Source organism: Primulina tabacum, chromosome 1, assembly GCF_025594145.1.
Source record: "Primulina tabacum isolate GXHZ01 chromosome 1, ASM2559414v2, whole genome shotgun sequence".
NCBI classification, from domain to species: Eukaryota; Viridiplantae; Streptophyta; class Magnoliopsida; order Lamiales; family Gesneriaceae; genus Primulina; species Primulina tabacum.
In genome coordinates, this window is record NC_134550.1 from 10,393,509 (window position 1) to 10,450,917 (window position 57,409).

At 36.8% G+C, this 57,409-nt stretch overlaps 4 protein-coding genes across 15 annotated transcripts; 3 read left to right on the top strand and 1 right to left on the bottom strand.

Moving 5' to 3' along the window:
* The first annotated feature begins 646 nt into the window (after positions 1 to 646).
* Positions 647 to 3,937, top strand: LOC142540739 (uncharacterized). Of its 2 annotated transcripts, XM_075647102.1 has the most exons (4): positions 647 to 1,497; positions 1,613 to 1,835; positions 2,011 to 3,055; positions 3,188 to 3,937. In XM_075647102.1, exons 3-4 carry the CDS (start codon positions 2,693 to 2,695, stop codon positions 3,371 to 3,373), a joined length of 549 nt encoding a protein of 182 aa, XP_075503217.1. In that variant the 5' UTR covers positions 647 to 1,497; positions 1,613 to 1,835; positions 2,011 to 2,692; the 3' UTR covers positions 3,374 to 3,937. The 2 variants fall into 2 exon arrangements, with proteins under 2 accessions (XP_075503217.1, XP_075503211.1); XM_075647096.1 differs by lacking the exon at positions 3,188 to 3,937 and having other exon boundaries at positions 872 to 1,497; positions 2,011 to 2,607.
* A 2,598-nt stretch (positions 3,938 to 6,535) lies between these two features.
* Positions 6,536 to 12,596, top strand: LOC142540753 (uncharacterized). Its single transcript, XM_075647114.1, is given in 6 exon segments — positions 6,536 to 6,986; positions 7,550 to 7,812; positions 10,121 to 10,238; positions 11,073 to 11,281; positions 11,987 to 12,347; positions 12,349 to 12,596. Coding segments are annotated over 6 exon segments (1,380 nt in total). The 5' UTR covers positions 6,536 to 6,650; the 3' UTR covers positions 12,442 to 12,596.
* Positions 12,597 to 13,731: 1,135 nt separating this feature from the next.
* On the bottom strand, positions 13,732 to 24,636 carry LOC142540762 (lysine-specific histone demethylase 1 homolog 3). 11 transcript variants are annotated; one of them, XM_075647165.1, is made up of 14 exons: positions 22,652 to 24,636; positions 21,680 to 21,821; positions 19,164 to 21,494; positions 18,983 to 19,076; positions 18,080 to 18,564; positions 16,665 to 17,381; positions 16,512 to 16,586; positions 15,640 to 15,901; positions 15,476 to 15,550; positions 15,280 to 15,350; positions 14,660 to 14,727; positions 14,411 to 14,561; positions 14,196 to 14,321; positions 13,732 to 13,948 (listed from the first exon to the last, which is right to left on the bottom strand). In XM_075647165.1, exons 1-8 carry the CDS (start codon positions 24,541 to 24,543, stop codon positions 15,821 to 15,823), a joined length of 5,817 nt encoding a protein of 1,938 aa, XP_075503280.1. In that variant the 5' UTR covers positions 24,544 to 24,636; the 3' UTR covers positions 13,732 to 13,948; positions 14,196 to 14,321; positions 14,411 to 14,561; positions 14,660 to 14,727; positions 15,280 to 15,350; positions 15,476 to 15,550; positions 15,640 to 15,820. The 11 variants fall into 11 exon arrangements, with proteins under 11 accessions (XP_075503280.1, XP_075503259.1, XP_075503302.1 ...); XM_075647144.1 differs by having other exon boundaries at positions 14,196 to 14,324; XM_075647187.1 differs by having other exon boundaries at positions 14,196 to 14,540.
* A 6,330-nt stretch (positions 24,637 to 30,966) lies between these two features.
* On the top strand, positions 30,967 to 56,927 carry LOC142540812 (brefeldin A-inhibited guanine nucleotide-exchange protein 1-like). Its single transcript, XM_075647218.1, is given in 13 exon segments — positions 30,967 to 31,260; positions 31,262 to 32,127; positions 33,252 to 33,569; positions 34,726 to 35,056; positions 35,357 to 35,779; positions 47,283 to 47,572; positions 47,851 to 48,124; positions 48,385 to 48,681; positions 48,683 to 48,888; positions 48,989 to 49,310; positions 54,258 to 54,606; positions 54,967 to 55,649; positions 56,158 to 56,927. Coding segments are annotated over 13 exon segments (5,112 nt in total). The 5' UTR covers positions 30,967 to 31,116; the 3' UTR covers positions 56,767 to 56,927.
* The last annotated feature ends 482 nt before the right edge of the window (positions 56,928 to 57,409 follow it).

Sequence of the window (57,409 nt, forward strand, 5' to 3'; positions counted from 1 at the left end):
GAAGTGAAAGTGTATAGGTATACAATCTATATTATATTATATTATAGAACAATTATATATATAATATATTTAGAAGAATATTATTATTAAATATAGAACAATTATATATTTAGAAGAATAATATATATCATTATTAAATATTATATAAGTATTTATTAAATTATTTATTAATTATTTTAATTCAAAAAAATATTCACATTTATATTAAATACTCACATCAAATTTCTGAGGCGTTACATTTTTTCCTTTTCAAATATAATAGAAAATAAAAAACATAGAAGATATTTAATTGAATTCAAGAATATTTTCATAATTTATTGTAAAAAATGTAAATATACATATAACCTTAAGGCACCGTTTGATAACCTGTATAAGTGGCTATTTTGTGTTAAATTCAGATTTAGTACCGTGATTGGTACGAAGATAATGCATGTGTGCTTGTGTATGGGCCCGTTACAAGTAACTGTATGGCAGATATTATTAATACTAAATGCAGCCCAAGACAATTATATGCAATATCTACAGTGACATGTAGTACACATACACATTTTACCGAAATAACCACCAAGCCCTAGCATTTAATTTAACATTCACCGAGAAATCTCATTTATCTTCTCTCCGCAGCCATAAATGGGAATGCGATATCCATGAAATTCATGTAAGAATAAAACTGGAAGCCATCTACTATCTTCTTACAAAGGGTTAGATATTTTCGTATCCATCATTTTTACAGAAGATTTGATTATTTTGTTTGTGTTTTTTCCGAGGCGAAGGAGAAAGAACCTACTTTGTTCACTTCTCTGTACTTGTGTTGGTTTCGTTACATTTTCTTAGTATTTACTTACTTTATTTTTATGGATTTTTTTGTTGTACAACTTATATACTTGTTGGGATATATGTTGTTATATGATGTTCGTATTTTTTAGTAGACCAGTTTAAATGGTTAGAACTTGTGGCATAAATATTTCTGTCATGGCTGAAGTACATCGGCACATCGCAACATTTGTAGCGGTACACTAACATTTGAGCAGGTCCTTCATGTTCTTAGTGTTGTTAACACGTTTCTTTACGAAGTTTGTAGCACGGTCGCCTCGTAGATACCGTAGAAGAGACCGTTCTTACAATGTTACTGGGAGAATACCTGCTCAAATCAACCATCTACATAGGATTATTGAATTAGGAGATGTGCAGTGTGTTTCGAATTTGAGAATGGATCGTAATACATTTGCACGTCTTTGTTATTTGGTAAAAAATGTGAGTGGCGCAGTGGATTCGAGATATGTTCGTATTGAGGAGAAGGTGGCAATGTTTTTATCTATTTTAGCACATCACAAGAAAGTTAGAGTAATTGGTCATGATTATGTACGAAGTGGACAAACAGTGAGCTCTCATTTCCACGAAGTACTCCGTTCGATTCTCAAACTACACCCCATACTACTTGTCAAACAACTTCCACTGGATGAGAATTGCTCCATCAATACTTGGAAATGGTTCAAGGTAAGTGTCTTTACTCATTAGTTAGATGTCATGCAATTAAATTCATCATCTGAAGCATAGCAACCACAAATGTTTTTGCGACTAATTTGAAGTATATGAACAACATACATAATAGGGTTGTTTGGGTGCATTGGATGGAACATATATAAGTGTCCAAGTACCAAATAAAGACAAAGAGAAATACAGAAATAGAAAAGGAACAACAATAAATGTTTTGGGGATATGCAATCGTGACATGCAGTTTATTTACGCACTAACCGGATGGGAAGGATCAGCGGCAGACGCTCGTGTTCTACGTGATGCAGTTAATCCCCAAGATGGGCTAAAGATTCCAAGAGGTTAGAACTTCTTTGTCATAATTTGAGTAAGGACTATAAATGTGTTTTTGGTTATGTTTCGTTAGAAGGACGTGCTAAAGATTCCAAGAATTTAGAAATATACTTTGTTCGTAAGTCACTTTTGTATTTTTTTTATTTGTTGTCACTAACTTTTAATACTATTGTCAAATTATAGGTTGTTATTACTTGTGCGACAATGGCTACCCAAACGTTGAAGGATTCTTGACGCCGTATAGGAGAACTCGATACCATATGGATCAGTGGGTGGGCGGTTCTTTTGCACCCCAGAATTACAAAGAGTTTTTCAACTCTAAACATTATCATGCTCGTAATGTTATTGAAAGAGCATTTGGGTAATTGAAAAGACGATGGGTTATTCTTCGTAGCCCATCGTTTTACCCCTTGAAAGTTCAGAATCGTATAGTAATGGGTTGCATTCTGCTACATAATTTCATTTGCTCCGAAATGGTAGATGACCCTGTAGATGTGTTTGATGAGTCATATGTTGAACGTACAGAAACCGAAGATTTTGAATTCATTGGCAATGTTGAATATTCTCCTGCATGGGACACATGGAAGGAAAACTTAGCGCTGTCTTTGTACCATAGTAACTGAGAAATGATGTTGTTCATGTATTTTTTTGTATTTGTGCTATTTTAGACAATATGTGAAAGGGTGATGATTTATGTTTTCTATTGTGATTGACGTTTTATGTCCTCATATTTGTCATATGTAAAACTCGATGTTGGTTGTGTATTTTAATAAATTTATGTATGGTGGTTCCATTTTTCGACTAAAATAGTGTACATAAATAATTCTGCATTGTACATGGATTATTATAAATTGTTCTAGTCATCATGGATATTAGCTCACCTATTTCTACTGCAACTAGCACCGCTAAGAAATCTGAGAGAATTCGCCGAGTGTGGACACAGAAGGAGGATGAATTCCTCATTGAGGTACTTAAAGAATTAGTCAATGCTGGATGGAAGAGTGAAAATGAGTTTCGCTGCGGATACTTGACTGTGTTAGAGAAATCTATTGCCCAGGCTTTTCCAAACACCGATTTACGAGAGAACCCACATATTAACTCAAAGATACATGTCTGGAAAAGGACTCATGGTTCTTTGCTAACAATGCTTAGCAGGAGGGGAATTGGCTGGAATGAAACAGAGAAGAGGATTGAAGCAACTGACGAAACGTGGGATTCATTTGTGAAGGTAATTCTCTCTTGTAATTTTTTCGGGTTGCATTGTTTATTTACTACATAACTAGGTGCAGTGTGCAACTCCATTGTTTTTGTCAATTAAATTTAAATTTTGTACACTATTTAATTTGTAATATACAAACAGGTTGATAGCAGTGTTCGTACGTGGCGTTACAAAACATGGCCCTATTTTCTCGATTGGTGCGAAATATTTGGAAATGACCGTGCAACGGGACAGCATGCTGAGAGCTTTGCTGAGGCCCTTCAAGGAGTACTGAACATGACTGATGATAATGATATTGTGCCCGAATACTCTCTTCCAGAATACTGAGGAAGCAGGTGAATCCATGTTGGTGTCAAATGCTCCATTTGTGAACAAAGTTGGTAGTAAATCAAAGAACACGAGGAAACGGAAGAAGCATTCAGAAGGTGAGGAGCTATTCATTGATGCCATTAACAATTTTACTGAGATGTCAAGATCTACAATGAACGAATTTGTGAAGCAAATTGGCGTTGAGTATGATACAATAAACGCAACAAAATATGTGTTTGATGTGCTAGAATCAATCCCCGAACTAAGTGCAGATGATATTGTTGTTGCTGCTACATTGCTAGCAGAAAATCCAAAGCAACAGAATCTGTTGTTTAAAGCTCCTCAACATGCAATGCTGAAGTTGGTTCGAAGGCTCCTTAAGGAAGACTGAACTAAGAAGAACGTAGTTTAAATCACATTTCATACATTCCACTTGACGAAGGTTCTGAAATGGGAAGAAATTGTTTTGTATTTTGTTCATGACAGTGTTCAACTACCTATTACAGTATCTTTTTTGTTTGTTGAATGGTCTAGTTAGTTGCTTTGGTCCTCTCTTTCAGAAACCTTTGGCATATTTTGTACATGAAATGATTGTGGCAATGTATGAGTTTGTATGTATTTTTTCTTGTCGAAATATGATGAAATTGCACTATTACTTTACTTTCTTTTTCGATTGTTCACATTGAAAAAAAAATTGCACTTGATATTTAATGTTTTGGAACCAGTAACATTAACTTGGGTGAGTATGTACAATTGTTGGAACAAAAACAAAATCATTGATGTCTATATGCACAACAGCATTACGGACCATTACACCCAAGACAAATTGGTGAAAACCAACAACAAAAAAGGTTCCAAAACTAATTATCTTACCACGGATGCAACATTTAGCCACTGCAGTTTATAGCACATTTTGATTCTTTGTAGCATTTGATTTCTACCGATTCTCTCTCAGCCAATGCCGCATGAACGTGCTCATTTGTACCATCATTATCTGCATATGTAATCAATTTCTGCCCCTCAAGATCATTAACCATCTTAGGCTTCTTACCCTTCTGTTGTAGTGATGAGGAATCTTCATTCCTGTTGGCAGAGAGTAATCCATTGACAGCAGTAGGTGGAACAATTTCATCCATTTTGGATGTTGTTGGAGGCGTAGTTGTTGGGAAACCTAATATGACATCTCCATCGGTTTTGAGATCATTCTCATCGTCCGATGAAATTAGTATGATATCAATTTCAGCTTCATCGTCACTTGATATAAGCTCAATAACATTTGGAAATACATCTTTATAAGTGCTATTCACCGACTTCTCATATGATACATCCAAATCTCTAGACATATTTCCTTCAATTACATTTTTGGTGTTTACAAAATGCTTACATGTCCGAGTACCAAGGAAAGAATGAGTTAAATAGAAGTAATACATGTATTTATGATGGTACACCTACTACCAATATTGCAATGACCATCTAATCTGTTCCCACTAGCAGGGTTTGACAACTAATATTTATTGTAATGTCTCATCTCTATTGGAACCAGAAAAATATTAAATACATTGCAGAATCAAATGGAGAAGCGTTAAACTTGCTTAAAAGTTGATCCACGAAATCAACACAAGCCATATTGATACATTGTATGATAATTCGAGAGAGTAAACAAATAGCACAAATATTGTTACAAAGTCATTGAAGGGACATTGATTTGCTTGCATAGTCCTAAATACAAAATGTAAAAACAAACAATTGATCGTCATACCTAACACTGCATCATTCTACATGAAAATGAATGATACAACATACATGTACAACTATAAGAGATCATACAAATATTTATAATTATCTTACTTTGACAAAATAACACACAATAGTAAGAATAAGAGGAACATACTTGCGAAACAACAAGTGCACCCGAAACAACAACAAATATCATATGATGAAATAGGCATGGGCTTCAGGACCATTTTTCCATTGTCTCCAGTTGCTTCTTTTACGTCACCAGCAAGTACAACAAATTCTTTTGTGGGGGCGATTGATTCTTTCTTTCTTGGGTAACTATCTTGAGTAAATGAATGTTCCTGCGTCGAGGGACCTTTGTGATTGATACATGTTTGCTTCGTACCACTGCTAGAGCCACTAGTATATTCCATTGACATGCTATTTTTGTGTATCACATTATTTCCTTGATACTGGTCATACCAGATGAATTTGTTCTTATGGTTAAGAGATGTCGGACATATGTAGTAAAATTCCCCCGGACGAGTGGATCGATCACCAGCTTTCCATAAGAGCATCAACCCATTGCCACACTTGCATTCAGGTGTAGGCTTTGTCTCCATAACAACTAAGAATTCAACACATTAACTCACAATACAGAATAAAAACATGTAATTAATTAAATATATTTTATTATAATCATGGAATATGTAGTGACCTACTGAAATATACCTATTTACAAAACAAAAATTAGGTTTTAGAATAAGACAATATCATGGTTACATATGGTATGAAATTACAAATATGAGTGATCGTATGTTGGCGATTGATCATAGCGTAATGAAATTAAGCAAGATTACAACAATAACATATAATCATACTAAGACGCGAAACAAAGGGACACTCAATCTAAACTGGCATTTGGGGTTTTATTTGAAGAAAATAGAATAATACAATAATATGTTAAAAGCAGATGTGTTCACTCACCGTTTTCACCCGACGAAATGCTTGCCTTTGTACAGAAAAGCGTTCGGCGTAAAGATGAAGCAGTGTGTACGCTACTGATGTGGAGAGAAATATAATTTCAGAAAGTGATCAAAAGCATCGAATATAATAAATTTAATAAAGAGAAAGGGATTTTTGGGTATTGACCATTTTATTTACCATTCTATTATCCAACTGAAAAGAATACCAAACATAATATATATTATCCGTTATACAATAATTCTCCACAACTTTAACTTTACTTATCATTTTTACTAAATTTCTTTAATTATATCATCCAATAAACCAAACGGTGTCTAGGAGTATTATTTTTTATTGTGAAAATCGATAGGGATGACTGGTCTCACATATAAAGATTCGTGAGATCGTCTCACAAGATACTTGCTCATAAATTAAACATGATGTAGAAGCCACAGGCTCTTTGTTTCACTTGAAATTTGATGTTGGAATAAATAGTATTATTATTGGTGTGGATATTGTAGTGAATGGGAATCGTGGAAGAAGTCGGCTTCCCAGTTTAGCTGCCCACGGTCGACTCTCTTTCTCGATCTACTGTAACTAAATTTTCGGGAATATGATGTCTCTCTCTCTCATCTCCTTATCCTCAGTTTCCATGCTTTTATCTCCATCCATCACTCCTCTTACCACATGCAACTATCCCCTTCTCAACCGTAAATGTATTCGTTCCCACTTTTCTTCATCCTTTCGTTTTCAACCCAATTCAATTTCTCATTTTTCTTCTATGCCGAATAATGGAGATGAATTTGTGGGCAACAGAAATGACTCTGATGGGTTAGGAGAATCTAGTACGGACAACGACGAAGGAGCACATCACCGCCGTGAATTATGCAGGGAGTCTTCTGCCCCCCTTCCTGAAAGATGGCATGTTTTGGGGCTCGGCCAGGCCATGGTAAATTTCTAGTTTGTTGCTCCATTTTTTTTTCTTTTGATCTTTGAATTTTTTGTTTCTTTTGGGGGTGGGGCGTGGAGAATTTGGATTAGTAACGCGAAGAAAGCTCGTTTAGAGCTGGTTACCTAAGGTTGTGTTTGGATTGGAGGGTTTGGGAGTAAAGGGTTTCACATAGTTGAAACAAATCCATCCAACTGTTGTTATTATTATAGTATTGGATTTCGATTTCTTACTTAACAAGGGCATTTGAAATCCTAAGCTGTTTTTTTAAAAAAAATTAGGCACCCCAAACTTATTTTTTAAGATCTTATTTGATTGTCTTTTAAAGCACAATTTAAAACTGGGGGGATTGCCGCAAAACTACTAATGGGTATTAGAACGAAATAACATGGATGGAGGCAGTTGTTTCATATACAATCTATTCGCTTGCAAGTGTTTCAAAGCATTAGTTTCGTTTGAAAGAACAGGGCTTGAGGAAGTTTTCCAGTCAAGCAGTTCAATGCTCATGCTTCTGGTTTTTTGAAAAGTTAAACTTAGTTGTTGTTTTTTGGGGACAATGGTAGGTCGATTTTTCTGGCGTGGTTGACTATGATTTTCTGCATAGACTTGAATTAGAGAAGGGCTCGAGGAAAGTAGTGAATCATGAAGAAAGGGGAAGAATTTTGCAGGCTATGGATGGACGAAGCTACATGGCTGCAGCTGGTGGTTCTCTTTCAAATAGTTTGGTGGCCTTGGCCAGGCTTGGCAGGCAATCTATTGGAGGCCCAGTGCTAAATGTTGCTATGGCTGGCAGTGTTGGAAGTGATCCTTTAGGTGGATTCTATAGGTAGGTTTTCTTTGCATTTTTTTAATGAATAATTTTTTTTGAAAAAGTATAAATTTATGTTTTTAGCTTTCAGATGAAAATATATAGTCATCAAACGGTTTTCTTTGCATTGTTTTAGTATTAATACATTTGCCTTTTCCAGCTGCACGATTAACTTTTCTTAAGGTAGGGATTTTACTTTTAGCGTGCTCTATCGATGACCTGCACTAGATTCTGTGATGCCTTTTCCTCACCAGAATCTCGAGTGGACTAGGCCACTGGACGGGGCGAGTGGTCCACCATGATCAAATTATTCATGACCAGGTTTTTGACTCAGTTAACATGCACAAGGCAAATAAATTTGGGGATTCTCATTTCTAACTTTCAAAATTAATAAATATTAAAACATATTTAAACGGAATGGAACTTAAACATCTGAACAGGAACTATAAATAAAAATAAATAATTTTTCGGGGCAAGGTCTTACTGCCGGATGCATGACTGAGACATATAATAGATGGAATGGAACTTAAACATCTGAACAGGAACTATTAGAATACAAATGGAACACAATTTAATGATGGCATTTAAAAACTGAATTACTTAGCCGAGAATTTAACTAGGTGATTGTATCTGTTCATGAAAAACGAGATAAACAAATGTAAGATAATTTATTACTCTACATCTCTATCAAAAAAATAAACTATCTTAAACTTTGTTGGTGGAGATCATGTATTTTAAGTCTTAGGCAACTCTACCCAGTTCTAACATTCCGACTTTTGACTTTCTAATCCTCAGCTCCCAATATCTCAGACTCTCAACCCATGTGGGCAAATGGTGAGTTGCCAATTCAAGAAGTCAAGCGGCAAACAATGATAAATGATTACAGAAAAATCTTATAACATATGTTAGACAATTTGTTGAAACGAACTCAACCAAACATCTATACTGAACAAAAAATAGAACAGAGCTTGTAATACATATAATTGTGATTTCAAATACATTATTTCCCTTACATTTCTCGTATCACGAGTCCTGGTCTCAGACCATACTTGTTGAGAGTGTGTAATAGCAAAAACTTGCTCTTTTGTCTTGGATCTTATGCAATTATATTATTGTGTTTCGAGTTCAGTATTGTCTTAGAACTTCTTGCCTCTGCTATTCTAGAAATTCTTATGAAAACTAAGTTATCATAACTCTGTAATTCAATTCAATATACATGCTTGAAGATTGTTATGGTCTTTCATAAACCAAGGGATTTCCATTGAGTAATTCTGCAATAATCTCGCGGAAATCTTAGCCTCTATCACTTTTCTCTACCAATTCTCAACTGAGTCAACTCTACCCATCGTGTTTGTCTCTGCTGGATATAGTTTTAGTTGTTGGGTACCCGTGCCACTTAACATTCAAACTATTGCTTGCCGTAATCGGAAATTGGTCTATCTTTGGAATGTGGCCGTCCAATGATCTATTTGATATTTTTATTCTTGTCCAAATTTTTATTTCCCGTAGTCTCAACAAACCAATTCCATATATTGACTGCTTAGTATCAGCTCGAACAGCACATCGATATTTGCCGACCCTTACAGATTTTGCTTATTTTGAACTTTGCGAGTGAATATAAGTTTTCTTTTCTGCACCAGTGAAGGATGGAACTCCTTTCAGGATGAGCAGCTGACTACTTTCTACCAATTTCTCTGTATTTGACAAATAACGGATTGTTATCTGATTACTTAGTAATCAGATGAGAAAATTGCAATTTTAGACCTGTAAACTTGCCAGTTTTAGGTTTTATTTTTCGAACTTGTCGAAGTTTGGTTTCCATCCAATAACTTGGAAATTTGTTTTTGCTTCTTTTATGCCTCAACAACTAAATCCATCGAATATGGTTTATTTGACACCGATGATTTCCTACGTGACACATGTGACGATAATAAAACTTATTTTATACACATTTAGACTTGTTTTTGTTTAAGTTGATTTCTGTGTGCGTAGTATAAACTCTATTTTTGTCATGAGTAATGTAGAAGGGCATAATTATCAAATAAGATTTAACTTGTCTAATATATTTTTTTTTTCTTGTCATGTGTCACGTAGGAGGGTATCAGTGTCAAATAAACAATATTTGGTGTGCTTAATGATTTTGAACAAAAAGAGACCAAAACAAAAAAAAAAAAATCAAGTTACTTGATTAAAACCAAACTTTGAAAAGCTACAGGATAAGACACGTAACAGGTTAAATTACAGGACTAAAATTGCAATTTACCTAATCAGTTGTTCAGCTCGGATAGCACAAAGAAATTTGCTGACCCTTACAGATTTTACTCAGATCTAAGCTTCGGCGAGCAAATGTGAATTTCCTTTCTGCACCGGTGAAGGATGGGACTACTGGAACAGTCATTGTTTTGACAACTCCTGATGCTCAACGGACAATGCTTTCATACCAGGTAAAATGGTAAATAACATTTTTGTAGCTGACAAAATTCAGGAGTTTTAGAAATTAACAAAGCTGTGCAAGAACCTAATTGGGTACTACATTTCTATAAAGAGTTTAAGGTGAACACTTAATTCTATTGAACGCTTCTTTTTAGATGAGTATGACAAAATAATGGAAGCAATTATTCTCCCTAGCTCCCTAATTTATGCTGCATTCTAAACCACAATTTCCACCAGAGCCGCATAAAACTAACGTACTGTGAGGGCCACAAGTCAGAAATACTCCTGTATCCCTTTTTAGCTTCACAAGTGCCACGTATACCGGCCACGTTTTATAATTTGGTAACTACCTTAATCTATTGATTATCTGAAAGTTGTTAGAAAATTAGAACTTCAAACTTATCGTATGATATATACTTTAATGTTTCTAAAAAAATTCAAGACAAATAATTTCTATTGTTGATAAATACTTTTGCACTGTCGGCTGTCGGAATGTGACATATAATTAAGGGCCTAGGAAGTAGTTTTTTTTTTAAAATGGCACATATCTCAACCACCTCGTGGATTCTACAGAACTATAAAAGATTTAGCCCACGAGTTTCATTTGATACTATATTGATTATTCTCCAAGTCGTCTTAAAAAGTTCCAGATTCAATATTTCTTTCAACCCAAGAGTAAGTAGTGATGAACTCCAAACCAGTCATACTTTTTAGTGATATATGTGTATTATCACTGTTATCGGAACAGTCAACAACATTATCATTAATTTTCAACTTCTCATATTATGTAAGACAAGATTGTTCCACAAGTTTCTCAAATAATAAGTCCTGTTTTGCTAAATCAGGGTACATCTTCAAGGGTAAATTATGATCCCTCCTTGGCCAGCTTGATTTCCAAAACTAGTATATTAATCGTTGAAGGATACTTGTTTGAATTTCCTGACACAATCAAAACAATTACCATGGCGTGTGAGGAGGCCCGAAGGTGTGGTGCTTTTGTTGCCATCACAGCATCAGATGTCACGTGCATTGAGAAACATTATGATGATTTCTGGTAAACATTACACCCACCTTACATTGCTGCATTTATAAAAAAAACTACTCAATTGATTGTACACTTCAATAATCACTAGATGGCTGCATCGATTAATTATGAGAATTGGCATTACTCTCATGATAGCTGATTGTATTGTCATGAATCAAACAAATGTAATATCAAACATCATGAGAAGCTTATTATAAACACTTCATGTTGATGTGACTTTTTAAAGGAAATTATTTTTGTTATTAGTAATCTCTTTTTGGGGTTATCATGTGAAATTATTTAGATAGAAGCTTAACCGGATTGTGATTTGTATGCATACAACCTGAGATATGTCGGATGCCGACTCTAGGAAATAAGAAACTGTTGGCTGTTGAATTTCAAAATCCCTCTTTATGAATTGATAAAACTACAGAGTCTGCAAAAGATGGCTGTGCTTCTCTCATTTTGGTTCTATTGAAATGCATCATAGATTTTTTACCTGAAAAAACTTACAATTATGTTTTAAAAAAAAATTTGTTAAAAAAAAAAGAGAGATGCATCCACATAGTTTTGAGGTTGTATCTGCGTTGTGATTATTTCATTAATCGTGAAAAGATATTGATACTAATTCCCTACATTGGTCTTACTCTATTGCATCCACTGAAAATAAAATGAGCTAATCTACTCTATGATTATTTCGTTGAATTAATCTGACTTTTGAACTTTATTGGTTAGGAATATAATGGCAAACTATGCCGACATTATCTTTGCAAACAGCGATGAAGCAAGAACTTTTTGTGATTTTTCCTCAAAAGAAAGCCCTGTTTCGGCCACAAGGTACCTGAGCCATTTTGTTCCATATGTTTCGGTGACAGATGGTCCTAGAGGCTCTTATATCGGTGTGAAGGGGGAAGCTGTTTACATCCCGCCTTCACCTTGTGTTCCAGTGGATACCTGTGGAGCAGGGGATGCCTATGCATCTGGAATATTGTATGGTATATTACGTGGCATATATGATTTGAGAGATATGGGTAAACTAGCTGCTAAAATTGCATCTGTGGTAGTTTCACAACAAGGAACGCGGTTGAAGGTACACTGATGCTATAAGGTTAGCCGAGTCATTTGCATTCCATCATGAAAGCTCCACAATCTTCTCAGATGTAGGTTCAGATCAAATTTCCAGCTTATAATTTGATTTACTTGAATGATGGAAATGCAAAAATATCACACATGCTAATCTCTATGTCGGACCAGTATATTTTTATTTTTAGCTTATTTTTCTTGACTACTCGAAATGTTTTTATTCATTTGTTATTGTAGTTGCATATTATTGGGGTTTCAAATTTATTCATCAGGTTTAGAGTTGTACCAGAATGCTTTACAAATGTAGCTACACGACCTCTTTGGCTCTTTGTATCATGAGATATTGATTTTCTTGAAATTTTTAGCTAAAAATATGTATAAAATATGCGATCGTCGTTTTGATTTACTGGATTAACTATTTTTTCCAATTGGAACTGTTCCCACGTGCAATTTACTAGTTAAAATAAAAGATCAAGTCTGTTCAAAATCAGATGCTCGGAATTTTTACTGGTGCAATATCGCCTAAAATCCCTAAACCCATTCTCAAAGGATTTTTCAAGGATCTATCATCTCTCTAGAAAATATGTTGGGGTTGGTCCACATTTCGATCTGCTAGAAACCTTTGTTTTAGATCGCCAGTGCTCCATGTGCATGAAAAATACAATTTTATTCTTTTTTTAAATAAATATATTACATAATTTATACATTTTCTCGTTGGACTCCTCTTCTCATATGAACCCCTTATTATTTCAGAAACAATCACAACAATAGTAATTGGACTCCTCTCTTATTCTTTTTCAAGCTTTATTCTCTCCTTGCTTAATCTTGATTTTCAGTTTGTCTTTTATGGAGGTGTACTTTGGTTTCATACAGTTGGTCAATCAATTGTTAAAAAGTTTAACTTGGCGTTCTAATTCTCTTTGTTAGTTACAAAGGAAAATGTTTTCGGAGTCGTCAATGCCTTTTCCTCGTGTTTCTTTAAGTGGCTTTTTAGGTAATTCTTGGGCCGTCGGATAGAAAACTGTCCCATCTGATCTGATAGCTTCTCTACTATGAAGTCTGTAGAGAGTACTTTAAATGTACGATTGGTAGGGATATACGTTTCAATTGCTGTGGTCAATACAAGGGATGATGACGGGCGAGGTTTAAGCTTTTTTGTTGAAAAACAAATTTCTTTCTTTTCAAATTTATCGAATTACTATATTCATCTAAAAAACATACAACGGACTGATTGTTGGATGTTTGACAAATTCATTTGTCCTGATTTTAACGTTCGTGGCGTCTATAAAAATGTTTGCCAAGTCTTGATACATTTTTCCGAGCATTTAGTTTTTTTTTTTTTTTTTGTCTTTTCACCCAAACCACATCTCGAATGTGTCAAAAACCAAAAACGAAGGTGAATGCGAATAATGATACAGTGGTTGCCTCAAACGCTGGTTTGATACAACATTTGACAAGTCAACAAATCTTTGACATAATAAATTAATTAAAAAATGAACTTTTTTTTGTGTATGTATATTATACGCACAACTGGATGCAATGAGATGGAACTACGCATGGCAGGCTGAATGGACACCCAAGGACTCCTCTTTCCACCATGAATATTGACGGGGCCTGAAAATACATTAGACAAATACGATCGTCACACGTGCATTAATAACTCTCAGTTGAATGTCCATCGACAAAAGAATATAATAACAATTTAAAAGCTATTGTAGAAGGACGATTAAACCAAAACAGCAACTGGAACGAACAAGGGACACTCGGTTTAAAGTCCCTTCGACACTCGAACGATTTTCACAAGGTAAAATCACCCCAAATGCAATTCTTAAGAATTAGGAGTAGCTTCGAGATAATTTACCCTTCTCGAATTAAAGTTTAGTATTCCACCAAACTGCGCAGTATGCCATGGAAACACCCAAAAAATCGACATAACCACTTCAGCTGGCACCCCAGAGCGCAATACTTCAAAAGGGAAGGAAGCCTCCTGCTGTATAGCACAAACTATGCCACTAGTTATGAAGACTATTGCTCGAGGAGCGGCAGAATAAACCATACATGTTATAGAGCTCAAACCTTTAAACCTGCAAATTCAGTACAGGATGCTGGCTAAGCGAGGGAATCTGAACTCCAAAACTGAGCCAGCTTCTACCGAGATCCCAAAAGGTTTAAATGATCTTCTGGATTGGTCCTTGACCAGGCATATCTACAAAAGCTATTTTTCCTTCTAAACATAAACAACAGATGCAGATACACACACAATGAACAAATGGATAAGAGGGCATCTGCAGGAAAAAGAAGTAAACAAGACGAGAGCATATATACCTCTGCATATAATGGATTATCTATGCTCCGACTTCAGAAAAGGGCTCCAGTTCAAGTATCTTTTGGATCTTCTAGTGGCAAAGAAAATCAAACATATCACATTAACCGACCAAAAGTTAAGAGTAGATGTCAACCTTATGGAGACATTATTTGGTCGAAAAGTTAAGATGCAACAAATAACTACTATGAAAATTTAAAAGAAATTTCAAATTTAAATAGACCCCTAAAAGAATATGATGCAACGTCAGCATGCTGGCCAATGAATAATGCATCTCCCATATGTTTAGTTTGGCATTTAGTAAATACAGGTAATTTTTTTTACAATTTCTGGGAAACTTTTCTGGCAAACTAGTGTAATTAATAAAAAATTCAATCATAAAACGTCACAAATCATTCAGAGGGTATCACAAACTCCCGTCGATCTGAATCCACGTGCAATTCCTAACTAGCTTCTCTGCGGCAATAGAGAAACAAAAATGATAGCCACATAAGGAGGTTCAAGAAGGGTTAACCAATGGAAACCATAAACCACAAAAGGGACACTTTTTCCTATCATGCAATGTCTTACATTTTAGAATACTAAAACCAAATTATAAGCAGTTACACCTAAATAACCTCACCTTTCAGGTGTATAGGTTGGTTCCAGGAAAAAGAGAGGGAAGATGCTGCTAAATGGCAGTAACCTTGATGGCTGAAATACAACTGATAAAGGAGTTAAGATGACATCACAATTTCCCGAAAATAACGGTCAACTTTCTGTAAAATGATGGAAAAAACACATGAAATATTTTTTCTTCAAGTAATGATTTTGCTTACTATCAAACTAGCGAAGAGGGCAGCAGACAATGCAACTTGAGAAGAATTGTCTATTTGTTGCAATTAAAATCTAAGCTGTACATACATCAGAAGTCGGGAAAAAATAAGTTACTTCTCCTCTGGAAAAGGAGTATTGAGAGAAATATAAGATTGTGCAACGTTACCCTAAACAATACAGTCCTCTTATCTAGCAAATAATTTCTGAAAAGCAGTTCCATGAAAAAATAACTATCGACTCCTGGAGAATGGAAATGCATATAATATCCAGTTGCCTAAGTCATGACTGATGGTTGGCATGCAACAGATATATTTGGAATCAATCTTTTGTATATGACCGACAAACAACTAATTTTCGGATGAGCCTAATTTGGCATCTCTCTTCATTGCCATGTGTCTTTCAATCAACTTGTCCACGAAGTCTCGGATCTGCCCCAACAACAAAAATTGAATAGGAAATTAGAAGCCACAAAAAGGTTATCGAAAGAATCTAAATAACTTAAATCAAAATAATTACGCAAAAGATGAAAACCAACTCATGAACAGGAAACATAAAAGGCCAACAGAAGCACGTAATGACACCAATATTTTGTTACTTCTTTACATAAGAGGTCAAGACACCTTACTATCATGCCCATAATAATTTTCCAGTCAAGAAACTTTTGAATTTTAAATTTTAGAAGTTCTAAAAACTGCAAGATCCTCCCTCCGAATCATCTCCAAGTGCATTTAAGGTAAATGTCATACATCTGAAGCTGATAGTTTTGGTTCATTAAAAAAAGATCTGAGCGAAATGTTTCCTAAGATTATTTCATCTCAAAAAAATCTCACAATGAACGACTACCAAAATTCGCATGATACTAGAAGCAAAACTACAAAATTTTAATTTATCTGAGCCTTTTATCCTGACATTTATATCATAAAAACATACAAAGTTTTCAGAAACAAATTATTAGCAGAAACCATTTGCCACTAAGCCAAATATATTCGGTAAAATAAAACCTACAAAATTCAAAGTAACTTGCAAATAGATCCCCACCTTGTTTTTGCGTCTGAAATCAAGAAACTCAGATACAGCCATAGCTTTCTCCACATCATTAGTATGTTCCATGACCTGGAAAAAAAATTTAAGTTCGCTGACAGAAGCAAAGTAAAAAACAAGCAGTGTTGCAGTGTAAATCAAGGAGAAAACCTTGGTAGCGGTTTTCTTCATGATTGACTTGTAACCTTCTCTATCAATTTTCCTAGCTTTATAAAGAGGCATAAGCAATGAAGCAACATAGTCCACCACAGCATGTTTTAATCGCTCGGCTCCTTTAGGTTGATTGCCTTTTGATTCGTTGTTTAATGCAACGTACGAAGCAGAAATATCAATGGCCGCTGAACTAGGTTTCCTAGCATATAACTTTGAGTTTACGTTTGAATCCTCCTCATCTGTTAAGTGCATTGTTCCATGAGAGAAGCCTGAACTTGCTGCAGCTGCTTGACTTTGCCATCTGTCAATAGCATTGTAATCTTTTATTCCCACACTTCCCTCACTATCAACCCAAGCTTTTGTGAATATGCTACTATCTACAGCTGCGTTTTCCCCAGAGTGTTCCCTGAAGTTCAACTGACTCGCCATCTCATTTGAACGGCTCTGTTGTGAACGATTATCAACTGACATCCTGGAATTCTCCAGGTTGATGCCAGCAGCTGAAAAATCAACTGACCAATCCCTCACTCTGCAGTTCCTAGAATCTATGTCAGATAAGAAATCTTGCTTGCCTATAGCAGCACCAGAAAAATTCTTTCTGATATCAGATTCATCCATATGGGTCCATTGTTCATGTGTAGCAAATTTGTGAAACGAAAGAATCTTGGGAAGCTGCGGCAATGAATTATGCATGACACCAGAAGCAGCATATGCCTGTAGCATATTACAAAGACAAACAAAAAGAAAAGAGGTGTAACAGATGGAAAGCTGCCCCATAGGCACATTGCTCAACCAAGTCCAACAATAGACAGAAAAGAAAGACCACCAATTGAGGATAACTTCATGGGTAAAAGAAATTTTTCGGCTTTATGCCCAGTGCTTAAAGCCAAAGATCACAAATTGGAAATATTTATGGCACCAGAAAGTCACAAAGTTTCAAAATTAAAAGTGAAAGAAGATAATACCACTAACATGATAAAAATAAGATTGTACATATTCTGAAAGCCACAATTTCTTTAAGCTCAAATCACAGTCAAAGAAACTAAAGGATCAACTTCCATTACTTCAGGTCAACTGAAAATCAATTGTCATCCTTTAATTTATTTGCATAATGAGTAACACATTGACGCACATAAAAATATCCAGAAGAAGTGGTCACACCACTAAGAATGCCCAACAATTTCCTATTTCGGTCCGAGAGCAGAAACCAAAGAAAGGCATATGTAATCATCCTTTCTAATTGGAGTAGTTCGGAGAAATATTATACCAACTTCGCAAAGGTAATCATCCATGGGAATCCACTTGTGGTTCCGGACATCAATTCGTATATACATAAAATGGCAAAAGATGTGACGAAGGATGGGTAAAAGATGTGATAAGTGAATAGGCAAAAGAAGGTGAAACAAGCAAACCTTGGCAGCTGCAATAGCTGCAGCTTGGGCTGCTTCTGCAGCAGCAATGGCAGCACTTTCTTCTTCAGAGATGGGAATTTCTTGATCTTTCTCCTCCACAACACTTTGAGATCCTATTGAACCATGAGAACATGAGAATTGCACATCAGCTTTAGGGTCGATTCTTGTTTCTGATTTCATATTATTGTCAACCACTTTCTTAGTTCTTTCACTGGATGGGAATGGTCCCACAGATGCTGACATTTTTGAACTTCCCTTGCTCTCTGGTTCAACATGAATTGTGCGCCGAGGGGGTTTTCCAGACACTAGAGAAGATTTGCTTTTTGAATCCAATGTAGTTGATTGTCTGAGCAATTTAAGTCCCCCTTTAGAAGCCTTATCTTTGCGGAAAAGTTCAACCCATACATGGACGAGCTGGCTAGCAATGGCACGTATATCACGACTGGTATGCACACAGACTTTCTGTTTCACAGTTTTTCCAATACCTAAGCATGATAAAAGAAATGATAATTGATATGGTTTCTAAAAAAGCATTCAGAAAAAATGTGAAACTTTGCAAAGATCATCTCAACAAGATATAACACAGGAAGCCAAAATAAGATATAAAAATCTCAATTGATCATCGATGAGTTTAAAAAGAGGCTGCAATTTGACTGTTTTCTCGAGGGAAAGAAATAACACTTCCAAGGAAAACCTGTAAGATCAACCGAGCAAAAGAAGTCTCAAACATATTTGGGTGCTTTAAATACTTCCACTCGCATCTAAAAACTTTGTCATCGCGAAGTATAGATTAAAGAAATGGGATGGCCCATGGGTTTTCATTAAAATATGCATAAGTTGTTATGCAACTAATGCATTAGAAAAAGAGGGGGCAAGGAATAAAGGTGAATGTGTGGTGAGCACCTGATGATCTAACTGCAAGTAAATCAGTTGAAATAAGTACAAGTAGACGAACGCAATGACGCAAGAGCTGAGTTCCATCCTTCCCCAAGGAATCCTGTCATGTACCATAAAATTCAGTCAATAACAGACATTTCAGTGAAAGCAAGTGCAGTGCAAACTTCACATCCATGAGAGCACTTACCAGAATCCATGAGTTAAGCACACTGAGCCCTTCTTTAGTGCTGGCAAAGGTCTTTAAAAATCCAACAGGAAGTCTTAACAGCTCTTTAGCCAGACAGAGTCTCCCAGATGACGTTTTTGAAGTGAAAAACATGTCCTTCAACATAGAGCCCCGAGTCAAAAGGCGAGAGGCATCTAGTGAATTCTCACACAAACCATCGGAGAACTCTAATGCCTCAAGTCTCTCAACAATGTCCCTCATCTCACTCTTTCCAAAATCCGAATGACGCTTTGCAGCCTCCATGGCCTCAACTTCGGTAGTATAATCGGTCCCTGTTTTCAATATATCCATAATTCGTATAGCCTCTCGGAGTCCACTCATCATTGCACCACCAACAGTGTCAGGATGCTCCTTGCACGTGGCTTCACCAGCAAAAAATAAACAATTCTCCACTGGTTTTCCCAAAATATCATAGTCTTCTCCAGATGCTCCCACAGCAACATAAGAGTAAGCACCATAACAGTACGGATCTCTGCCCCAATCAGTTACTACAGATGCTACTGGATCAGATACTCTATCCTCCCCAAAAAGTTTCCGTAGAATAAGTAAGGCATGATTTACATGATCTGAAGTGCTAATATTTTGGCCTTCTATGGCAGCCATACCAACAACCAAGGCTATAAGAACAGGTGCCCCCACAGTTTTCTTGACATTCCAGAACATGAAGCACCGCCCTCGCTGATCTGTAGTTTCAGCAGCAACACCAAAGTAATCAATTGTCTCGTCCCAAAACACTTCAGGAAATTCTAATACTACTTTATTTAGAACGCCAAAGCCCAGTCGCTGGATAGATTGATGTTTCCATTGAGGTAACGGAGGCGAAAAATTGATAGTTTCAGCTTTCAGGCACCCAAGTGGCACAGTGACCAGTACAGCATCACCCGAAAACTCCTTACCATTGGATGTAGAAATTTTAACCTTGTTATGCAGCTCATTATTCATCTCATGACACTTTACATCATAGGATATTTTGGTAACTACATGATCCAGGTAAATGCAAAGTCCTTCACCAAGAGATTCAACAACCGCACTGTAACCTCCTTTAATCATACAATGAGCTCCACCAAATCCTCCATACACATCATCCTGATTCCAGTTTGGAAGTGAGACATCTTGAAGCAAAGCAGCACAACCATACTCTAAGTGAGCAAAATGCCAATCCATGACTCTCCTCTCGATAGGATTCAAACTCTTTGTTTTAGAATCTTGAGCAATGTGAACATCGTCCGCAGGTCTTCTGGTGGAACCAACGGTATCAGGAAATTTATCAGATGCAATTTCCATGTCATCTTGTGCAGAGTGCGACATACGACATCTCTTAAGGCCATACTCTAAGCCTTCTTCAAGAGACATTTTCATGGCATGTTCGCCTTTTTCAGCAACCAGCCGTACCATGTCATCGAGTAAGCCATTATATTCTGCTTCCAAGCTCTCGTCAAGATCTGCAGGAACTTTCTGACCGGTCACGATATCATAAAGCGGACAGTCGCTGTTCAGTACAGTTAACTCAAGTCCCAACTGAGCACTAATCAATGAAGAAGGATCGGGCCTTCTTTCAGCTGCCACATCTGCCTCCACACCAGTAATGATGCTAGCCCCGAGATCTACTGGAACGCTTAATGAAGAACGGTCCGTATAAACACGGCCACCTATTCTGCTCCTGGCCTCAAGCACGGTAACATCGAAACCTTGTCGTTGCAGGTGACGTGCAGCAGTTAAGCCAGCAGGGCCAGCTCCAATAATTATTACACTATTCCTGTGCTCAGAATCATTATTTACATCTCTATGCTCACAATCTATGGAGCCCAATACAACAGTGGGCCTTTCTTTGGGGACCTCTACATATACAGCAGGCATTGAATCACGATCGGGGAGTGATTCTAGATGCATGGCAGGAAGCATAGTGTCGTCGTCATCTCTGCCTGATGGGATTGTACCAAGATACTCCATATCTGACACATTTTTTTGGGATATAGGATAAGGGTAACTGCCTGCTTGACTTTCCTCGGGAGGGCATCCTTCAAAGACTGTAGGGGCAGATGATTCTAAGGCCTGAAGATTGACAAGTCCATCTCCTCTCTTGCATTGTCTCGGCAGTTTTTCATAGGTAAATGCATCATAATTCATTTCCTTGACATAAGTATTTTCCTTCTCATGGATAAAACAAACTCCATCCTCTAAATCAGCAGGAGGAGGTCCACCAGTTTCTTTGGGCTTCAGAAGTTTTGAGTCATGCTTAATGGTATTTTCTACTTTTTCCTTTCCAGAAGGAACCCCAAAATTTACATAACCCTGTAGAAATACATATAGCGATCTTAAAAAATATTTGATTGACTAAAAACTTTTGATATTCAATTCTATACAGCTAAAAATCATCAAAGCAAAAAAAAAATAACAATCAATGCAAGCATTTCACAGTCACAGCCAAATTAAATAAGCACCAAGCAAAATAAATTTAATGGATTCAAGAAGCTTACATGTTGATCTAGAAAGGTGTGGACATCTCGAATTAGAGAAGCATGTGGACCTTCACCCACTAGAGGAGTGCTGGAAACTCCAAAATCTGCCAGGGACAAAATGCGACTAACATCTTTGTTCCACACACTCAGAATATAGTTCCTACAAAATTTCAAATGATTAAGCCCCAAAAATTTGGTAGCAATTATCATGTTAAGAACACAATTTAAATTCAGATAACTATATTCAATAATAGCCAGTTCAAGTAGAAAATGTCACCCTGGTATTTTACTCAATAAAAACAAGTTGCAGAAGGGAAGTTTTACCGTTCAAATTCATTTTGTAACTCGCAAGAGATGAACCGAAATAGCTCCAACTATTATCCTATATACTGAAAAACTTTTGCAATTACTGTGTGAATAAAGAAGTTGTACAAGGAACTTTTACCATTCAAAATAATATCGCAAAATCGCTTGTGATGGACCAGATATAGCTGCAACTATGTTCTTACATAATGAATAACTTTAAAAATACCGTGTGAATAATGAGCCTCTTGCTTCAAACCTAACCATTTCAACACTCCTCCCCCAAAATATTTTATAAATAACAAAAACAAGAAATCAGTAATGAAATGAGCAACAAGCAAAACCCTTGGGATCGATCCCTCAAACTTAAAATAAATATCGTATAAAATCCAAATCACTAGCAACAGAAATAAGTTGGCAGCTCTGAATACCTACAAACAGTAGCAGGCTACACGTTTAGTCAGGCAATACAAGTAACACAGTCGAGACTCCTAAACAAACCTACATAAACATCCTAAGCAAATAGTAACTAAATGAACAGATATAAGTTTATGTGCACAGTTATCATTACCTAGTACAAATAAATAAAAATGATCAATCCTCCTCCAGTAGATGATAGAACCACTTAAAATTATGATAACCTTGTTCAGAAAAAGTAGGAGGTTGAACAAAATACTAAACACTGACCTGCATTCCAAGTATTCCTGAAGCCCACCTTTGCGTTTCAGCACTTCCTTAAACTTGATTTTCTCAATGGGACTAAATGCACGAGCTTTTAGCCCTGCCATTACAGCTGCCGCCTTTCCATTTTCAGCATCCACAGCCATCGATGAATTGACTTTTTCCCTGGTTTTATCTACAACCCCATGACTAACAAGAAACTCTTGACCCTGCATCAATATTTCCCAATCAGCGTCACCTTCATAAGCCATGTCCTCACGCCGACACTTTCTAGCATTCCGTGTGACCCGCTCGCTTACCGATATACTGCTTTGTTTAGCTTCGGAATCACACAGAGACCATGTTTCTTCTCGACAGCTTCCTTGATGATCCAGGATAACAGATGAATACAAGGTCTGATTTACCTCGTCATCCTCAGAAGGATAATTACAGTTTAGGGGGCACGTATGGTCAAGCAACCCATTGGAAGCTTTAATATTTTTCTGAGACAAATCTTTGCTTCTTTTTCTCAAGCATTTCTTTTCTAAACAGAATCCTGGAACTTCTGCATCTACTGAAGTACAATTTATCTTCCCAGTTTGAGGCATCAGTGTCGAAGTATCACTGAAATGTGAATTCATCTGATCCCTTGCATATTTGTTATTACAGGTCCCGACAACAGCTCCATCAAATGGAAGCAAACAATTGTTATCAGCTTCCACAGAAAAAACCCCACAACTTCTATCGTGAATATTATTAGAACAAGGGGGCTCAACGTTAAAACCCGGAAGGTCCCCACTGGTTTCAGAGTTGATATCACCATCTTGGACATTATAGATCTTACCTGAGCATTCCCTCAACCTAGAATGAGATCTTTCAACCAAGGACGATTTCTCTAAGATTGCATTGAAAGATGTACCATCCATGTCATTAGCTTTTGATAAATGATTCGTAACTGATGAAAAAGAAGAAAGCTCTTGCTTTGAATCAGTGCAAGATAAATTCCCCTGTGCACCATTTAGGTCTTCAGTTAAACAGCCATCAACAGTTTGACGGATCAAGGTTGAGTTTATTGAACCCTGACCATGAACTACATGTACCCTGTTAATAGATACTGGGAGATTCTTGATTAATTTCGATGAAGCTGTAGATTTCACAGGTGGAGCCTCTGAGCCAGCAATTGAATTTGGTTTTGATTCAACAACTAAAGCTTTGGTTTCTTTTACCTGCTCCAACCTTGAAGAATTGCAAGATTTCCATATTACATCCGATTGCACTTTTTGAAAAAGGGGAGATAGTGAATTCTCTACAGCTCCATCCCCTAGTTCTGAAGTATCCCCTTTCCCATCACGGGCCAAACAATTTTCGGATATCCGGTGATCTACATTACCAGCACATTCAGGGTCACTTGCAACTGTCTTCTTTGCATCTGAGATAGGCTTTAGTCTCTTACTTTTCCTTTTAGCCTTCACCTTTAGAGCGTCGAAAACAGTAGCATCCCCAGGAGAACCACCTGCACCGCTATCTTTCAGCTGCACCTCGAAAATCTTATCTACGTACGATCTCCCATCTTTTACATGCCCCCTGGTAGACTGACCCGATGGCTCCAACAAATTGTTACTCGAGTCTTTCCCCAAGACAACCTGAGCTCCACTACCCCTTTTTGGACCCCTCAACTTCTTCCTAAAATTTGCTAATGTGTCCTCCATGCCACCAAACTCCTCGTCCTCAACGCCAATCTTCTCGACACTTTTAACTTTATTTCCACTTTCATCAGGAACCACATTAGTTTTTTTGGATCTTTTTTTACCTTTCAGCTTCATCAATGCCCCAATTGGCTCGTCATCACCTGAATCAAATAATGCTTCCGTAGGTACAATTTTCCTCTTCAAACCCATTTTATTTTCCTTCTCATCCATCCCTTGCCCAGAGTCTGTCACTCCACATCCAAACCTAACCCTAATCTCAATTTCAAAGGGGATTTTAGTTTTTTTATTTTTTATTTTTTATCGATCAATTTTATGCCTTCGGGAAGCTACTTTGGTCATACCTTTGTTTTTATTTTGGTCAATGACCTTCCTTTCACATTTTCTGCTAATTTATTTATTTAAAATTCATTAATCCAATTAATCCATTTCCAAAAAAATATAATCCATTAACCTAGTCGGGTGGTCATATAACAAGGCGTCTCATTTAATCACCACATCTGTTTTCTTCCCTCTATTTGGATTCCGGGTAAATATAGATCAAACCAAATCGAAAAAGACCAATAAACCAAACCAAACCAAACCAAATCGTGTTTTTTTATTGACGATGATTTGGATTGATTTTATAATTAATTAAACATAAAAAATGAATTTATTCATAGTTTTGATAAAACAAATCAAACCGAAAGGATGGAAAATTCTATATATAATTGAAGTTTAATGAATATAGTATATGCCGGCAAAAGTGGATGGTGGAATTAAATGAGGTGGGTGGTGTGAGCATTGTTCAAAGAAAAAATAAATAAAAAATATGTTTTATATGATTTTGTTAGACATCAGCTTTGAAATTGTGTTCGGAAGAGGGTTATCATTGGAATTATGCATCTATAAATAGATGTAACATTTGGCATTTCAATTTATAATATTCGAGTTTTTCTATCATCTCATAGAATTTGAGTACTTGGTTCTATATGTTTTGAGTTATTTGTTCTCAGTGTATTAAAACGGAGTGTGTTCTATTTGGAAACACGATGAATGGTTGTACACCATAAAATATTATGGTGAAATTCATTTTATCTTACCCGTTGTTTTACTTTGATAGTTTTTAAGAGTTTTTCACCTAAATTTCGGTGTCCGATTTTATACTTTATTTTCATATTATTATTTCAAGATGTTGCATCTAGGACTAACAAGTGGTATCAGAGCCTTGATTTAAAATTTCTTAAATTCTGAGTATGGTATATGGTTGCAATCTAGACTGATCTTCTACATCGGAAAATTTCTTTTGATATTTTTTATTAAGATAAGATTATTTTGTTCAGTATATTAAATTGTTGTATGCATAATGACGGGCAGAAACAAGTTAGCAAAGTTCAATGAAATTTTATGTTGTGGAAAATAAAGATGCAAGCAGTTTTAAAAAAGGATAATTGTTTGACGGCTGTTGGAGATACACCGAGAAAAATGACGGACGATGGAAAGTGGAATGAGATGAATGATAATGTTATTATCAATTTACACTTGGCTATAATAGATGAAGTACTGTCAAATATCTCTGAGATAAAGATGTCAAAAACTATCGGGATACTCTGAGCAAAGATATATGGATGTCAAGTCACTACACAAAAATATTTTTCTAAAAGGAAAACTTAATACTCTTCGGATAATGGAATCATTATCAATGACCGATAATATCAACACTCTAAATACTTCATTTACCCAACTCACCTCTGTGGGACATAAAATAGAGAAAAAAAGCGTGCAAAGCTTCAACTTCAAAATATATCATATTCATACGATCAACTTTTCATCAATTTAACAAACAATATTCTCACAAAGTTTTAAAACTTTGATGATTTCTTAATTGCGATTCTCATATAATAGTCGACACAAGAATAAGAAAGATATGTTAGTAACTTCAAAGCAAATAGAGGCTTTACCTATGATAAAAGGGATACTTATAAACTGTGACTCCAGTGAAAATCAAATGCAAGATAGATCAAAGTTAAGGAATAAGAAGAAATATTCAATACTCTAAATGTGGCAGTAAAGAGCACTTCAAGGAAAAAGTGTACGAGTATCGAGAAGGGTTCTCAAGGAAATGTGGTCAATACTTCAGGATGTGGCGAAATATTATTCAGCAAAGCAGCAATAATTGCAGAAGGCAGACACAAATTTTGTGACACATGGATTATGGATTCAGGAGCGACGTGACACATGATGTCTTGAAGAGAATGGTTCGATCAATATGAATCTTCTCAGAAGGATTTATATTCATGGGAAATGATCATGCATTGGGAATCATTGGAATCGGTACTATCAAAATAAAAATGTTTGATGATGTCATTCGCACCACATAGGAGGTACGACATGTGAAGGTGCTGACAAAGAATCTTTTGTCATTTGGCCAATTGGATGATATCGGGTGGAAAACTCGTATCAAGAATGAGATCATAAAAATTTTGAAGAGCACACTTGTGGTTATGAAGTCGAAAAAATTTGCTACAAATTTGTATGTATTTTTGGGAGAAACACACAAAGAGATGGAACTAGTTGTTACATCGATTGGTTCAAGAGATAATTAAAAGTGTTACGACATAGAAAGCTCGGACATATGTCAGAACGAATGTTGGAAATTCTTTCAGAACAGAAGCTATTGTCGAGGCTTACAAAAGTGTCTCTATCCTTTTGTGATTATTGTGTTAGCAGTAAACAACACAAATTAAAGTTTGATACTTCCACTGCCAAAAACAAAAGCATATTGCAGCCGATTCATTCAAATGTTTGGCAAGCACCAGTTGTATCCCTAGGAGGAGCGATATACTTTGCCTCGTTTATTGATGATTTCTCTATGAGATGTTGGGTGTATCCAATCATGAAAAAATCTGACATTTTCCAGATCTTCAAAGATTTCAAAGCGCATATTGAACCTGATTCTGAAAAGAAAGAAGTGTATGAGGACTGACAATAGAAAGTAATAAATCAGTGACGAATTTGATGTATTTTGTCAACACGAGAGCATCAAAAGATAGTTCATGACGACTTACACATATCAACATAATGGAGTGACATAGTGGATGAACAACACCTTGTTGGACAGAACAAGAGCTATGTTAAGGACTGTGGGTCTATATAAGTCATTTTGGGCGGAAGCAGTAAAATCATTCATTATATTATCAATCGTTCTCTTTTAGTGGCGATTGATATGTAGACTCCGATGGATATATAAAATGGGAATCCGATTGATTATTCTCATTTTCATGCATTTAGAAGTCTAGTGTGCGTTCTGTGCAATGAGCAAGAAATATCGAAGTTGGATTCGAAATCCAGAAAATGTACCTTCTTGGGTTATGCTGACGGAGTAAAGTGATTTTGTTTGTGGGATTCTCCTGTCCACATACTAGTCATCAACATATATGTTATCTTTGAGGAAGATAAAGTAAAGAGAGATAAAGGCACACTGAATTCAGAAAATGTTATAATTCAAGTGGAAATAAGACAGACAGAGATCAAATTTCTTGTGAAGTAGTACCAGATCATGATGAACAATAACATGTTGAGTCTAATGTTTCCAAAGTAAGGCAGTCATCTCGAGAGAGAATACCACTATGTTGGCTTTTAGATTATGTTATTGAAATCAATATTTTTATTAATAGAAGATCGTGAGCTATCGAGTTTCCACGAGGCTACTCAAAAACTCGGATATGTTCCTGTGGATGACAGAAATGCATAAAGAATTGGAGACATTAGACAATAATAAAACTTAGGATCTTGTTACACTACCACGAGAGAGAAAAACTATTGATAACAGATGGGTCTCTAAGATCAAACGGGATGACAATAACCAAGTGGATTGGTATCGTGTTGGTGGTAAAAAGGTATACTCAGAAAGAAGACATTGAATTCAATGAGATATTTTCTCCCGTGGTTCGGCTTACAACAGTTAGATCAGTTTTGACATTATGTGCGATTTTTTACCTACATATCAGCTTGATGTGGAAACGACATTTATTCATGGAGATCTTGAGAAAGAAATCTATATTCTCCAGCCATAAGGTTTCGTAGAAAAAAGGCAAAGAGAACTTGGTTTGTATGTTGAACAAATCTCTGTACGGTCTCAAACATGCGCCGATGTGTTGGTTCAAGATATTTGATTCATATATCACGAGTCTTAGATGCAACAGATTTAGTGTAGACCCTTGTACATATTTCAAGATGTATGGTAATGATTATATCATTTTGTTTTTGTATGTGTACGATATGTTGGTAGCAGGTCCCAACATAGATCAAGTCCAAGAATTGAATGCACAATTGGCTAAAAAATTGACATGAAGAAATTAGGACCAGCAAACATAATTCTAGTGATACAAGTTCATCGAGACAGAAGTTACAGAAAGATTTGGCTTTCCTTGAACAATTACTCGAAGAAATTCTTTGAACGCTTCAACATGCAAGATAGTAAGTCAATATCAACCCATCTTCCTGTTAATTTCAAGTTATCATCTGAAATATGTCATAGCAGTGAAGCTGGGAGGGTAGAGATGTCTCGAGTACCATATGCATCAACATTGATAAGTTTGATGTTCGACATGATCTATACAAGATTGGATATTGCTCAAGCATTGTGATCAGTTAGTCAGTATACTATGATTCATGGACGAAGGCATTGGAGCACTGTTAAGAGGATCCTTAGATACATTAAGGGTACCTCAAATGCTGTATTATGTTATGGAGGATCGGATTTTACGCTTGTCGATTCAGATTATGCATGTGAATCCTGATAAGAGAAAATATACTACTTGTTATGTATTTACATTTGCAGGGGAGCAGTAATTTAGGTTTCAAAACTGCAAACAATTGTGAAATTACGTACAATGGAGATAGAATACATGACAACTACTCAAGTTTACAAGGAGACAATATGGATTAAAAGGTTATTGGAGGAGATCAGACTCAAACAAAATAATGTTCATTTGTTTTGTGACAGTCAAAGTGTCTCGCGTATTGCAAATAATCCATCACTTCATTGTAAGACTAAACACATTGAAGTTCAATTTCATTTTGTGTAATAATGGTAGAAGAAGAAAGTGTAAATATGTAGAAAATTTATATATAGTATAACATAGCTGATATTCTGACCAAAGCACTGAACATTGGCAAGTTTGAGTGATGTAGATCCTCGAATGGCCTAGCCGAAATGTAAGCAGCAGGGAATGACAAAATTGAAAAGATGTGTGGAGATATGTTTGATTCTCAATCAAACTCTAAATGGGAGAAATGTCGGCAAATGTGGATGGTGGAATTAAATGAGGTGGGTGGTGTGAGCATTGTTCAAAGAAAGAAAAATCAAAGAACAAGTTTTATATGATTTTGTTAGGCAGCAACTTTGAAATTGTGCTCGGACGAGAGGGGTTCACACTGAAGTTATGCATTGTAAATAGATGCATCATTTGACATCTTATTGTATCTCATTTGAGTTTTTCTTTCATCTTATAGCATTCGAGTGTTTAATTCTATAATATTTCTGAGATACTTGTTCTCGTATATTAAGAGAGTGGGACAAAAATTGTGTGAGACGGTCTACAGGTCGTATTTTGTGAGACAGATATCTTATTCGAGTCATCCATGAAAAATTATTACTTTTAATGCTAAGAGTATTACTTTTTATCGTGAATATCGGTAGGGTTGACTCGTCTCATAGATAAAGATTCGTGAGACCGTCTCACAAAAGACCTACTCAAGATAGCGTGTATTCACTTTGGAAACACAATAAGTTGTTATACACCATAAAATATTATAGTGAAATTCTTTTCATCTTACCTGTGATTTTTACGATAATAATTTTTAGGTATTTTCATGTAAATCTCGATGTTTAATTTTATAATTTATTTTCATATTATTATCTCAAGATGCTGCACCTGAGACCAACAATATATATGTATTAATAAAACCAAATTAAAGCCGATAGAGATGTAAACAAACCAAGCTGCTTGCGAGCTACTCGGAGCTCGGCTCGCTAAAAAGCATGTTCAAGACCGTTCGTTAAGCTTATCGAACCGAGATCGAGCTTCAAGATGTTTGACTGGCTCGCGAGTTCGAGTTCAGCTAGTTTTTTTGGGGTAGCTTGTTGCAGCATGTTTGCACGACGATCCTCAACCAGAATGCATCGGAGAAGCTTGACTCGAGGGGGGAAATGTTGCGCTTGGATCAAAAAGGGTCCGGAGTCTGGGTTACCACCCAACCATGACATGCAATCAACTAATAAACATAGAAATGGCTGGAAATGTCCCGAGGAAAAACAATAGTGGACATGATACATGCACTTTGTGGAATATAATATATATGTGTGTATATATATATTATATCACATATTCACATATATAAATGATATTTTGTAATTTTGAATAAGTTTTCTGTGAGACAGTTTCACATATTCGATTCATATTTAAAAACAAATGCATGATTTCAAGTTGATTTTCAAATTTTTATGGTTTCTGTTACGATTTATATTAAATTTTAATTATCAAGAAATATATTTATATATAATTAAAAATATCATGAATATTGGATTTTTTTAAAACAAAAATACTAATTGATTGAATATATATATATATATATACATATACACGTCTTCCAATCCTTCTCATCAGATCAGAAGAGAAGAGGGTCCATGCTGGTTTATATTTCTCCGGACAATTTAGCTACGAACAACGATGCCGACGGCACTTCTCCATGAAAATTAATGTAATTTCCATCTTGAAAAGGTAATCCAGCGTTAGTTTATCAATGTCAGCTCCCCAAAACCTAGGTGGGACGTCCCGTTGTGGGTTGGTGCTGGGTCCTGCCCTGGACAAGATAATCAAGAATGTGGCCTGGAGGAAACACTCCCACCTCGTCTCTGCCTGTAAATCTGCACTCGACAGGCTTCCATTCGTTGGCCGATGATCCCCACGATCCCACCTCCTGCTCCCCCCTCTACGGCCTTTCTCCTTCGGATGCTGATTTCCTTCTTCAACCCCTTATCATGGCCATTGAATCGGCTTCCCCCAAGGTTGTCGAGCCCGCCCTTGATTGTGCTTACCGACTTTTTTCTTTTGGTCTCATCCGCTGCTGCGAAATCAAAGACGACTCCTCCCTCATTTTCCGCCTAGTGGACTCTATTTGTAAATGCGCTGTACTTGGGGACGAGCCCGTTGAGCTTGGTGTGCTCAAGGTCCTGCTCTCTGCTGTTCGATCCCCCTGTATCTACATCCGAGGCGATTGCCTTGTTGAGGTCGTCAGATCCTGCTTCAATATCTACCTGGGTGGCCACAGTGGCACCAATCAGATCTGTGCAAAGTCGGTTCTTGGGCAGATGATGATCATTGTTTTCACGAGGGTGCAAGAAAATTCCATGACTGTCGATTTCAAGAATGTGTCTGTCTCTGAATTGTTAGAGTTCGCTGACAGGAATCTGAATGAAGGGAGTTCAATACAATTTGCTCAAAGCTTCATTAACGAGATTGTGGAAACGAAGGACAGTTTTGATTCTAATTTGTCCTTGGATCTTCAAAATGGTGGCAAGCATCCAGAGGGGAAGGCTGACGAATCTGTCAATGAGGGTGATGATTTGAGCGGCTACAGTAAAATTAGGGAGGATGGTTTTTTGATTTACAAGAATTTATGCAAGTTATCCATGAAGTTTTCGTCACAGGAGTATCCTGATGATCAGATCCTTTTAAGGGGCAAAATTCTATCCTTGGAGCTTCTAAACGTCATAATGGGGAATGCAGGTCTAATATGGCGTACCGATGAGAGGCAAGTGCTAACTTGTTCTCACAAAATTCTTTAAAAAATTGCTCGTGTTTGTTCTTGATCTTCGAAACTTGGAATCAAACTTTATCCTGTATTGTGTTGGAGACTAAATTGTGTAGAATGTCTTTGAGTAACCAATACCATGGCGATCAAGGATCATATGTGAATGAATGGAGAGAGCCTGACAGTTAGTTCAATGCTGATAAGGTGATATAATATCTGGATGTTTAAGGATAAAGACTGAATTGATGCTTAAACCAGATGAGATGGATGATTAGCTAGCCATGACCTGTGCCCGATGTGGAATTTTTGTGAAACAGGATTGCATAACTATGCTATGGTTGTCTTACTCCATCTTCGTAGGGTTTAGGCGAAAACAATGCAGTTTACGTGCATTTCATTGAACCTAAGATGCCCATGTCCTCGTTTTATGTTTTTTCTCACCAAATAATTCTCTCTTCGGAATCCAACCTATCAAGTTGCGAATCTTATTTTCTCCTTTAGTTTTCTTAGAAGATAATTTCGACGTAGTTATGGTGAATAGTCATAACCACAAGGTTTATGTTTATGTTCAAGGCTTAGCAAGGTAGCCTTGTCCCTCGACACAAGGCAAGGCTAATTGTGGTTCTGTATGATGAAAATTTTCAAATATCTGATCCTAACATAGTATCACTTAGGGTACCTCATTGATGAAGGATATGTTTTCCTCATGCCTTAGCTCTAAGATATCTATACGCCATTATGTGCATCACATTTGACTTGGTTATTTAAGCGAAGGGTTTATATATTTTCACTTTGTCTTGACTGGATCTTGGGATCATTCTGGATGGTGGTAAACTACATATTGGTATTTGAATTATCATGAAATTCCCGGTAATTGGTATATATGATGTACAAGAATTTGAAAGAGGATCATGGCACAGAAGAAAAGTCATTGAAGTGGAAGGCAAGATATTGCTCTGTAACCATGATGATTTTCTTTATCTCTCTTTTGGTTTCTATAAATAAGATCTCTTTTTTTCCTCTGATTAGGTAACAAATTTTGTGACCATGAACCCTCTATTCATTTCTACAAACGAGGGGTCTGTTTTTTCCTCTGATGAGCTAATGCACTTTTTGGTTTACAGGTTCCTTAATGCAGTCAAGCAGTATCTATGCTTATCATTGTTAAAGAACAGTGCTCTATCTGTTATGGCTATTTTTCAACTTCTATGTTCAATATTTCAAAACTTAATATCCAAATTTAGATCTGTCCTCAAATCAGAAATTGGAATTTTTTTTCCCATGCTAGTCCTTCGTGTGCTGGAGAATGTGCTTCAGCCGAGTTTCTTACAGAAGATGACTGTTCTGAGTTTACTCGAGAAGATGTCTCAGGATTCACAGTTTATTATCGATATTTTTGTCAATTATGACTGTGATGTGGAGGCTCCAAACATATTTGAAAGGTACTAAGGTTTAGGTTTTGGTATTTGTGTTTTTAAACATAATTATCATGATCAGGCTATCAATTTGGTTAGAAACCTCACATGTTCTACTTACGATTGAATGCTTTACATTTTATTTTTGAAAAAGCAATGCCTCCGATTGGATGGTCTACATTTTTTGTTTGAGTAATGCATGCAAGTTTTTCTTTATTGCTGTATAATCAAAGGCAAAGAGCGTCAAACAGAGTTAGTTCTGAGTATTTATGATCTCTTGTAATAATAACCCCAACTTCTTGGGTTTGTCAATTTTAACTCTGCACCCTAGATGGCGAAAGTCCAGTAGTCGAAAGTATCACTAGCTTACGCTCTGACCCGAGTATCATGGGAATCAAACTACTCTTTATTATCTTGACTTTTGACTGGCCTCTGCAGTTCCCCACATCCGTGAAATCCTTGATATTTGGAAAGAGAAGACATGAATTGAGTCATCAGTCAGGCCCCTTCAAAATTTAAAATATGACAAGTGATCAAGTTTGCCATTCTAAAGTCATTAATTATGTGAGGATCAGAGGATGTTAAACTTGTAAAATGCTATGAAGGACGCCGTGAACATGATGATGATTATGAAATGAATAATTAAGAATGCGAAAAGTTGTTCTAGTTTGGCATACAATTTCATACAACAAAGTTGGTAAAGAAATGTTGCAATGCTTAGATTCGAACAATCTTATTGGATTCCATCTCTTTGAAATTTAAGAGACTCTCGAGACAAACTAGATATTGAATGGTGAATTTCAAACTCAAGACATGTAACTTAAACATGGATAGTTCCTTTACATATTTCATAGGTATTCGGGATGATATAGATTTGCTACTTGAATTGCAGAAAATTATCTACGTGAAGTAACGAAAACCATTAAGTTATTTTCCGTGTGAGTTTCCCTCTTCTTTTTTCTTGTACTTAAAAGGATGCAACAGATAATAATTCTTTTGTGCAGCTTACTCTCCCACTTCATTCTTTGCCAAATAGTTATTCTTTCATCCTTCTCTCTTCCACTTCATTCTTTGCTGGCTTCTCACTCTTTATCTGTCCTTCATGTTTTCCTTGTTTTTTCTAAATAGTTTCTTATATTCTTGAATTTATACTTCAACTACTGACTCCTTAAGCTATTTGCAGGACCGTCAACGGACTTCTGAAAACTGCTCTAGGTCCACCACCTGGTTCAACTACCACTTTGTCTCCTGCCCAAGATATGACATTTCGTCATGAATCAGTTAAGTGTTTGGTTAGAATCATTAAATCAATGGGGTCATGGATGGACCACCAGCTGAAAGTTGGAGATGTGAATCCACCGAAGTTGCCTGACAACGAGAACTTAACTGAATCACCCTCTAATTTGAACGAGGACACCAATTTTACTGATTATGAGCTGCTCTCACAAGCGAACTCTGAATTTTCGGATGCAATCTCATTGGAGCAACGTAGAGCTTATAAATTAGAAATGCAGGTCAGGTTATGTAATATTTTGTGGTATTATTATCTCATGGCGAACTAAATAAATTAAGTAACATCCATAAAATTTATTTACTTTATCAATTGTTTTCATGACCGACGAATTACCGTGAGGAGATGGTTTTATAATGAGTTAAATAATAATCTACTTTGTTTTTTAAATACCGTATTTGGTAACTTTCCAAATTAGGTAATTTCCATTGTGTGTCATCTGGGGGAACTGATGTATAATGTCCATAAAATTTTAAAATGATCTGGTATACTGTAGTGACCAATGTCAATGAAATAAATGCAGAAAGGTGTTGCACTGTTCAACAGAAAACCTTCGAAGGGAATTGAGTTCTTAATAAGCGCCAAAAAGGTTGGAAGCTCTTCCGAAGAAGTAGCTTCTTTTCTTAAAAGTACACCAAGCTTGAATGAAAGTATGATTGGCGATTATTTTGGAGAAAGAGAGGATTTTCCTATGAAAGTAATGCATGCATACGTAGATTCCTTCGACTTTGAAAAAATGGGCTTTGGTGAAGCAATTAGGTACTTTTTGAGAGGGTTTAGGTTGCCTGGAGAAGCACAAAAAATCGACCGCATCATGGAAAAGTTTGCTGAACGCTATTGTAAATGCAATTTGGATGCGTTTTCAAGTGCAGATACAGCTTATGTCCTTGCATACTCGGTTATAATGCTCAACACCGATGCCCATAATAGCATGGTAAAAGATAAGGTTTGTTTTCTAATACTTCTCTTTGTTCTATGTTTTTTCTTAATCTACATTTACTATCTGTTTGACATGTTTCTATGGTACTAATGCCATCTTTCTTTTTTGAGATGCTAACTACTTTGTTTCTTATTAGTCTGCTTTCTCAGCTTGGAATCTTGTGTTTACCCTCCCCTAGTGGTATTAGCTTTATAGATGTAGATAAACGGGCTAAACTTTCCATACATTGAATAAAAATGTGGCTGAATGAGTTGTGGTTTGTTTGTGTCTTATTATCACTTAAGATACTCTTATTCAAATAATAAACATGATGTTGATTTCCAAAGTTTTGCACGTGATGCATTTTTGAAAAATAAGAGACCACTTTTTAAGTTCTAAATCTTTTGGATGGGATTAGGAAGTAAACAAATTTAAACCAAAAGTTAAAGTATCATAAGTTTTTCATATTAACTAGTATTATTTCCTCTCACTTTCTCTTACATGCATCTAATGGTCAAACATATCCTCTAGCTGATTTCAATACCCAATACCATATGTTTTAGGTCTCTCATACTTTTTAAGAGTGTTTAGGTTGCCTGGAGAGACAATTAGGTACTTTTTGTATTGACCTTTTTAGGTCTCTTGTCACTTAACCATTCCATTTAGCTGCAAAGTGGTTAATATCAGGGCCATAGCGTTTCGTTTTGCTAGTAAGCTATTCCGTTGAGGCAATGGCATGCTTGCGTATATTATATTTTCTCATGGTTAAGTGAATGTATATTAGCATACTTGTAAGATAATGTAAACAAATTGCAGAATGTATTGAACGAAAAGTAAGAAAGAATAAAATGATTTTAGTATAATTGTTCTCCAAGAGCTTACAAATAAATAGTTACAATCCCATAGGATCAAATATTTGCAATTCTGTAAAAATATTCTATCGTACCATACTATATCTAATCAAATAACAATCACATATTAATTTAATTAAATTTAAAACATAATTTTTTTGAAACTTCTTCTCAAGTTGGTGCAAAGATATCCATTGTACCCAATTTGTTAATTTGATCCTCAAAACCTTGTCTTGAATGACCATTGGCGAAGTTCTGCAATTTGAAGCAATTGGAATAAAAGAGCACAAATTATTCATTCTTCAACCTTCTCCTTTAGTAAATGTTTATCAATTTTGATGTGCTTGGTCCTCTCATGTAGAACTAGATTATGAACAATACAGATACCAACCTTGTTATATCAATAAGGTTTCATCGAGAAATCGAACTGGTGTCTTGAATTCATCCACAACTCTTTTAAGTCGAAGTCTTCTCACACTCCTTGAGCTTTGACTTAAATTCAACTTCTTGAAATGATGTTTTACTTCTTTCTTATCTTGGTCATTATTTTACCCATAAGAAAGTGCAATATTCAGAGGTTGATCTTCGATTAGTAAGTGATTTACCTAATTAGCATCAATATGCATTTTTTTCAAAGGAAACGATAGTATATAAAATAATAAAACTATAATTACAAAAAATGGATAAGAGGTCCGCACACTAAACAACAAAAACTCCTTCATTGACTTTGGAACTGCCCAAACCAGACCCAACTCCTGCAAAGCTCTGAACCAAAGGTGTCTCGTGATAGGACAATGAATGAAAATATGGTCCTGGGTCTCCACCTCTTGCCGACACAACACACACCAAAGCTCCAGAGCCGGATAGGTTCACATTGGCTTTCTTTCAAAATAACCGGGATACAGTGAGAGTGGATCTGTTAAAGGTGTTTGCTGAATTTTTTGAAGATGGGATTGTCAATGGAATTACAAATAAAACTTACATCTGTCTTATCCCAAAGAAAAACGATGTGCGAAAGATTAATGACTTCAGACCAATCAGTTTGATTACAAGTTTGTATAAGATATTGGCTAAGGTCTTGATAAGTAGATTGAAGAAAGTCTTGAGTAATACCATTGCGGTGAACCAATGTGCTTTTATTAAAGGAAGACAAATACTGGATTGCTGCCTTCTCGCGAATGAGATTGTGCAAGAATATCGACGAAAGAAAAAGAAAAGATGGGTGCTCAAAATTGACTTGGAAAAGGCATATGACAACGTCGACTGGCTGATTTTTAGACTTTGTGTTACGCAATAAAGGATCGGTGAGAGATGGTGGAGGTGGATAAGAGGATGTGTTTCTAATGTATCTTTCTCAATCTTTATTAATGGAAGACCGTGCGGGAAAATAAAAGGGGAGAGAGGATTAAGACAAGGGGATCCATTATCACTGTTCCTATTCAATTTAGTTGTCGATGGGTTGGGGAGGATGGTGGACAAGGCAAGGGCAGTTAATGAAGTAAGGGGGTCGAAGTTGGGAAAGATAAAATCGAAATTTCGCATTTACAGTTTGCGGATGATACTCTGTTCTTCGCAAAATCACACAAGGATGTGTTGGCAATAATGGACATACTCAAATTGTTTGGCACCAATTCATGGTTGAAAATTAATTGGGGTAAAAGTGTTGTGCTGGGATTGAATTGTTCGGAAGAGGAAGTCGATGATATGGCAATAACTTTTGGGTGCAAAAAAGAGAATTGGCCTATTAAGTATCTTGGGATACCGTTGGGAGGTAATCCCACAAAGATGGAATTCTGGGAAGATGTGCTTTCGAAAATGTCCAAGAAATTAGCAAGTTGGAAAAACTCGTTCCTATCGAGGGGGGGGGTCGTCTTACTTTGATAAAGGCCGTGCTTTGTGCGATGCCATCTTATTTCATGTTCATTTTCAATTAGGGTGGCTAGAAGAATGGAAAAACTGACGAGGGATTTTTTGTGGGATGGTGATGACGGGGAGAACCACTGTCATGTGGTCGAATGGAAGCAAGTGTGTAAACCAAAGGAAAAAGGAGGATTGGGATTGGGGAATATGTCTCAGGAATAAGGCTCTTCTTGGAAAATGGTGGCGGAGATGTTCAGTGGAAAGGGGGTCGTTGTGGGAAAAAGTTATTAAGAGCATCTATGGGCTACAGGAAAACTGGTGGGACTTGGGGTTGGCGGAGAAGGCGACATTCAGAAGTCCTTGGAAGTTTATCTCTCGGTCTTAGGGCATCTGCATCCGTAGTCATTAATATATGTTATTAATCTTCCATCTCTTCAAAAAGTATGGGGTCCGCTAGCCACATAATCATTATATTAACAATTTCTCATTATTAATACACACTCACATTCATTTAATATCAACCTTCATTATTTATGGGTCCCACTATCCACTTATTCATTTTTTTTATTTTATATTAATTAAATATCTTTCTAATTTTGTTTAAAAATTTACAATAAATATTATTGAAAATAAATAGTATTATTATTTTAAAAATAACTTAATTTCAATATTGATTAAAATATTATTAAAAAAATGAAAAACAGTTGGCGTTTTTGGAGCGATTTATTTTCCAGAACAAAACAAAAAGAATGAATAAATAAATAAATAAATATATATATATATATATATATATATATATATATATATATATAGTCAAAAGAGCCATTTGGCTTTTTTGTCCTTTTTTTAAAAAAAGTTAGGTGAATTAATGAGATTAATACCGATGAATTTTCATGCTGACATGGCAGTCAAGATTAATAATCTATATATCCACATTGGTGCATGAATATTAATTGGTGTTAATAATTACTCATTAATGCACCAATGTGGGTGCTCTTATCTGGCTTTTCATCAACTTATTAGGGTGGTGCCAAAACATTGAAATATCATTCGTTTTTTGGAGGATGTTTGGGAGGGAGGGGTCTCGTTTAAAATCAGATTTCCGTCTTTGTTTCGTATTTGCATTTCAACCAACAAACCTATCCGTCCTTTCGTAGATGTCGTCAATAGTGGGGGTAGTTTTTCAATCATTTGGGATGTGAGGTTTAGAAGAGATATTACCGAGGGTGAGTTAGGTGAGTTCACTATTCTTTTAGGAGTCTTGGAGAGTGTCAGACTGCAGATAGGTATTGAGGATTTTAGAGTTTGGTTGGGGGATCCTTCAGGGTTGTTCTCTGTTAGATCTTTTTATAACTCTTTTTTCCCTACTTCCGATTTCCCATTATTCATTTTTTTAATAATATCTGGAAAGTACAAGTCCCACAAAAATTAAGATTCTCTCGTGGATCGTGGCCTTGGGAAGCTGCCTACGTGCGACTCAGTGCAAAGACGGTGGAAGGATTGCGTTTTAAGCCCGCAGTGGTGTTGCTTATGTCGAAAACATGAGGAGAATCAAGATCATCTACTTCTGCATTGCTCATTTTCGAGAGGTATTTGGATGAAAGTTCTAAAAGAGCTGGGATTTCAATGGGCTTTTCCGAGGCAAGCTAAAGATCTTTTTAAGTTGGACTCCGGGTGTCCCATAGCGAAAAAATTCTGCAATTTCTGGTATATGATAATCCACTGCATATTTTGGTCCCTATGGTTGGAAAGGAATAGCAGAATATTTGAAGATGTGTCGGAGTCTGTTGATCAAGTCTGGGAGAAAATTAAATTCAGAGTCGCATCTTGGACGACAAATTTGCTAGAGTACAATCATTTATGTATTTCAGATTTAGTTAGGGACTTGAAATTTGTATGGTTGTGAGAATTGTGTAATGATGTCATAGCGTTGTGCTTTAAGTTAGTCTTCTTGTAACGTTGTTGCGGATTACTCATCTGCGCATATGGTGTAACCTCTAAATATTATAATAAAATTAGTTTTCTATAAAAAAAAAAGATAATATCTGAAACAACGAAGGATAAAGATCTTTAAAAGAAGAATCCTCATACCACCTCATCCCAAAACCTGATAATTTTATCCCCTTTAACCACGGCCTTCACCGACTGATGAAAACCCAAGTATATTCTATAGAGAAACTTTTATGGGCTTTTGAATGTAACATTTCGTGCTAAGCCCACATTTTAGCCATTATCCTGTAAACCGTATTTGCTCACTATAACCTTTTTCCATACCGACTCTCTCTCGTGAAAAATTTTCCACACCATTTCCCCAGAAATGCCCTATTTCTCATACAAATGTTTTCAATACCCATGCCTCTTCTATCCTCGGTTTACAAACATGTTCCCACACAACCAAGTGATAATGTAAATCCCCATCAGCTCCATTTCATAAAAATCTCTCATAATCTTCTCGATGACTTTTGTTGTACCCCCTGGGATTCTAAAAGTGACATGAAGCGCATTGGTAAAGCATTCAACACTGCTGAGATCGAGGTCAATCTATCCCTTCTAGAACAGAACACTTTCCTCCAACTCGCTCACTTATTTGACAAAACAGGTTCCCAAAACGAAATTTGCAATGGATTTCCACCCCATGGAACCCCCCAAATATCTAATAGGTCAATTTTCCCTCTCACATCCAATCTCACTTGCTAACCATTCCACTTCTTCGTCACAATTAAGGCCCAACAAAGCACTGTTTTACAAATTGATCTTAAGCCCCGACATATGACAAAATGAATTCAAAGTTACCACCAAAAATCGCAAATCGTTAACATTCTTTACTAAGAACAAAATATCATCCGCAAACTGAATGTGAGAAATCTCTACCATCTCTCTTTCCTACTTCTAGACCCTGGATAAGGTTCATTGGCTTAGCCTTATCGATCAATCTTTCCAACACGTCAACTACCAAATTAAACAGAAATGGGGAAAACAAGTCACCTTGCCGAAGACCTTTCTCACCCTTAAATTTACCTCTAGGCCTTCCATTAATAAGTATCGAGAAAGACACATTCGAGACACCCACCCTTAATCCAACTTCTCCATCTCTCACCAAACCCCTTATTGATTAAGACAAAATCCAAAAACCTCCAATCCACGTTGTCATTAGCCTTCTCGAAATGGACTTTAAAGACCCAACTCTTTTTTTCAGTTCTCCACTTCTCCACCAACTCGTTCAACAATCTAGAATTTGTTTACCTTCGACAAAAGCGCTTTGAGTTTATGCTATTGTGATGGGTATAAATTTTTTCATTCTTAAAGACAAGACATTAACAGTAATCTCATACAAACTTCTTGTCAAATTGATAGGCCGAAAATCTCTTATCTTAACCGAATCTTGTTTTTTAGGAATCAAATATATATATGTTTTATTGCTGATACCATCGATAACAACCCCCTCAAAACCGTCTAGGCCTGAAGCCTTTGAACCATCACTCTCGAACACCGCTCTCTTAATCTCTTCCTATGTAAAAAGTCTCTCCAATTCTGATCCAGACTCACTATCGATATTGCTCCATTCCACTCCTTCTATATCCCAACCCCCTCCATCAGACTTGCCATATAACTTTCGAAAAAAATATACTAGGAGAGACTCAATATGCTCATCATCTAATGTTACTGACTCATCAACCCACTCCAATTTAGTGATGGTAGACCTGCTTCTACGTTGATTCAATAGCGAATGAATTTTTTTGTGTTATGAGCACATTTCCTCAATCATTTCGCTTTTGTCTTTTGATTATCCAGTTTTGCGATTGAACCTGCAACAAGCTATTAATAAAACCACTTTCAGGCCCTATCACTTTGATTTTAGCTGCCGACATATCCTTGAGCATAACAGTGTCTTGGCTAATTTCCAACAGACCCCACACTAATCCCCGATAATCTTCAACATATCTGTCGACCACATGTTTCAAGGAATTCCGAAAATCCTAACCCAACTATTACAACACTCGTACACTACCTCCTACCTATTTATATCCCGACTCCATCTTTCAAATGACAAAGTAACACTCTTTTAGAAAAAACATCTCCTCAACTTCAAATTAAAATTAGTATCCTCTTCATTGTTTGGCCACCTACCACCTTATTAGCTTGAAACGGAAAAATTTCAATTCGCTGCTTTATTACCTTACCAAGAACAATCCGAATCATATCCCATGAGATGTTGATCTTCTCCTTAGTTCACAAGTGCTTCACTCCAATCCTTAGCCATACATATATTAATGTTGTCGTTATCTTCAATATTAACAGAACATGGCTTGCTCGAACATGATCAACATTCCGAAATGAATGAATAATTCGATGACCGATACGAGGATGTGCTGGAATTTCTTTCTTCCCACCCAAAAGTTTGGACTAATGATTTGCCAAACACTTCCACCCCCGCATAGCTGAATGAATTTAATCCCTTCCAGATAGTTGCCTCTGCTATTGAAAAACCTTTGAATAGAAAGCACTGCATTGATGGCGGTTAAAAGCTGAACATGAAAAACCTTTGAATAGAAAGCACTGCATTGCTGGCGGTTAAAAGCTGAGCATGATATGGGATTGTTAACGCAGTCCCATAATTTTGAACACATCCAATGGGCACTGCCGAAATCTATTTCTAACAAATAACTCGCATTCCTATTTCTCTCCGTCAGACACATTGAAGTCCCCTCGAACACCCATTCTGATTAGAAACAACTTTTGTTCAATCTTAAATTCTTCCTCCAACTGAGCAAAATATGGGTCGCGATACACCTTCCATGATTGACTGAAATCCCTATTCAAATATTTCTTCACAGGCTGCTTCGAAGAACCCAAATGTAACATCTCTAAAAATAAACTATTACGGCTGACAAGGGAAAAGACAACGAGCAAAAACACGGAACTAGGGTATGGTGAGGGGCTGAGATCGTAGCAAGGAAACAAAAAAGCTAAAGAACGCAACAACTGACAACGGAATCAGTTGGATTACGAAGGATCGGACTTGGCTAGGTTAGAACGGATGATGGAAATGACAGCTCTGGAAAGCGAGGTAAGGACGACACAGACTATTCCAGAAATGGAAAAACGCAGGGACGGCTAGGATTTGCTGCTAAAAAGGAACGAAGCTAAGGACTGGACTAGGGTTAAAAAAAAGAAGAGCCGCTAGGAGAGAGGCTGTCAGTGCCAGGCGGCGAGGGCCGATGAGGCTATGAAAGGATTGACGAGGCTGGTGACGGCTAGGGTTTACTGCAAAAGAGGAACAAAGCTAAGGGCTATGGCTAAGCTTAAAGCGAAGAAAGACAGTAAGGAGAGAGAGGGTCGGTGACGGCCAACAAGGGCCGGCGAGGTTGGTTGCGAGGTAGCGTTATCAAATCATGTCTAGCATCAATATGCATTTCACTTTCTCTCGACTCATTTTTCTTGTAAAGAGTCCTTTGCGTGGTTTTCCCTTAAACTATCTAAAAACCCGATATACCGCTTCAAGGGGTTTTTTGTATGGTGCATGCATGAATTGGTTTATCAAGCTCACGACAAAGCTAATGCTGGTCGAGTGTATGATAATAAATCAGTTTTCCAACCAATCTTTGATATCTTCTTTTGTCTACTTGGATGAAATTATTCATGCGTCCTAGCTTGTCGTTGACCTATGTTGGAGTGTATGACGGCTTGCATCCACTGATTCCAGTTTCCACTAAAAGGTCCAAAACATACTTTCGTTGTGACACCATGATCCCCTTCTTAAACCTCATCACTTTGATACCAAGAAAGTACTTCAGATGTCCCAAATCTTTAATCATAAACTCTTTGGCTAAGTTTTCCTTTGTTCTTCTCGTTTCCTCTATATAATCTCACGTCAATATTATGTCATCAACATAGACAGTCAACACTGAAGACCACTTCGTGAAAAGAGTCAGATTGTTCTTCATTGTACCCATGTTTTTTCTTCAGACCTTGTGAATTTTTCAAATCATGGGTGGTTCGTAATTATGAGTTGCAATTGTGATCGACTTTAAAATCGATTCACTGGTGGTGTTGGTGGTCAATTTAGAACCTTAACTTGAACCATTTATCATTTGGAACCAACTGTTTTTTTTTGTGCAAAAGAAAAAAACATTTTTCTTTGAATGCACGCCACATATGGGCCAGCTTAAGATAATTTTTTTAAAAAATTTCATAGTTGTGACGTGTAATCTAAAAAAAAAAGGTATTGGTCAATATAATCATGAAATGATCAAGTTTTGATAGGGTTAAGCACTATGCATCGGCCGAATGGTCTTGATGGCTCATGAGATCGAATGTTGTCTTATGAATAAATATGTATCAGAAGATGAACTAATAGAAAATAATATCCAACACCATTGTGGGAAGTCCACAATAAAGTTATGAAAGTCATAAATTGATTGATAATAATGACATCTGGTGCTAATCACCTTAAGATAAGGTGTTGAAATATGTGATGATTTAAAGTTGTTTACCTTGATATGAAAAACAAACTTCTCAGTCACATGCAACTCATATTGAAAATGTTCAAAAAAACCATAGATATTGACCTTCATAGATATTTGCCTAGTTCAACAATCTTGTTTGCATTGGATTTCATGCTACTCTGACTTTCTAGAAGGATTGAATTGCTGTACCCGTTGCTGGATGGCAGTTCTTGATATGCTGCGTACCAATTTGCTAAAGCCGAACTTAATTAAACAGGATTCGTAATTACCTATGGTTCATTACGTGGACTTTGTAATTTCTTGATTATGTTCTTTTCCATCTTCGTAGTAAACTGCAATCTATGCATTATAAGTTGGACCTTATGATGCGAATCCGGTTATTCAAGAAAAGCAAACACGAACTAGACCTAGTCGCTCCCTCGATTCTATGAACAACATGATTTCTTTAACCTCTATCTTTGATATTTGAAAACAAATAACGTGTATTCGTCCCTAACTCACGCGGTTTAGTAACAAATAACACAAATAAACAATCGAGCTCAAAAGACCTTGTCTTTGACAATCCGAGTGAAGAACAATCGACAAACGCCACAAAATATTAAACTTTGATAAGTTTGATTTGATAAAAACACAAAAGCGTGCACAATGCCGAAACTTTCTTGTTGAGAGAAAAACTCACAAATTCATGTGATAATCTTCAATTTTTCATCAATAATGTTTTTACAAGGTGTTTATATAAAAAATACAACAAAAATCGTAAGTTAGGGTTTCTATGTAGCATTCTACACTGCAGCGCGCTGGGGCGGAGATTTCCGTCCTGCTGGAGCGCGTTGTTCTCGCACAGAGGGGCGCTGGGGCAGGGGTTTTATCCGCTGGGGCGCGTTGTCCTCGGCCTGGCGCGCTGGGGCGCGTGCTTCTGGCTATTGGGGTGCGTCCTGGCTACCTTTCGGGGTCATTTTGCATTCGAATATTTAGTTGCTCGACAGTCTTTATGAAACGCTCCATTGAACTCCTTCAATCGTTTGAATGTGCTTGATTCTTCACCTTTTAATTATCATCAAGCTTGTACGATAGCTGTTTGAATCTCCTCCGAAAATTTAGCGCGTCCTGTGGTGCGATTCTTTAATCACGAAAAGCAAACACGTTCAAAAACAGAGTTATGCCCTCGATTCGATGAAACAGAGAAAGTTGGGTTGTCCCGATCTTTTGAACCAAGCAACGATTTGTGATATTCACCTCTAAGCGATGAAAACTTAACAACAAATATTCACGATATGAAACAATCAAATTTCAGTCAAACCTTCAAAGAACTCGTCTTTGACAATCCGTGCGAAAACAATTGACAAACGGCACAAAGATGAAATATTTGATAAGTTTGATTTTTGTTGAACAAAGCAAAGCTTTGTAAAGTTTTGAGAGAGAACTCACCAAAAGCTTTTAATAAACTCAAGATAATTGTGTTCGTAGTGTTTTACAATGGATATATATAAAAAATTTGCAAAAAAATCGTATTCTAGGGTTTCCCTACACAAAATCCGCATTGCGGCGCGAAGGTGCGCCATTTCTCGCGCGGGTGCGCGCTGTGTTCTGTGTTAGACCAGCGGAGCGCGCGCGGCTGCCTTGTGCGCGCTGCTGTGCCTGTTGTCCCGCGTGGGCGCGCCAGCTGCTGTCCTCTCGGGCCATTTTGCACTCGCATGCTTGGTTGCTCGGCACTCCTTCATTATATTCTTGTTTGAACTCCTTCAATTGCTTGAATATGCTTGATTCTTCATCATTAATCACCATAAAGCTTGAAGGTCCGAAACAACGACGCTTCTTAAATCTCCTTCCAATCATTTGCACGCCACGTCCGATCACATTCATATCATCCTGGCCGGCCAGGTTCATATTATAGTTAACTTGTGTATGCCTTTATCTTATGTTACCTTTTTTCGTCGTTAGTTTTCAGATTTGTCTTGCTAATCCTGTCTTTCTCATGCTTAATACAAGCGATGTTCGTTTCTCCTATGGTCCAACTAACCTCCGAAGTTTGAGGAACTTCTTACGGTATTCCTTCCCTATGGATAATTTACTAGGATTATTTCCAGTACTCATGATATTAGCAAACATCTTTGACTATTTTTTTTTATATTCACAGTGATCTGGAATAGAACTATGTTTTTCTTTCTCCTCCAAGACATTATCTACTTAAGTTATGCCATTTATAGGGCTAGTTACTGATTTTTTTTTTTTGAATAATGATTTTCTGTATTTTGCCTTGAATAAGCAAAAATAGATCCAAATATTTGCCTTGGCGCAGGCGTTATTCATGAAAATGAAGTTACTGATCCTTGATTATTTTCAACTATTTAGATGACCAAGGCTGATTTCATCCGGAATAACCGGGGGATTGATAATGGCAAGGATCTAGCTGAAGATTATTTGGGTGCCCTCTACGATCAGATTGTCAAAAATGAGATTAGAATGAATGCTATTTCTTCTGCCCCCCAAAGCAAACAGGAAAACAGCCTGAATAAAATGTTGGGTTTTGATGGTATACTTAATCTGGTTTGGAAGCAGACAGAAGAAAAACCATTAGGTGCCAATGGATATCAAATAAGGCACATCCAAGAGCAGTTTAAAGCAAATTCTTTAAAATCAGAGTAAGCTTATGCTTCCAGAGTTTTGTTAGTTTACCATGTATTTGCTGTGTTTAATTTCTTTCTTTGTACTAGTGCCTTCTACGTGGAAATTAAGAAAATGCTACTTGTAAATCGTAATGTTGTTGGTGGAAATAGGCTACCTGAAGCAGAAAGATGTTTGTATATCCTTTCTTGAAGTATAATGATCGATATGTATTGATAGATGTTTTCTCCTTTGATTTATTGGAATGGCGATCACAGTTCACAATTCCTAAGTACTCTTCTCATTTACACATCAGGGCTGTGTATTATGCTGTAGCTGACCCCATGATTTTGAGGTTCATGGTTGAAGTTTGCTGGGGCCCAATGCTAGCTGCGTTTAGTGTAACTCTGGACCAGATCGATGACAAGGAAGCTACCTCTCAGTGCTTGCAGGGATTCCGACATGCTGTGCATGTCACTGCTGTTATGGGTATGCAGACTCAGAGAGATGCTTTTGTCACCACTGTGGCTAAGTTTACTTATCTCCATTGTGCTGCAGATATGAAGCAAAAAAATGTTGATGCTGTCAAGGTATATATCATTTCACTTTCTCTTCTGTCTTTCTTAATGTGCTTTTAACTCACCAAAACACATGCATACACCACCTCTGCTACCCAAGCAGCACACCACCGTGAATTATCAACTGCGGTTGCTTTTTAGTTTCCATGATGAATAATTATCAATTATTACTGTTGCTTACCAGGTGGAATTAAATCGTTATTTTTTCTTGGAAATGATGGGGTTTACCTAGGTGTAATACTGATTTTTGAAACTCTCTGTTGTTTTGTCAGGCCATAATTTCAATTGCTATTGAAGATGGAAACTACCTTCAGGAGGCATGGGAACATATTTTAACGTGCTTATCCCGGTTTGAGCATCTGCAGCTCTTGGGGGATGGAGCACCATATGACCTGTCTTCTCTTAATACAACCTATTCTGATACTGAAGATATATCATTAAGATCTACCAGCTACCCATCTTTGAAGAAAAAAGGAACACTGCAGAATCCGGCGGTGATGGCAGTTGTTCGAGGGTGCTCCTATGACAGTACCTCTGTCGGAGCGAATTCTCCTGGTCTTGTAACCCCAGGAGCAGATCAATAACTTCATATCAAACTTACATTTGCTCGATCAAATTGGAAGTTTTGAGTTAAACCACATCTTTGCTCATAGCCAAAGGTTGAACAGCGAGGCAATAGTGGCTTTTGTAAAGGTTCTTTGCAAAGTCTCTATGTCAGAATTGCAGTCTCCAACTGACCCTCGTGTGTTTAGCCTCACAAAAATTGTGGAAGTTGCGTAAGATTCATTCCTAAATTTAAGCAGTTCCTTGCTTTCTTACAAATGTTCCAGGGATGTATAGTATGATAAATACAACCACTCGATGTTTGTTTTGCAGGCATTACAACATGAATCGTATCAGACTTGTGTGGTCGCGAATATGGAGCGTCCTTTCAGAATTTTTTGTGGCAGTTGGTCTGTCAGAAAACCTCTCTGTTGCAATTTTTGTCATGGACTCACTGCGGCAACTTGCAACGAAATTCCTAGAACGAGAAGAACTGGCAAACTATAATTTCCAAAATGAATTTTTGAGCCCTTTCGTGGTTGTGATGCAGAAAAGCAGCTCTGCAGAAATCAGAGAGCTTGTAGTTCGGTGTGTCTCGCAAATGGTGCTAAGCCGTGTCAGTAATGTAAAATCTGGATGGAAGAGTGTTTTCATGGTAAATTTTACAGTTTTGCCTTTTTATGTCTTAACAAGATAGAGGGTCGAGTAATTTAATTTTCTCCAATTTTTCTTCAGATATAGCCTCTGAATATAGGTAGTCCACCAGTTTATATTCTAGTAGTATCTAGCATGTCTGTCATCATATTGGCAACTCAGCTATTATTTATAAAAGAAGTTGATTAGTAGTAATTACTAAATGTACCTTAAGTATATTCTTTTTTGTAAAATAATAACTAACTTAACTTAAACTTAAACAGTGCCATATCTTCCTCTTGCAAAATTGTTGTAAACCAACAAAGTCTTAATCCCTTTGAATTTTTGAAGCAATTACTACCAATAATCATGATGACAGCTCAACTGTGATTTGATGTCATACAAAATTTACCCTGTAATTGACCTAGCTTCCATCAAAAACAAACTCAGAACCAAGAAAAATCCATTATTACTTTCACTTAGGAAAAAGAGATCTAAATGGTTTGATAGTTGGCTTCTTCGTTCCCCAGCATGTGGTTCTATGTTTCATGGAATATTAGGGGGAGTTATTCAGCTTCACGTAGGGGATTGATACGTGCTGTTCTTGTAAAAGAAAAACCAGATTTAATAGTAATGCAGGAATTAAAAAGAGAGGTGGTGGATCGAAGATTTATTGCAAGTTTATGGAAATCGAGGTTTGTGGAGTGGCTCATTTTACCTGCAATTGGCCGGTCAGGGGGAATTCTGATTATGTGGGATCCAATGATCATTTCGGTTAAGGATAATTTGATTGGGGAATTCTCGGTTTCAATTCATATTCAGAAGGACACTAACATCGATTGGTGGTTTATAGCGGTATACGGTCCTTGTCAACCTAGATTAAGATCTTATTTCTGGGATGAGTTGGCTGGATTGCGGGTTTTATGTGGAGATAGATGGTGCTTGGGAGGAGATTTCAATGTAGTCAGATCAATTACAGAGAAAATTAATAGTCATTCACATACAACAAGCATGTTCTGTTTTGATTCATTGATTCAAGAACTGGAGTTGATCGTTCCACCCCTACTCAACGGAAAGTTCACGTGGTCGAATTTTAGGGAATCGCCCATTTGCTGCAGATTGGACATATTCTTGTTCACGGTGGGGTGGTCTGAAATTTATCCTTGTTATAGGCAATCAATCTTGCCACGTATTACCTCGGATCATTATCCAGTGGTCTTTGATTTGGTTAAAATTAAGTGGGGTCCGACTCCATTCAGATTCGAGAATGTGTGGTTGAAGCATTCAAGTTTCAAAAATTTGACGCAAGCGGCGTGGAACAATGTGGGTTTTCAAGGATGGGAGGGATATAGATTTATGATGAAACTAAAAGCTTTTAAGAGTGAAATAAAAAGATGGAATGAGGATGTGTTTGGGAAGGTGGAAATGGAAACAGCAGAATTAATAAACAAAATCAGCAGATTGGACAAGTTAGAGAGTGAGGGTTGGGGATCGCAAGAAGTTTTGAATGAAAGAAAAGAAACAAAATTGCTGCTGGAAAATTTGATATGTCGATAGAATCAGATCAATAATCAGAAAAGCAAAACCAAATGGATTACAGAGGGGGATCAAAACACAAAATTTTTTCACTCAATTTTAACTCAACGAAACAACAAAGCTATAATAGATAGATTGGAAAGAAATGATGGTTCAATTACGAGGGATGAGAATGAAATCGTTTCTATTATTCTACAGTTTTATAGGGATTTGTACAGCTTATCAAATGCGAGGTGTTGGGGTATTGAAGGGGTCGAATGGTGTCCAATCGATGATGAGTTGAGCAGAGAATTAGAAAAACCATTTTCAGAAGATGAGATTAAGCACGCTGTTTTTCAGTGCGACGGATGTAGGAGCCCGGGGGCAGACGGCTTTACGTTGGCTTTTTTCCAAGATTGCTGGGATATAGTCAAATAAGATTTGATGAAGGTTTTGAGGAATTCTTTCAACGAGGAATCATAAATGCAGCGACTAATGAAACATATATTTGCTTGATTCGAAAGAAATTGGAATCGAATAACGTTAAGGATTTCAGACCAATAAGCCTTACAACGAGTTTGTATAAGATTATAGCAAACGTATTAACGGCGAGGCTTAAGATTGTGATAGCGGACACCATATCCGAATCTCAAAATGCTTTCATTGAAGGGAGACAGATTTTAGACTGCGGACTTATAGTGAATGAGTTGGTGGAAGAGGGGAGAATAAAGAAAAAAAGAGGATGGGTCTTGAAGGTGGATTTCGAAAAAGCATATGATAATGTGGATTGGGATTTCATGGATTTTGTTCTCATGAAAAAGTGGTTTGGAAGAAGATGGAGGTCTTGGATGAAAGGTTGTGTGTCAAATGTCTCATTTTCTATCTTGATCAATGGAAGACCGAGAGGTAAGTTCAGAGCTTTCAAAGGGCTAAGACAAGGTGATCCATTATCCCCGTTTTTGTTCAATTTGGTGGTGGATGTGTTGGGGAGATTAATTGATAAAGCGAAGGAAACAGATCTTATAAGGGGGATTGAAGTTGGTAGAGACAGGATAGAGATATCACACATTCAATTTGCCGATGACACACTTTTCTTTGTGCAAAATGAAGATCATATCAGATTCCTGATCAAAGTGGTGCGATCGTTCTGTGACATGTCAGGCTTAAAAATCAATTGGGAAAAAAGTGCTTTGCTGGGTATACACCGTGATCAAGAAGAGGTTGATTTATTGGCACAACAAGTGGGATGTTGTAGGGAGACTTGGCCTATCAAGTATTTGGGAATGCCTCTGGGTGGCAATCCGCTGCAAACTTCTTTTTGGGCTCCCGTTGTGGCTAAGGTTTCGAAAAAGTTAGCAAACTGGAAGAAATCATTTCTGTCTAGAGGCGGTAGGCTGACATTGATTTTATCGGTTTTGAATTCTATTCCGATATATTATATGTCCTTATTTAAGGTCCCGAGAGGTATAGCGGAGTCAATGGAGAAGATTTCTAGAAACTTTCCGTGGGACGGAGTGGATGGTGATGCTCATTGCCATTTGGTTGCGTGGGATAAGGTGTGTACACCGAAGGATAAAGGAGGAATGGGTGTTGGGAATATAATGTTGAGAAACAAGGCATTGATGGGAAAGTGGTGGTGGAGATTTTTTGTGGAAGATGGGACACTGTGGAAGAGAATAATAGTAAGCAAATATGGGCTACAAGAAAACAGGTGGGATGCAGGGTTGGCATTAAACGTCACGTTCAGGTGTCCTTGGAAGTTTATTTCCCGAGTTTACCCAACTTTTAAACAGAGGGTTGTAATTAAGGTGAGAGGAGGTAACAAGGTTAGGTTTTGGGAGGATAGATGGTGGGGGGATTCTTCTTTTAAAGACCTATTTCCAGCTTTGTTTCAGCTTTCATCACTTCATAATCTGCCTATTTCATATTTTGCTCGTTTTGATAGTGTCACGTTTACTCTTTCTTGGGATTTTCATTTTAGAAGGGATGTCAGAGATGAGGAGATTGCTCAGCTGTCCGAGTTATTAGGGGTTCTAGATTCAGTGAGATTGGTAGAAGGGGTAGATGATTTTCTTCAGTGGCAAGGGGACCCTTCGGATATTTTCTCAGTAAGATCTTTCTACGATTCTTTCTTTCCACTTAATCGCTTTTCACTTTCTACTGTCTTCAGTGTTATTTGGAAAACTCCAGTCCCAAAAAAGATACAACTATTTTCTTGGATTGCGTCGTTGGGTAAGCTACCTACCTCGGAGATGATTCAAAAAAGATGGCCAACAATTGCATTGTGCCCAAATTGGTGTGTCCTTTGTAGAAATGAAGCAGAGACTCAGGATCATATGCTCATTCACTGTCCATTCACATTCTCACTGTGGTCTAGAGCTTTGCAAGAACTTAGTTTGGTGTGGGTGATGCCGAAGTCAACAAATGATTTATTATGTACGGATTTGGGACAGCAAACTGGATCAAGGGGAAGAATTTTTTGGAATGTGGTTGTTCAGTGCATATGTTGGACAACATGGCTTGAAAGAAACAGAAGAATTTTTGAAGACATCGAAGAAACTACGGAGAGTTGCTGGGAAAAAATAAAGATCAATATTGCATTGTGGATTGGCAATCATCATGATTTTAAGAACGTTTCAGTTTTAGATTTAATGAGAAATTGGGAATATGTGTATCACTGAGACAATTTGATATTGTTTTTTCGTGACGAGAGTGGACCACTAGTCCACTTTGTAACCTTCTTATTCCATTATTAATAAATTATGTTTCTTATAAAAAAAAAAAAATAGGCCACCTCCTTCCTTTTTGTATAGGAAGAGATACCACTGAAATGTAAACTAACATATCATTTGCTTTACTGATAAATTTCTGGTTGTAATCTATCATTATTTTTCTTAAAATTATAAGTGAAATCCCAACTTTCCAACCACTTTCTTGAGGATTTCCAGGCTTTATGCCATTTCATATTTGCTTTATTGCAAATGCAGCTTTGATTTACCTTGACTCCACTATGCTCCCAGCTTCTGAATCACCTGATATCGTAGGATCAGCAAGGCTGGGATAGAGGTAGTAGCCTAAAAGGAGTCAATAAATTTTCACTTAACACTTGTGCAGTCATTTTTTTTTAATCTTCTGTAGACTAATTAAGAAATCTTTTCATAACGGTACAACACTTCTCTCTCTTTGGCTGCTTTCCCATGATATGAAAATTATAAATTATAATACTATTCTTCTTCATGGTTCATGAATTTTTTAAGTGACCTTTCCACTCAAATATAATAGGATGATTACTGTATAGCTGCATTCTGAAAACTTATTGTGATAGGATATGTAGACAATATACTTTAAGATCAGGCCTGTCTTTGGAGACCAAGTTTATGGAAGTGCTTGTGAAGCTTCTGAGCTGACCCACCCTTTCCTTATCTGCATCATCATCAGAATGTTAAATCTGCAGGTGTTCACAGCCGCAGCAGCTGATGAAAGAAAGAGCATAGTCTTGCTGGCCTTTGAGACCATGGAGAAAATAGTACGAGAATACTTTTCCCACATTACCGAGACAGAAACTACGACTTTTACTGATTGTGTTAAGTGCTTAATCACTTTCACAAGTAGTAGATTCAACAGCGACATTAGCCTCAATGCAATTGCTTTTCTACGGTACTGTGCTGTTAGACTTGCGGATGGTGAACTTGCTTGTAACAAAAAAATTAAGGGGGATGAAATCACTCCTTTGGAGGACAATGTTTTGGACGTTCAAGCCTCCAAAGATGAACACATACATTTCTGGGTTCCTTTGCTATCAGGTATATGATGTCTGTTGAACTACATAGCTGTTGAGATAGTGGCAGTAGCAACAAATTATACCAAATAGGTGGATTGTGTGTAAATTATCATCCACTGATAAACTCTCCCCCACCCCATCCCCCCCACTCTCTCTCTGATTGATCATTTATCTTATTTCAGAATTTTTTGCATTTTGGCAGAGATTGCGACAGTTTTACCCTCCATAACTTCTTAATTTTTTGGTAGCCTTTCCATTTAAATATGAATATAGAAAATATGTTAGTTTGTTTCTCGTTCATTAACCTTGTTGTAATATCTCTATAGTTTTTTTTGGAGCAAATATCTCTCTAGTTTGTGACTTTGTGTTGTGCTTGTTTCAGGCCTATCAAGATTGACATCTGATCCTAGATCAGCCATTAGAAAAAGTGCTTTGGAAGTTCTGTTTAATATTTTGAAGGATCATGGCCATCTTTTTTCTCAGCCATTCTGGTCTAATATTTTCAACTCCATGATATTTCCAGTTTTCCATTCCACATTTGATGATAGTAAAGTGAATCAGAAGGATGATTGCAGTTCACCAAGTGCTAGATTCAGACACAGTGATGGAAGTGCATGGGACTCTGAGACTTCTGCAATAGCAGCACAATGTTTGAGTGATCTTTTTGTCCATTTCTTTGATTCAGTTAGGTCTCAACTGCTTGGAGTTGTTACGATACTGGTAGGATTCATTAGAAGTCCAGGTCAAGGTACTTCAAGCGCTGGAGTAGCTGCTTTGATGCGTTTGGTTGCTGATTTGAGAAGCAACCTTTTTGAAAAAGAATGGAGAGATATTTTTCTTTGTCTAAAAGAGGCTGCTGCTTCCAGTTACCCTGGATTGCTTAAGCTTTTGAAAACCATGGACAGTGTTGATGTGCCTGATGTTGACCAACCAAAGAGCGACATGGAATTGGCTTCTGGCAATGGAGCAGTAAATGATGACCCTGTGGATGACAACCTGCAAACTGCAGCATATGTTGTTTCAAGGATGAAAAGCCATATTACCATGCAGCTCCTCATTATACAGGTGTGCCGTATCCCCTTCCCTTGCTTGTGCTCAACTGCTCACGCTTGATTGATTTCTAATTATTTACTTCTGCGCACAACATGACTGGATGGCATGTTTTTGTCTGCAAACTGATTGAGAAAATTCCGTGTTACGACTATATTATTGGTGTGGCTTTGATGGATCATCTCTCTTTTTAGATTTCCTTAAAGTTCATCCAATTCATCGTTCTTATTATAGAACATAATTTATCTGTTTCGTAGCATGTTTACTTGCTCAATCCCTGGAAGAATATTTTAAGCAAATTGGTGTAGTGAATACATTTTTATATGAAACAATGAAGAGTCCAAATTATATGGAAAAACTTGTATTCATTCTTGACATATTATTAAGGTTGTTTTTTCCATTTGTATATAAGTCAGTAATTTAAATGTTTGTGTTTTTTTTGTGTACAAGTGATACTGCGAGATAATGGTTTCAGTTTGCTTCTTCAAAATTTAACTTTGATCTTTTTTCTCCTTGCTCTTAGGTTGTTACTGATCTTTACAAGATGCATTGGCAAACTTTGTCTGTGGGTTCTGTCACCATCCTTCTTGAAACTTACTCATCCATTGCATCTCATTCCCATGAATTAAACATCGAAACAAGTTTACTGCTTAAGTTAGAAAAGGCATGCTATGCCCTAGAGATCTCAGATCCACCATTGGTTCATTTTGAAAACGAGTCTTATCAGAACTACATAAACTTCCTGAATGATTTACTCATGAATAATTCATCGTTGTGCGAGGAGAGAAATTTAGAAGCAGAACTTGTGTCTGTATGTGAGCAAGTGTTGAAAATATACCTAAATTGTGCTGGCTTTGGATCTGGCAATAATGCTGTCAGCCAGCCTGTGCGTCACAGTTTTCTTCCATTAGGCTCGGCCAAGAAGGAGGAGTTGGCAGCACGTACTCCTTTAGTCCTGTTAGTAATGCGTATTTTGTGTAGCATGGAAAGAGATTCTTTTAGAATTTATGTTTCACAGTTATTCCCATTACTAGCAGATCTTGTGCGAAGCGAGCACAACTCACAGGAAGTGCAGCTTGTTCTTAGCAACATATTTCAATCATGTATAGGCCCTTTACTAATGCAATCTTGATATTTTTTGTGTTATTTATTTTTGTCGACCATTTTGTGTTTACTGTTACAAACTCCGGCCATTTGTAGCAGAACATCCAATTTTGTAATTCAAAGCGTAGGAGCAATTTGTGTTTTACCGCGTCGACAAAATAACTTTATGGAACCTTAGCTTTTCATGGACGTAGTAGTATTCATGATCATAAGTTTTGCTTGCAGTTTAAAAGGCTTTGATTTTTTCTGTAATATCTCTCCGGCACGAGATTTATAATTGTTACTCGTATGAAAATATTCCCGGAATCAGGTGCTAACTTAGATGAACATTCTCGTTTGTCTTTTTACAAGAACTCCAATTAGATACTATATAATTTAAACAATTTAAAGTTCAAAATACGATATTGATAACCGTGTCGCGTTAGTCTGCATTAAATCTTTTGTTTTGTAAGTTCAACCACATACGCGCGATATGTGTGTCAACACCAATTTGATATTTGTTTATTTAAAGCATTTGAGTTCACAACCCAATTTGACAATTGTATTATACTAGTTTTTGTTCTATTTTTTGTTTTAAGTAATTGTTTATATTTAAAATAACTTCATATAATGGACATGACAGCTATAGATGACCCTATACTAAATAAAGGAGTGTCGTCTCTGGGTGGAAG

Excerpts from the sequence above, each read along its gene's own strand:
- LOC142540739 (XM_075647096.1), top strand. The coding sequence starts at position 1,039 with ATGTTCTTAGTGTTGTTAACACGTTTCTTTACGAAGTTTGTAGCACGG. Across the intron at positions 1,498-1,612 it reads ATACTTGGAAATGGTTCAAG|GGTTGTTTGGGTGCATTGGA; the intron begins GTAAGTGTCTTT and ends CATACATAATAG. Across the intron at positions 1,836-2,010 it reads TGGGCTAAAGATTCCAAGAG|GTTGTTATTACTTGTGCGAC; the intron begins GTTAGAACTTCT and ends GTCAAATTATAG.
- LOC142540762 (XM_075647173.1), bottom strand. The coding sequence starts at position 24,543 with ATGGATGAGAAGGAAAATAAAATGGGTTTGAAGAGGAAAATTGTACCT. Across the intron at positions 21,822-22,651 it reads CAGGAATACTTGGAATGCAG|GAACTATATTCTGAGTGTGT; the intron begins GTCAGTGTTTAG and ends GAAATTTTGTAG. Across the intron at positions 19,077-19,163 it reads TGCTTAACTCATGGATTCTG|GATTCCTTGGGGAAGGATGG; the intron begins GTAAGTGCTCTC and ends GGTACATGACAG.